This window comes from Mytilus edulis, chromosome 1 (genome assembly GCF_963676685.1).
Source record: "Mytilus edulis chromosome 1, xbMytEdul2.2, whole genome shotgun sequence".
NCBI lineage: Eukaryota > Metazoa > Mollusca > Bivalvia > Mytilida > Mytilidae > Mytilus > Mytilus edulis.
In genome coordinates, this window is record NC_092344.1 from 121,575,164 (window position 1) to 121,636,111 (window position 60,948).

The 60,948-nt window shown below is 32.5% G+C and overlaps 4 protein-coding genes across 25 annotated transcripts; 1 reads left to right on the forward strand and 3 right to left on the reverse strand.

Moving 5' to 3' along the window:
* Positions 1-3,459: 3,459 nt before the first annotated feature.
* LOC139504663 (syntaxin-7-like) lies at positions 3,460-23,985 on the reverse strand. Of its 20 annotated transcripts, none has more exons than XR_011659346.1 (13): positions 23,901-23,985; positions 20,310-20,401; positions 19,152-19,226; positions 13,846-13,915; positions 13,090-13,183; positions 12,309-12,449; positions 11,490-11,533; positions 10,881-10,971; positions 10,296-10,368; positions 9,187-9,269; positions 3,873-6,130; positions 3,653-3,808; positions 3,460-3,613 (listed from the first exon to the last, which is right to left on the reverse strand). XR_011659346.1 is itself a non-coding variant. In XM_071294713.1 (12 exons), exons 2-11 carry the CDS (start codon positions 20,371-20,373, stop codon positions 6,664-6,666), a joined length of 831 nt encoding a protein of 276 aa, XP_071150814.1. In that variant the 5' UTR covers positions 20,374-20,401; positions 23,901-23,985; the 3' UTR covers positions 3,460-6,130; positions 6,660-6,663. The 20 variants fall into 20 exon arrangements, 4 of the variants coding, with proteins under 4 accessions (XP_071150814.1, XP_071150820.1, XP_071150805.1 ...); XR_011659347.1 differs by adding an exon at positions 6,660-6,759 and having other exon boundaries at positions 3,460-5,517; positions 5,646-6,130; XR_011659356.1 differs by adding an exon at positions 6,660-6,759 and having other exon boundaries at positions 3,460-5,011; positions 5,136-6,130.
* Positions 23,986-28,069: 4,084 nt separating this feature from the next.
* LOC139504279 (uncharacterized) lies at positions 28,070-28,465 on the reverse strand. The gene has a single exon (XM_071294370.1). The coding sequence runs from the start codon at positions 28,463-28,465 to the stop codon at positions 28,070-28,072; it is 396 nt and encodes a 131-aa protein (XP_071150471.1).
* A 598-nt stretch (positions 28,466-29,063) lies between these two features.
* Positions 29,064-37,440, forward strand: LOC139504464 (putative leucine-rich repeat-containing protein DDB_G0290503). Its single transcript, XM_071294569.1, has 2 exons — positions 29,064-29,235; positions 34,604-37,440. Exon 2 carries the CDS (start codon positions 34,607-34,609, stop codon positions 36,314-36,316), a length of 1,710 nt encoding a protein of 569 aa, XP_071150670.1. The 5' UTR covers positions 29,064-29,235; positions 34,604-34,606; the 3' UTR covers positions 36,317-37,440.
* A 1,559-nt stretch (positions 37,441-38,999) lies between these two features.
* LOC139504764 (uncharacterized) lies at positions 39,000-60,286 on the reverse strand. Of its 3 annotated transcripts, XM_071294750.1 has the most exons (10): positions 60,144-60,286; positions 55,807-55,921; positions 55,526-55,563; positions 54,429-54,546; positions 53,970-54,013; positions 53,227-53,344; positions 52,575-52,615; positions 41,032-41,149; positions 40,530-40,570; positions 39,485-39,604 (listed from the first exon to the last, which is right to left on the reverse strand). In XM_071294750.1, the coding sequence occupies exons 1-10, from the start codon at positions 60,196-60,198 to the stop codon at positions 39,492-39,494; spliced, it is 801 nt and encodes a 266-aa protein (XP_071150851.1). In that variant the 5' UTR covers positions 60,199-60,286; the 3' UTR covers positions 39,485-39,491. The 3 variants fall into 3 exon arrangements, with proteins under 3 accessions (XP_071150843.1, XP_071150851.1, XP_071150839.1); XM_071294742.1 differs by lacking the exons at positions 52,575-52,615; positions 53,227-53,344; positions 53,970-54,013; ... (2 more) ...; positions 55,807-55,921; positions 60,144-60,286 and adding exons at positions 39,000-39,077; positions 41,580-41,623; positions 42,859-42,976; ... (1 more) ...; positions 44,153-44,267; positions 44,446-44,581; XM_071294738.1 differs by lacking the exons at positions 39,485-39,604; positions 40,530-40,570; positions 41,032-41,149 and adding exons at positions 51,539-51,692; positions 52,044-52,163.
* Between the last annotated feature and the right edge of the window lie 662 nt (positions 60,287-60,948).

Sequence of the window (60,948 nt, forward strand, 5' to 3'; positions counted from 1 at the left end):
GCCTAGTGTCTACAATATGTCAAATGTCTCTATAATATGCCTTATCTCTACAATATGAGAAATGTCTCTACAATAGGTCTAGTGTCTTCAATATGTCAAGTTTTTTACAATATGACAAGTATCTCTACAATAGGCCTAGTGTGTTCAATACGTCAAGTTTTTTTTACATATTCCTAGTGACTTTACAATATGGCAAGTGTCTCTACAATAGGCCTAGTGTCTTTAATTTGTCAAGTTTTTTACAATATGTCTAGTCTCTACAATATAATAAGTGTCTCTTCAATACGTCAAGTTTTTTTTACAATATGTCTAGTCTCTACAATATGACAAGTGTCTCTATAATAGAGCTTGTGTGTCTACAATATATTAAGTGTCTCTACAATATACCTAATCCGTCTACAAAATGTCAAGTGTCTCTACAATATGTCTAGTGTCTATAAAATGTCAAACGTCTCTACACTATGCCTAGTGTCTTTACAATGTCGAGCGTGTCTTCACTATGCCTAGTGTCTTTACAATATGTTGAGTAACTATACAATATCTCAAGTTGCTCTACAAAATGCTTCGTGTCTTTACAATATGGAAAGTGCCTCCAAAATATGAAAAGTGTCTCTAAAATATGTCAAGTGTATCTACAGTATATCAAGTTTCTCTTACAATATGTCTATTGTCTTTATGATATGTCAGGTCTGTCAAATGTCTCTACAATATGTCTAGTATCTCCACTATATGCCTGGTGCCTACAATATGTGAATTGTCTACACACAATACTGGTATGTGTAGTCTCTACAATATGCCAAGTGACTACACAATATGCCTAGTCTCTACAATATAAGTGTCTTTACAATATGCCTAGTGTGTTTACAATATGCTTAGAGTGTCTACAGTATGCCTAATGCGTCTACAATATGTCAAGTGTCTCTACAATATGTCTAAAATGTCAATTGTCTTAAGAATATTCCTAGTGTCGTTACAATATGTCAAGTGATATGTCAGGGCTGTCAAATGTCTCTACAATATGGCTAGTATCTCCACTATATGCCTGGTGCCTTCAATATCTGAAGTGACTACACACAATACTGGTTATGTGTAGTCTATAAAATATTCCAAGCGACTACAATAAGACAAGTGTCTTTACAATATGCCTAGTGTGTTTACAATATGCTTAGTGTCTACAGTATTCATAATGCGTCTACAAGATGTCAAAGAGGGACAAAAGACACAAGAGGGACAGTCAAACTCATAGATTAAAAACAGAAAACGCCATGACCAAAAATAAAAAGACAAACAATAGTACAGAAGACACAACATAGAAAACTAAAGACTAAGCAACATGAACCCCACCAAAATATTTTGGGTGATCTCAGTTGCTCCGGAAGGGTAAGCAGATCCTGCTCCACATGTGGAACCCGTCGTGTATCTAATACATGTCTAGTGTGTCTACAATATGCCTTATGCGTCTACAATATGTCAAGTATCTCTACAATATGTCTAAAATATGCCTAATGCGTCTACAAAATGTCAAACGTCTTTACAATATGCCTAGTGTATGTACAAGATGTCAAGTGTCTCTACAAAATGCCTTGTCTTTGCAATATTTCAAATGTCTCTACAATATTTCAAGTGTCTCTGCAACATACATAGCGTCAATACAATGATATATCTCTACTATAACGGTAGGGATTGGGCATGATATTCATATGATGGAGACATAATCGTTCAATCAGTTTAATTGAGGTCTGGAGCTGGCATTTCAATGAACTACTAGTAGTCTGTTGTTATTTATGTATTATTGTCATTTTGTTTATTTTCTATTGTTACATCTTTTGACATCGGACTCAGACTTCTCTTGAACTGTATTTTAATGTGCGTATTGTTACGCATTTACTTTTCTACATTGGCTAGAGGTATATGGGAAAGTTGAGATCTCATAAACATGTTTAACCCCGCCTGTCCCAAGTCAGGAGCCTCTGGCCTTTGTTAGTCTTGTGATTTTTAATTTTAGTTTCTTTTGTATAATTCGGACTTTAGTATGACGTCCATTATCACTGAACTATAGTATACATATTATTCAAGGGGCCAGCTGAAGGACGCCTCCGGGTGCGGGAGTTTCTCGCTACATTGAAGACTCATTGGTGGCCTTCGGCTGTTGTTTGCTTTATGGTCGGGTTGTTGTCGCTTTGACACATTCCCCATTTCCTTTCTCAATTTTATATGCCTATGTCATTTCTCTACAATATGCCTAGTGTCTTTACAATATGTCAAGTGTCTCTCAAATATGACTAGTGTTTTTTTACAATATGTCAAATGAGTTTACAATACGTCAAGCTTTAGGCCTAGAAAATTTGAGAAACATAAATAAAGTCAGCTAAAATGTTATCCTTTGAAAGCTCTAGATTTATTTTTAGCTAGAATCATGCTCACACACATTTAGATAAACTAGGAAAAGCAATTGACATTGACTTAGTTTTCTATGACGGTAAAAGAGACACACCCTAGACTTCTTTCTCATGGTAATCATGACAGATGATACAAACATCGACAAGAAATGTTTAGTTAATGTTACTGGTATAACAATCTACATTACCACTTGAACATCTCAGTTATGTAGAGTAAAGTATTAATCAATAGTCATGCTGACTTGCCATCACCAACAAAGTGTACCAACAATGAATCTTCTAAATAAATATGACTAGTTATTTTAGCACTTCTTTGAGACAAAGGATCAACCACAATTCAAAATTGACCCTACTGACTGTGTTTTCCTTTTGATTGCAACAAATTAAAGTTATAACAAGAATGTGTCCAAAGTAAACGGATGCCCCAGTTGCACTATCATTTTCCATGTTCAGTGGACCGTGAATTTGGGATAAAATATCTTATTTGGTATTAAAATTAGAAATTTCATGTAGGAAACATGTGTATCAAATTTCAAGTTGATTGGACTTCAACTTCATCAAAAACTACCTTGTCCAAAAACTTTAACCTGAAACTTGCACTATCATTTTCTATGTTCAGTGGACCATGATATTGGGGTCAAAAATTAAATTTAGCACTAACATTAGAAAGATCATGTCATAAGGAACATGTGTACTAAGTTTCAAGTTGATTGGACTTCAAATTCATCAAAAACTTTTAACATGAAGCTGGATGCACTGACGAACGAACAAACGAACGCACAGACAAGAAAACATAATGCCCCGTTACTATTGTAGGTGGGGCATACAAAAGGTAATAACACCTAGGACAGATCAGTGGCGGATCCAGAGGGGGGGTTCCGGGGGTCTGCACCCCCCCTTTATTTTGGCCGATCAATGCATTTGAATCGGGACAATTTTGCACCCCCCTGCACCCCCCCTTTGCCCTGGGCTAGCACCCCCCCTTTCGAAAATTCCTGCATCCGCCACTGCAGATGATGACAATGTGACAAGTAGATGGCCTGATAAGAAAGTAACTAGACAGTATATCACATTTATTTTATACAGTCTATAACAAAACATAATAACAACCAAATGTGTATTGATATAATTACCTAACATTTAACATACAGACATATTGCACCAATCATACTCATTCATAACTAGGAATGTCAATCATATATCTCAAAAAGTACCTGTTAGGGAAATCATATATCTCAAGTTACAAAAAGTACCTGTTAGGGAAATCATATATCTCAAGTTACAAAAAGTACCTGTTGGGGAAATCATATATCTCAAGTTACAAAAAGTACCTGTTAGGGAAATCATATATCTCAAGTTACAAAAAGTACCTGTTAGGGAAATCATATATCTCAAGTTACAAAAAGTACCTGTTGGGGAAATCATATATCTCTAGTTACAAAAAGTACCTATATCTCAAGTTACAAATAGTACCTGTTAGGGAAATCATATATCTCAAGTTACAAATAGTACCTGTTAGGGAAATCATATATCTCAAGTTACAAAAAGTACCTGTTAAGGATATAAATTATAGGGTTATTTTAAAACTTGTATCTGGTATAAGTCTTGGCTTAATTTCTTATTGTACTCAGGCTAATAGTTAAATTATAGCATGAATATTAATTATTAAAATAACTACACTGGAAACAATAATGACCATCATCATCAATCTGACATACTGATTCAGTTTGGTTAAAATGGTTACTAAAGCTAGTACATATTCCAAACATCTCCTTTTATTCACCATTTAAAGACTGGCACTTAAATAGAATACTTTCAGTATAATTTTGTGTTTTTGTCTTTTAAAGCTACAGACTTTGGTAATAAAAACTGAAATTACTTAAGTCTCAAAGCCCATAAAAGCTGTCATAGACTAGTTTGCAATGATACAATAAGGGATGTGATTTAAATGAGGTTATTTAGCTATGAATTTTGATTACAACTTTAATTTGTTTTCAAATCTAGTTTGTCAAAGACTTACACTTAACTAATCTAAACTTTAAATGAATCAAAACCCAACAGAGATTGTATTTTCACAATAATTCCATTTTATGAATTTCCCTTTCAAGCTGAATATTCATACTGTTCTGTTTACTACTAATCGTTACTATAATTTGTAGGTCAACACAAAAAATCATAAAATTGTCGTACAGTTCTAAGAAAAAGATGAAATATGATACTATCACATCACACACAAAATTAAATAGGTAGAGAACAGTTTATATGCTAGATACAAAACTTCATATGACATTCACACACAAAAATAAGTTTATTGACATTCTATATGATATCCGTCTTAAAACAATATATAATAATGGTAACAATGTGTTCTATAAATAAACAAAATAATCTATCATGATCTGTGGCATTGTTCACGCAGGCTACCATCATTATAGAGAATGGTCAAGGTGTTCTTTTACAACAATTTAAAAACTGAATTTAACAATTGACTGATGGATGGTGTTTAGCACCTATCTCAGTATGGATCGGTTCCTCATGGCGGGCACTACTTGGTGGATGAAGCAGAATAACCTAGAGAGAATCACTGACCTTTGGTCAGAAAACTGTCAATCCTAGTCAATCAAGATATGAGTCTACACAATTACTATGAGCTGGGTTAGAACTCACAACTTCTTATTGACAGACTAGTTATTGCTGTAGGTCTACACAATAACTATGAGCTGGGTTAGAACTCACAATCCTAGTCAATCAAGATAGGAGTCTACACAATTACTATGAGCTGGGTTAGAACTCACAACTTCTTGAGCTGGGTTAGAACTCACAACTTCGTATTGACAGACTAGTTATTGCTGTAGGTCTACACAATTACTATGAGCTGGGTTAGAACTCACAATCCTAGTCAATCAAGATATGAGTCTACACAATTACTATAAGCTGGGTTAGAGCTGACAACTTCTTATTGACAGACTAGTTATTGCTGTAGATAAATTATTTAGACCACTTGACCACAGATGCACTGATTAAACAAAATATAGTATTGCAAAGACAAAATTTCAATTCATGTCTTATTTCAATAACTGAGTTATAATTTGAATAAATGCAATGTAAAAACCACAAACTAAGGTGGGTAACTAACATTGTAAAGATAATAATCTTCTGATAGCCCAAAAATATCATTAGTTTTGAACTCCTATTCTATAGACAAAGGTACAAGGTAATTTTTTGCGACAAATGAACTTAAAACACTTCATTTAAACAAAGTGAACAAGATCAACATTTGTTAAATAAATGTCAATGGCCGATATACCACAACATTTTTCTTACATTTTATATAAAAGTTTGCCAACTTTTTGCTTTAACAGAACATCCAGTGTTATATGTAAATCCTATTTAATAAATTATAAATGACATATGAAACCTTTTCTATTACACTAAATCAGTACATTTGAAAATTAAAAGCTTAACAAACATTGTTTTTATTTAAACCTGCAGATATTTTGATACTTCTTGGTAATATATTGGAATTTCTTTTTGACAAAATATTAACGTAATTCTTGACAAAGCTGTATCCTCACTGTTTGACATGGGTATCGTTGTGTGCAGACTGTTTGTAGTTACTTCCCTTGGTAAAGTTAGTCTGTTTTTGTAGCAGCCCAGATGATAAGAATGAGGAATATTAGAACAACCAAGAGAATTACAATAATTATACACTTCTTCCTTCTGCTTTTCTTCTACAAACAGAAAAGAATTAAGTTTCATTATTCTTAAATACCAGTACTAGTTTTGTCTTTTTCTAATCCAAAATAATTGTGTGATTTAAGAAACGAATCACAAAAATGTTGTTTAACTTTTTTATATATATATAAAGCTTATTATGTGTCAAATATAAAATGGTAGGCCACTATTTTCTTGAAACATGTTTTGTCTTCCAATACCAACAAAATCATTATACTTTGGATTCATAATTCTTCATTAGATATCAATTAATGGAGGTTTCATGGGAACTTGTGAACCACATAATCAAATGTTCAACAAATTACTATTTTCTATTGGCTTTGTATGCAGAGATTCCACAAAATGCAAGTTTTCCTCAATCCATGACAATTGATATGAATCCCCAGTTCCCAGAGATGTGTGCTATCAAGCAACTGTATAAGTAAACAAAACAAAATGTGTTCAAATAAAGCAAAACATTTTTTTTCTTTTAAATCAGCCAATAATCCTGTTTTTTTACACTGTACCAGATTTATATATCCCTACCTGATTACTTCTTTAATGTTACAATTAATATAATTGCTACAACTGCTATTATAACAAACACTATAACCAGGCAAACACATTTTTTTCTTCGTGCCTTACTCTGAAATAAACAAGTGCTTCAACTGACATGCAAAAATAAACAGACAGAAATAAGTAAACAGTTTTATCAAACAAGGAAATAAATAAATAGGTTCAAATAAAAACCAAAGAAATAAATAAATAGATCAAACTAAAAATACAGAAATAAAAACAAACAAAATAAGTATAATTCAAATGAATGTAAGACAGCCATATGAACAATGATAATATTCTTACATACAAAAATATAAGCCAAATGTTCGTCATGTTGAAAACCATATTGTCTTACTGTGCACTGGTATATTACCATAAATCAAGCAGAAGTGTTTGTTCTTAAAATGGCAGAAAATGGTTTGATGGATTGCAATTTTATATAGTTTCTGTATAATTCATTCACAAATCATTTAACACTCTGGAAGATTACAAGCTTGACAGATTGTATCTAGAAATTCTATATATCTTTTGTTTTATCTGTGTAGCTGGGTTTCTGTGTCATTGACCCATAACCCAATCTCCATCATAGGAAAATATTATCCAGAAATACTGGATGTACATCATGCAAATGACAGGTCAGCACAACTATCACACCTTCAAACGCCACGTATGAACCTATCTGTAATAGTCAGCTAAACCCTAACAAATAGACATGTACAAAGATTCTACACAATATTTAATATAATTGGACCATTACTCCTAGTTACAGAGGGTTTATTTAACAAAAAAATCTTTCCACATTTTGTGTGCTTGATGATTGAATAATAGAATTCAAGGACAACAGTAAGGTCCAACAGAAACATTGAATAATAGAATTCAAGGACAACAGTAAGGTCCAACAGAAACATTGAATAATAGAATTCAAGGACAACAGTAAGGTCCAACAGAAACATTGAATAATAGAATTCAAGGACAACAGTAAGGTCCAACAGAAACATTGAATAATAGAATTCAAGGACAACAGTAAGGTCCAACAGAAACATTGAATAATAGAATTCAAGGACAACAGTAAGGTCCAACAGAAACATTGAATAATAGAATTCAAGGACAACAGTAAGGTCCAACAGAAACATTGAATAATAGAATTCAAGGACAACAGTAAGGTCCAACAGAAACATTGAATAATAGAATTCAAGGACAACAGTAAGGTCCAACAGAAACATTGAATAATAGAATTCAAGGACAACAGTAAGGTCCAACAGAAACATTGAATAATAGAATTCAAGGACAACAGTAAGGTCCAACAGAAACATTGAATAATAGAATTCAAGGACAACAGTAAGGTCCAACAGAAACATTGAATAATAGAATTCAAGGACAACAGTAAGGTCCAACAGAAACATTGAATAATAGAATTCAAGGACAACAGTAAGGTCCAACAGAAACATTGAATAATAGAATTCAAGGACAACAGTAAGGTCCAACAGAAACATTGAATAATAGAATTCAAGGACAACAGTAAGGTCCAACAGAAACATTGAATAATAGAATTCAAGGACAACAGTAAGGTCCAATAGAAACATTGAATAATAGAATTCAAGGACAACAGTAAGGTCCAACAGAAACATTAGTCGACGAGGAGTCTATATAAAACATGGATTGTCCATCTTGTCTATCATCCCAAATATACACCAATATAATAAAGGGTTAATAGAGGACCAACTGTCCAGGACATTGTAGTTGTAGACAGTTCTAAAATTTTCAGTATGCTAGACTAGGTGTCATGCAAAAAGTGTCAGTTCATTTCCAAGAGCAAAGTTTTACAAGAGATCCTTCTCTAAACAGTTTATAAATATGACAAGAAAATAGTTGCATATATGTATGAATGAAGGAGTGAAAACCCCTTACCCTTTGGGAACCTTTCTCCCCCTGATCTTGAGTACTATTCTGAATGACTTCAGATATATACCCCTGATCTGGATTGCTGCTCTTACCAACTACAGAAATATCTTGTCCTGATGTTTTTTCTGTAGTACAGACACTTGTTCTTTGGTGTCTTTGGTCTGTACCTTAGGGTACTGCATAAATGACTTAAATTTGATCTCAACTTCATTTTGATTTAAAATAATTAGTGTTAACATAATTTTGTTTCATCTTTTTTATTTTTTTTTATCTATAACTCCAGAGAGAAGCAATTCATTCTGTGTTGTAGGACAACAGACTTTCATCATCTTACTCATATATGTTGCTTTTGGTTTGGTTTTCCCTGATAAAAACCCATAATGTAATATTTTCAAAATTATATGATTGAAAAATAACCCTTTTTGAAGCTCTTACATGATAATAAATAAAAAATCCATTAAACAAATAAAAATTGAACAGGAAACTAGAGCAACCAAAATCTTATGAGCATTTGGATAAAACATAAATGTATTGTCGGAGAAAGTAAAGAAAGAATAATAAATTGTAATAAGTGGAAACCTGACAAGAAAAGTAAAGCATGTCTATATCATACCTGATATGTTGAAGCACTAGCTAGTTGTTTATTGCCTTCATGGACTTGTATTTGTGCTGTCTCTACATTAGCTTCTATACTATCTGTAATATAAACGAGGAAGGATTCCATGTTTCTCCCTTTTATTTGTTGAATACAGTAATGGAATATAATTGAGAAACACGTTATCTGTTATATAAACATCTCTTGAAGTCAGCAATAATATAATTTTCATATTTAGGGAGAGACAACCCTATCCATTTTCAATACTTGCCTTATGCTTGCCTATCACCTTGTTTATAGACCAGTGATCTAAGTTATGATTTAGATCATTCTGTCATATAAAGCATATATATGTAATATATTGAAGTCTGTACTTTGACCTATTATGGTTTAATTTTACAAATTGTGACTTGGATAGAGAGATGTCTCATTGGGTCTCATACCACATCTTCTCATACTGTGAAAGTACTTTTATTCGTGTGGTACCAATCTTCGTGGTTTTCGTGGATGACTTTATCCAAGTGTATTAGTGTCCAATGAAATAAAACAACCATTATCCAAATCAAGACACGGAAAGATCGCCATCTGTAGATTTGACTACTGATATGATGTAGAGAATATATTGGATCACGCCAAATCTGAGAATACTTCAGTAGCAGTTTAATCTAGGTGACATGTTTATTGCCTAATTAACACCTTTGATTGGTCTTTAATCTGTTGATCACTTTATCATTGGTTAATTAGTGTTATCACTACGATTTACACGGGTCAATGTTTACTTTGCAATTTCCTTCAATCCAGACTATTTGTAACCTTCGTGTTTATAAAGGCTTTAATTTAGAAAACTAAAACTAAAATCCACAAATTTAAAAACCCATGAACATGTAAATATTGCTCAATCCACGAAAATTGATACCCAAAAATTAAAGTACTTTCACAGTATGTACTATTTTGTACCAAGACTATGGTAAATGGACATAACTCTTTTTCTTTATTTATTCTTACTGAATATATAGCTTGGACCATGATATGAAAATTTTTAAAGATTAGATTGAAATAGCATGTAACAAATGTTCATTGATAAAACATAAATAAGAATCAGGGGAAGTAACTCTATCAATACTCACCTAACATATCACCTTGTTCATGGACCAGCATACCAAGATCTTTAAAGATGTGGTTGACATCTGTTATATCACGCTGAAAGAGATACAATAAATTGATATATCAGAATTATATCTATGATTGTTGGAAAATCTTTGTTTCAATTCCAAACACAATCAAATGCACAGACTTATAGACATAACCTGATTGCACTAGTCTCATTAATCAATAGTATTTAAAAAAAAAGTGTCTTTCCAGACTGACCCTAATCTATAGGCTTTAGCTGTAATTCCAAAAAACTTTAAATTTCACTATGATCAGAAACAAAAAGCTTTTTCTAATTAGTGTGCTTGGTTTGGCTGATGAAATCCGACCATAAACAGGATAAACAAATGTCCATGTCAGTTTACCAATTTTAAACATTTTTTAAAAACATCTGATCAAGGAATTTCATGATGAGATCTCAGAAAAAAAATAAAGATCTGACCAACCGACACTACTTTTTTGGAGGTATGCAACAGGGAATACATATGTTTTTTAAATAGATTTGACTTCCTTGCAGTAATCAGTATGATATATTTATTTATGAGAAAGATTTATTTACTAACCTCTAACTGTTTAATTGCATTTTCTCTTTCCTGAATCATTTCTAAATCAACATCTTCCTCCATTACTAACACTTGTTTTGTTTGCGAAAATCTGAAAATAGTATATACAAAAAAAATACATAACTGAAACAGTAAAACAACCATGGTAATCAGTAAATCAGGTTAGAGTTAAAGTAGAGGTTATAATAATAAATCAGCTGACATCACATTTTATTTTTGAGAATTAATTTGCTATTGGAATTTTGAATACAAGATTTAATTAGCTTTTTAAATGTACTTGTGACTCTGTATGCTCCTGTAAGAGTTCATCTTTGTATCTATACTTGAAACTTTATGAAAATGTGACAATCTTATTTCAAATTTACAATTGATAATTTATCTTTAAACCCATGTGTTCTGTATTTCATCCAAATATTTATGAACCCAGAGTCAAATACAATTAATAATGTCTTGACTGATTGCAAATTATCTTTCTTTATGTGATGAGAAAATTAGTAACATAACAACATTACATGTTTTGGCCTATAGAAAAATAAATTATAATCCTAAAAATTCTACAAACATAAAGAGCGACCAACAAAACGATATAAATACATTCTTTAAACTTACCCAGGTGAAGTAAAATCTTCCTGTGGTTCATCTTCAAATGGATACTGAAATCAAATCAATATTTATTTAGTTAGACATATATTTATATATAGAACAATACAAATTATAAAGAATTGTAAGTAAAAAAACAAAAGTTACAAATGCTCACAAATTATCAAAATACATTTATCAGTATTTGTCTTTTCTTAAATTCCATTATCTAAAATATAAACAACATTTTCACAAGTTCATAACTAAAGTTTATATATAGCTCTATTGTTCCAGGTAAGAGTAAGAATGGTACCTATTAAAACCTTTAAACCCACTGCATTTGTTTGCATCTGTCATAAGTCAGGAGCCTGATATTCAGTGGATGTCGTTAATTGATGGGTTAATAAATGTTTCTCATTTCTTGTTTTTTTTATATAGATAAGACCGTTGGTTTTCTGTTTGAAGAGTTTTACACTTGTCATTTTGGGGGCCATTCATAGCTTGCTGTTTGGTGTAAGCCAAGGCTTCATATTGAAGAATGTTCTTTGACCTATAAAGGTTTACTTTTACAAATTATGACTTGGATAGAGAGTTTTCTCATTGGCACTTATACCACATCTTCTCATATCTATATACATAATATTTTGTTATCTAGTTTACTACTTGTACACAATATTTTGTTATCTAGTTTACTACTTGTACACAGTGTATGTCAATTTTTCATTTTCAGATTTAACAAAAAGTCTAATAAAATCAGTATACAAATTGTGTTAAATTCATATCCCTACCAATTGTGGTAAAATATGCGGTAAAATCAATATAAATTATGATTTAAACAATAAATAGTACCTTTGTTGTTGATGAATGAGCCCTTGCTCTGGCTACACTTGCTTTCTCCTTTTCTGCAGCAGTCCTTTGTGTCGTCTGGAAGTTGGTTAATGCATTACTAAATTCTTCTGTATATCGGTCTTTCTGCATCTTCCATTTTGACTTAATTAAAATAAGTTATTTCAATTTAGTGAACAGATTATAAAGCTGAAAGAACTAAATAATCACCAAACTTTATTTACCTTAGAGTAAAGTAACCTTTATTTACCTGTACCATGCACTTATGTTGATGCATGAAAATAGTCAAATATAAAATGTAAAACTATTGTTTGTACAAATCACCTGTCCATAAATGTTTCTTTATTACTTAGATCCCTTGAAAATAATTAAACATAGTTGATTATCATACATGTTTTATACACATTGCTGATGTACACTGAGAAATGTAAGCCTTTTCATACTATATACATATCCAAGGGGAAATATTGTATTGATAAAATGTGGTAGGTATTAAATCAATTTTAAAAGCCAAAATATTGTTGATGATTTTGATTTTTCACCTTATTTACAATTCAAACTTGCCATCTCCTTAAAAACAATTGATTTGCACTGATTTCCAATCTATTGATCTGAAATATTAAAGAAAACCTTTGAAATAAATTTCATTAAATCAGGAGAGAAGAGAATGAATAAAACAAATTGACTGTCTGAAGTATTTCCACATCCTCCACATGGTTTGGTTGAAGGGATCAGTAATTTAAATTTGTAATAACAATACGTAAGAAGTATAACAACTATTTACCTGATCTGAGGGTGATACATGCAATCTTGCAAATGACTTCAGATCTACATTTGTTTCTTTGGCTAGTTGGTTGGTGTAATGAGTCAGCTGATGCCTAAAAAATAATATATCAGTTTTAATATTGATAAAACTCCCATCACTGTATGTGGTATTTTTATAGACATTGTACTGAGTATGTCAATTTTTTGTGTTTTGTCAAAACTATGATGTTCTGAATTCAGCAATTAAGATAGCCATCTAAAATTTATAATTCATTGATGGTTAGCACTAAAAATTGTGGATTATCAAATCCAAAATTTGGCACACTCCATATTATACTTTGGAATTAGCTGCTGATGAGTATTTTCAATTTTGTTCTTTTATTTGAAGTATCCTACGACTATAACTACTAAAGTATCCTACGACTATAACTACTAAAGTATCCTACGACTATAACTACTAAAGTATCCTACGACTATAACTACTAAAGTATCCTACGACTATAACTACTAAAGTATCCTACGACTATAACTACTAAAGTATCCTACGACTATAACTACTAAAGTATCCTACGACTATAACTACTAAAGTATCCTACGACTATAACTACTAAAGTATCCTACGACTATAACTACTAAAGTATCCTACGACTATAACTACTAAAGTATCCTACGACTATAACTACTAAAGTATCCTACGACTATAACTACTAAAGTATCCTACGACTATAACTACTAAAGTATCCTACGACTATATATAACTACTGAAGTATCTTACACTCTATCTCTGGAGTCTTGGGAGTCTTGTGAAGTTCCAATAACACCAACAAGTCTCTGGATCTGTGATACTGTCAAAATAACATTTATATTAATTATAGGGAGTCTAGAGAGTCTTGTGAAGTTCCAATAACACCAACAAGTCTCTGGATCTGTGATACTGTCAAAATAACATTTATATTAAATATAGGAAGTCTAGAGAGTCTTGTGAAGTTCCAATAACACCAACAAGCCTCTGGATCTGTGATACTGTCAAAATAACATTTATATTAATTATAGGGAGTCTAGAGAGTCTTGTGAAGTTCCAATAACACCAACAAGTCTCTGGATCTGTGATACTGTCAAAATAACATTTATATAAAATATAGGAAGTCTAGAGAGTCTTGTGAAGTTCCAATAACACCAACAAGTCTCTGGATCTGTGATACTGTCAAAATAACATTTATATTAATTATAGGGAGTCTAGAGAGTCTTGTGAAGTTCCAATAACACCAACAAGTCTCTGGATCTGTGATACTGTCAAAATAACATTTATATTAAATATAGGAAGTCTAGAGAGTCTTGTGAAGTTCCAATAACACCAACAAGTCTCTGGATCTGTGATACTGTCAAAATAACATTTATATTAATTATAGGGAGTCTAGAGAGTCTTGTGAAGTTCCAATAACACCAACAAGTCTCTGGATCTGTGATACTGTCAAAATAACATTTATATAAAATATAGGAAGTCTAGAGAGTCTTGTGAAGTTCCAATAACACCAACAAGTCTCTGGATCTGTGATACTGTCAAAATAACATTTATATTAATTATAGGGAGTCTAGAGAGTCTTGTGAAGTTCCAATAACACCAACAAGTCTCTGGATCTGTGATACTGTCAAAATAACATTTATATTAAATATAGGAAGTCTAGAGAGTCTTGTGAAGTTCCAATAACACCAACAAGTCTCTGGATCTGTGATACTGTCAAAATAACATTTATATTAAATATAGGAAGTCTAGAGAGTCTTGTGAAGTTCCAATAACACCAACAAGTCTCTGGATCTGTGATACTGTCAAAATAACATTTATATTAATTATAGGGAGTCTAGAGAGTCTTGTGAAGTTCCAATAACACCAACAAGTCTCTGGATCTGTGATACTGTCAAAATAACATTTATATTAAATATAGGAAGTCTAGAGAGTCTTGTGAAGTTCCAATAACACCAACAAGTCTCTGGATCTGTGATACTGTCAAAATAACATTTATATTAATTATAGGGAGTCTAGAGAGTCTTGTGAAGTTCCAATAACACCAACAAGTCTCTGGATCTGTGATACTGTCAAAATAACATTTATATAAAATATAGGAAGTCTAGAGAGTCTTGTGAAGTTCCAATAACACCAACAAGTCTCTGGATCTGTGATACTGTCAAAATAACATTTATATTAAATATAGGAAGTCTAGAGAGTCTTGTGAAGTTCCAATAACACCAACAAGTCTCTGGATCTGTGATACTGTCAAAATAACATTTATATAAAATATAGGAAGTCTAGAGAGTCTTGTGAAGTTCCAATAACACCAACAAGTCTCTGGATCTGTGATACTGTCAAAATAACATTTATATTAAATATAGGAAGTCTAGAGAGTCTTGTGAAGTTCCAATAACACCAACAAGTCTCTGGATCTGTGATACTGTCAAAATAACATTTATATAAAATATAGGAAGTCTAGAGAGTCTTGTGAAGTTCCAATAACACCAACAAGTCTCTGGATCTGTGATACTGTCAAAATAACATTTATATAAAATATAGGAAGTCTAGAGAGTCTTGTGAAGTTCCAATAACACCAACAAGTCTCTGGATCTGTGATACTGTCAAAATAACATTTATATTAATTATAGGGAGTCTAGAGAGTCTTGTGAAGTTCCAATAACACCAACAAGTCTCTGGATCTGTGATACTGTCAAAATAACATTTATATAAAATATAGGAAGTCTAGAGAGTCTTGTGAAGTTCCAATAACACCAACAAGTCTCTGGATCTGTGATACTGTCAAAATAACATTTATATTAAATATAGGAAGTCTAGAGAGTCTTGTGAAGTTCCAATAACACCAACAAGTCTCTGGATCTGTGATACTGTCAAAATAACATTTATATAAAATATAGGAAGTCTAGAGAGTCTTGTGAAGTTCCAATAACACCAACAAGTCTCTGGATCTGTGATACTGTCAAAATAACATTTATATAAAATATAGGAAGTCTAGAGAGTCTTGTGAAGTTCCAATAACACCAACAAGTCTCTGGATCTGTGATACTGTCAAAATAACATTTATATTAAATATAGGAAGTCTAGAGAGTCTTGTGAAGTTCCAATAACACCAACAAGTCTCTGGATCTGTGATACTGTCAAAATAACATTTATATTAAATATAGGAAGTCTAGAGAGTCTTGTGAAGTTCCAATAACACCAACAAGTCTCTGGATCTGTGATACTGTCAAAATAACATTTATATTAATTATAGGGAGTCTAGAGAGTCTTGTGAAGTTCCAATAACACCAACAAGCCTCTGGATCTGTGATACTGTCAAAATAACATTTATATTAAATATAGGAAGTCTTGAGAGTCTTGTGAAGTTCCAATAACACCAACAAGTCTCTGGATCTGTGATACTGTCAAAATAACATTTATATTAATTATAGGGAGTCTAGAGAGTCTTGTGAAGTTCCAATAACACCAACAAGCCTCTGGATCTGTGATACTGTCAAAATAACATTTATATTAAATATAGGAAGTCTAGAGAGTCTTGTGAAGTTCCAATAACACCAACAAGTCTCTGGATCTGTGATACTGTCAAAATAACATTTATATTAAATATAGGAAGTCTAGAGAGTCTTGTGAAGTTCCAATAACACCAACAAGTCTCTGGATCTGTGATACTGTCAAAATAACATTTATATTAAATATAGGAAGTCTAGAGAGTCTTGTGAAGTTCCAATAACACCAACAAGTCTCTGGATCTGTGATACTGTCAAAATAACATTTATATTAAATATAGGAAGTCTAGAGAGTCTTGTGAAGTTCCAATAACACCAACAAGTCTCTGGATCTGTGATACTGTCAAAATAACATTTATATTAATTATAGGGAGTCTAGAGAGTCTTGTGAAGTTCCAATAACACCAACAAGCCTCTGGATCTGTGATACTGTCAAAATAACATTTATATTAAATATAGGAAGTCTTGAGAGTCTTGTGAAGTTCCAATAACACCAACAAGTCTCTGGATCTGTGATACTGTCAAAATAACATTTATATTAAATATAGGAAGTCTAGAGAGTCTTGTGAAGTTCCAATAACACCAACAAGTCTCTGGATCTGTGATACTGTCAAAATAACATTTATATTAATTATAGGGAGTCTAGAGAGTCTTGTGAAGTTCCAATAACACCAACAAGCCTCTGGATCTGTGATACTGTCAAAATAACATTTATATTAAATATAGGAAGTCTAGAGAGTCTTGTGAAGTTCCAATAACACCAACAAGTCTCTGGATCTGTGATACTGTCAAAATAACATTTATATTAAATATAGGAAGTCTAGAGAGTCTTGTGAAGTTCCAATAACACCAACAAGTCTCTGGATCTGTGATACTGTCAAAATAACATTTATATTAAATATAGGAAGTCTAGAGAGTCTTGTGAAGTTCCAATAACACCAACAAGTCTCTGGATCTGTGATACTGTCAAAATAACATTTATATTAATTATAGGGAGTCTAGAGAGTCTTGTGAAGTTCCAATAACACCAACAAGCCTCTGGATCTGTGATACTGTCAAAATAACATTTATATTAAATATAGGAAGTCTTGAGAGTCTTGTGAAGTTCCAATAACACCAACAAGTCTCTGGATCTGTGATACTGTCAAAATAACATTTATATTAATTATAGGGAGTCTAGAGAGTCTTGTGAAGTTCCAATAACACCAACAAGCCTCTGGATCTGTGATACTGTCAAAATAACATTTATATTAAATATAGGAAGTCTAGAGAGTCTTGTGAAGTTCCAATAACACCAACAAGTCTCTGGATCTGTGATACTGTCAAAATAACATTTATATTAAATATAGGAAGTCTAGAGAGTCTTGTGAAGTTCCAATAACACCAACAAGTCTCTGGATCTGTGATACTGTCAAAATAACATTTATATTAATTATAGGGAGTCTAGAGAGTCTTGTGAAGTTCCAATAACACCAACAAGCCTCTGGATCTGTGATACTGTCAAAATAACATTTATATTAAATATAGGAAGTCTTGAGAGTCTTGTGAAGTTCCAATAACACCAACAAGTCTCTGGATCTGTGATACTGTCAAAATAACATTTATATTAATTATAGGGAGTCTAGAGAGTCTTGTGAAGTTCCAATAACACCAACAAGCCTCTGGATCTGTGATACTGTCAAAATAACATTTATATTAAATATAGGAAGTCTAGAGAGTCTTGTGAAGTTCCAATAACACCAACAAGTCTCTGGATCTGTGATACTGTCAAAATAACATTTATATTAATTATAGGGAGTCTCAACTCAACATGTTGAAACCAAGAACTTTGCCTTAGATTCAGCAGGGTTTTTAATGAGCTTTCCTATTTTCTTTTGACCCAGTTATTGACATCAATATATAGCTTATCTCAATCTTTAAGGTCAGTTTTCTTAGAATAGAATATCTGTGACCAAAATTTAGAGACCAACTTGACATCCTTAAGTCATGCCTTACAAAAGGTTTAGGTTTGGCATGCCATAAAACCAGGTTCAACCCACCATTTTTTTCTTAAAATGCCCTGTTCCAAGTCAGGAAATGGCCATTGTTATATTATAGTTCGTTTCTGTGTGTGTTTCATTTTAATGTTGTGTTTCTGTTGTGTCGTAGTTCTCCTCTTATATTTGATATGTTTCCCTCAGTTTTGGTTTTTCTTTATTGATTTATGAATTTCGAACAGCGGTATACTACTGTTGCCTTTATTTATACACTTATGTGAGATCAATTTCTAGGACCATTTGTTAATTTATCCCTGAAGAATCAGGTTGATATATGGATGAAAATAATATAATCTGTATAGACTTAAGAAAATTTATACAAACAAATTACCAGTATAAATTAACTTATTGTAGCCTTTTTACATGTTTTATCTGTTTATCCTTTTAATTGGTGATTTGATGGGTGAATGATTCATGGCTCATCCTACAGATTCTACTGGATATCTATTTGTTTGCTGTATAATATATATGTATACTTGTAATAGTACTAGACAATCTGCTGATGTTTACTCACCATTCTGTGTTATTTTCTGTATATTACTTCCAACAGTATTTGACAATCGGTTAAATTCACTTCCTCCTTCAGGACCTGTAAAATCATAATGTTTTTAGGAATGAATTTTTACTAAACACCTTGAAAATTTACATGTGGAATGAAAAAGGTGTTTGTATTCATAACAAAGAATCACAACACACTTACAAAAACAGTACTTTTATATTTACTTGCTGTTATTTATGTAAATGTCAACTGTAACATCATAATATACATGATATAACACAAGAGACGAACACAGTAAATGACATGTACACAAGAGACGAACACAGTAAATGACATATACACATTTTCATTTTCACATTTACAAATTGAATATATTAAAGGTCAATACTAACATGACTAAGTACCATCCCTAATTCAATTCCCTACTCTGTTTCATTACTGTGAATTACCCATTTGTAATCAGAACATGTTGATTATAAAAGTGTAAGAACAATTATTTTTTCTTTAATGACCACACAATGCTGGCATATCCAATCAATATATACATGCACAACATGTATGAGAAAATGATATTGAATTCTGTCATGTATGCCCCTATATTTTTATAGTTATTTCTATGAATATAGTCCTTAATGCGAACAGTGTTTTACATTTGGTTCATATACCTTTCAATTTTATTTCCTCATATTTTCTTCTTTTTTATATTTTATACTGCAGAGTTTGTTACTCATGCTGTGTGGAGTCAGTAGAATGTGTTCCCATGCCTGTAATATATGCTCTTATATTTTTACAGTTATGCGGTATGGGCTTTGCTCATTGTTGAAGGCCCTACGGTGACCTATAGTTGTTAATTTCTGTGTCATTTTGGTCTCATGTGGATGAGTTGTCTCATTGGCAATCATATCACATCTTCTTTTTTATATTGTATGAAAATTTATCAAGAATTAGTATTCACAATGTACCATAAAATGCTTTATTTTCCTTAATATTTTACAAGCATGAGAGACTTTACATTACATATGTTCAATCAATTCAACTAACCAGACTTCTGGCTTCATTCCCAGATTTGTTTACCTTAAAATATAAACACATTTTTATTCTTTAAAACAAGGACGTACATGTATATACGTCCTTGTTTAAAATAAGTACTGTAATCATAGTATACATTTGTACCTCTACTTGAACCGGCTTGATATGAAGAAAATCCATCAAATTCTCCTCTACCATATGCAGCCATCTTAAAGTTGAATTATTTTGATCTTGAACTAAATTAAAATAAAAAAAGGCAAATAAATCACTAAGGCTTCTAGATTCAGATAAAATTAAATGCAGAAGTATTTAAAAAATTGTATTAATCAGGTTCATTCAGGGGTGAACTCATGCTGCAGGTGCTCTTGACAAGTTAACAGATTCTGCTCCATTTGTGATACATGTATTTGTCATGTCTGTCAGGGCTCTCTCTTATGTCAAAATTCAACCTCAGGGTTTAGCAAAGAAGCAGCAATTTTGAATACCAATTTTCTAATCTTTAATGTGACGTCATCCTGGTCGAACCCATGACCTCCCAGACTGGAGGTAAGGCCAATACCTTTTCGCTTGTTATTGGGACTTCTTAGTTTGATGATAGAAAATGTTTGATGCAGATATAAATATATTTTTGGTATTTAGCTCATTTTTGTCTCCAAATGACCTGGATCTGCTCCTAATTACCTTCTGACGTCACACAACAAATAATAATTTTTAAATTATGTGTCAATGTTAAAATGTGGTGTCAAAGTTTATGAATACCTGTGTGATTTTACGTAATGGCCCACAAATTTTCATACAAATGTTAATACGTCTATTGTTTTCAAACATTGTAGTTTATTATGTAAAATCAGCTTACAATATTATACACCTTATCGCTAATCCCGGCTGACCCGGTCGCTTGAAATTTTGAGGCATACAACAATCACTTTTTCATTGTGGCGTTAGATATTTTGTTTTACGTCAAAATTTTTCGGGAACCTGTGTGATATCCAGTAATGGCGGACAAATAGCGATAAGGTATATTGTACATATACCTTTGACCAGGTTGGGAACAAACCCTCTATATGGTGATTATACCTGTATAGAGGGATAATCCTTCTATAGAGGGATAAAATTATCCTTCTATAGAGGGGTATTTTTGTTTAGACTGGATTTAAATCAAAATAGGGCAGAATGGCATTCTCTACTTATTATGGTAGTAACCTGCAACAGTTGATGCACCAATTGATGTACTTAGTTTAATATGCACATGCCCAGTTTGCTGCTTATTTGACTAAATATAAAATCTATTGTTCACCATGATTGAAAGCTGTGATGATCAGGTAAATTCTACTCACTTATGGCTCACTGAACAGAATTTCTATTGTTAGATTTAACATGAAATTTAAAGGTCAACTATTCCTTTTGATGTTGATCAGGCGTTCAGATAGGTATACAATAGATTGCAAGTTTTGTCACTTTAGCAGAAAACTGGTTATTCCAATTTTTAGTAAAGTGCATATATTGATACATATAATGCTAGAGATTATAGCCAATATAACTAGAAAATGCCATTCTGCCCTAATTTGCTTTAAATCCAGTGCAAACAAAAATACCCCTCTACAGAGGGATAATTTTATCCCTCTATACAGGTATAATCACGGCAGTGTCTGCGCGTACCTGCATGTGGGTACGAATAGTCAAATTGCCTTTCTAGGCTGCACGTACCCACATCCGGTTTTATAATAAAATGCCGTCGGATTGGGAATGAAACGTGAAATAAATACGGAATTTGTTGCAATTAGTGAATAAATTGATTAAAACTACTCAAAATTTTTATAAATATACACACATATATATACACTGCTACTTTTGCATAGGTACTTTTTCTGTACAAAAAGTCTGTGGTACTGGAATTTAATTACTTTTAAAATATAGTACTTTTTTAGTACTTAAAATTTATTGTAATATTTAGGTACCTGTTTTTTACAGTACTTGATTTGTACTAAAAATTTAAGTACATATCAAGCACTTCAAAATAAAGGTACAAAATGAGTACCTAATATTTGAGGTACACATTTAGTACTACACAATTAAAGTACAAATTGAGTACTTAAAATTTGAAGTACAAATCAAGTACTGTACAAAACAAGTACTTAAATATTACAATAAATTTAAAGTACTAAAAAAGTACTATAATATTTTAAAAGTAATTTTCCAGTACTACAGATTTTTTGTACAGAAAAAGTACCTATGCAAAATTAGCAGTGTAGGCAAGTGAACAGTTTTTTCTCAGTTAGTAAATATTCTTAAAATGGAAGAGAGTGATATTATAACTGTAGGGAAGACATTTCAGACTTATAATGAATTAGAAAGATTTGTACAGAACTATCAGGCGTTAAATTTCATACAATTGATGAAAACGTAAACCTCCAGCGCATTAAAAAATATTTTACCACTGAAGCTTGGAAACAACTAAAAGTTAAGATCACGGAAAGAAGGAAAACATGCCACTGGATATGTATAAAGTGTAAAAAAAAACCTACAAGATCAGGACTCGTTGGCATGTGATTGCTGTTTAGACTGGCAACATTTGAAATGTGCAGGGTTAAAATCTGTGCCAAAACAATCATATTGGATATGTAAAATTTGTTCGAAACCTTAACTAGTCAGTTACATGAATCTTTTATAATTGGTTTAAATTGATTTATTACTTGCTTCTTTAATTTTTATAAACTCAAGCTTTAATTTTAGTAGTTTTATATATTTTAAAATTTCAGTTTCCGTTTTACATTTTACTAAAAGATTATTTTAAAATATCATATGGGTATATTTTTAAATTATTAAAATGTTATTCTTTAAATTTTCATTTAAATTTTATAATAGTATTAATTTCGATCATGTTTTTCTTTTACAGGGACTGTACAGTTTCATTTTACATCATTGTGCATTTAATTTTGCAATGTTTATTATGTATCATTATTTAATAAATACAATTTGAAAATATTATTTTTCATACTCTTCACTCTTTCTACACAAAATCCCCATATTCATGATATTATCGATAATTTCCGTATATATTTCACGTTTTATTCTCGATCCGATGGCATTTTAATAGAAAACCGGATGTGGGTACGTGCAGCCTAGAACGGCAATTTGACTATTCGTACCAACATGCAGACACTGCCTATAATCACCATACAGGGGGTTTGTTCCCAACCTGTTGACTGTTTGTTGACTGTTTGACCACAGTCGCTTGAATTTTAGTGATATATATGTATGAAAAAAAATTAAAAAAAATACTGTTGCATACATCACTAAAATTCAAACAGTCAAAAGTATATAGTAGGTGATATTGTATACATTTATCACTAAAATTCAAGCGACTGTGTCTGTGGTTTGACATTTCATCCTTTGTGAAATTTAGAATCTGACAGGATAATATTATATAATAGAAATGTGTCGAGGTCCCTTGGTTTTATAACGAATGTTTCTTTTTTCACAATAGCTTTACAAAAACAGCACGAAATTCGGTTAAGGCAAAGTTACAAGCTGATCAAAACAAAAACAGAAACGGACCTAAAGCTAAATCACCTACTATCTGTATGTGCCGTAATCTTTCTAATTTTACAGCTAAACGTTAAGGTAAATAAGAGATAGAATGATTATGATATGGTTTAAAATTTTAGACATTACTCATAATGATATGACCAACATATTTTTAGAAGAAGCATAATTTTATGCTTCCGTACACACCTCTCAGTAGTGAACCTCCATAATGGTGACGTCATATAAGAGGGATAACTCTAGCGCGAAATTTAAATAGGCCAAGCATATAAAACCTATATCAAACCTGTACTTTTATATGCATCCGAGATAGTGGGGATGTTTAAACCCTCTTTAGATGATAACTTATTTGAAAAAGTTTATAAATATCTCCCATTGGAGAAACTTAATTTGTCTTTATGTAGATATATTTTATCAGTTAATAAAAAGACAAGCAAACTGGCCTTGTATGGTGAATTAGGTCGATATCCAATTTATATTGATATTGTTTCGTCTATGTTAAAATATTGGACTAGACTTGAAAATGATAAAACAGGTGATAAACTTTTATCTCATGCACTTGCAGAGAATCTACTCATGATTGAAAATAATCAAAATTGCTGGTTAAGCTCAATAAAAAATATTCTCAAGAAATTTAATATGTTCAACTCTAATGAGTCAGAATTAACTCAATTACATGTTTCTATGAAAAATGGTGATATCCAAAGGATAATAAAATCTACTAAAAGTAAGTTTGAATCTAGATGGTTTCAACAACTTCAAACCAGTGAGAAACTGAGAACATATAGAACTTTCAAAAACATTTTCAAATTTGAAAATTATCTTGTTAATATTTGTAACGAAAATGATAAATATAACATGAGTAGATATAGAACCAGCAATCATAGACTGCAAATTGAATTGGGTAGATATACAATACCAAAAACACCTGTTAATGACAGAACATGTAAGAACTGTTCCTCTTGTGAAGTAGAAGATGAAAAACACATTTTATTAGATTGCCAAAAATATTTTACTATTAGGCAAACCTATATAGACATTTGCTATAATAAGAATAGTTCAAAACTGAACACAGATAACAAATTTATTTGGCTTATGAGTAATGAACATGCCAATGTATGTAGAAATATATCTAGATTTCTAAGTTTGAGTATATTTTACAAAACTGATAGCAAAGCAACAGAAAAATTATCATCTTAGTGTTCTGTCATATATATATATATATTTATTTGTTGTATGGATATGGTAACTTAATAGAGTATTTACATAAGAACAGGGTTGTCTCCCTTGATATTTATCATACCATATAATATAATATTTCCTTTTCTATGTGTGTATTAGATCTCTTTGTCAGCTATAACTCTTTCTCAATATTTATGTACATATGCATTTATATTGTTCATTTTATGCTCTTTGTGAGTTTTCTTGAATAAATAATTTGAATTTAATTTGAATTTTAAAAAACAAGTATTAGCTATCTAAAAAAACCGTCAGATTTTAGTATAGATAGATCTTTTTAAAGATCCTTAAAGGGCACTAGCTACGAGATATATAAAATCAAAAGTATGATTTTTTTGTGCAATCATTGAAAGTGAAAAAGTGAAATAATTATTCGCTTTTAGCCCCCCCCCCCCCCCCCCCCCCCCCAGTATTAGGGTTCAATTATATTGTCAAAATAAGCTAAGAAACCGCATTGATGATGAATTATTCACTTGCAAGTGAATAATTCGACCTCATTGAACTCCAGTTTCACCCCTTAGCTAGAAATGGATAACGCATGCATTGTCCGTGTAAAGTTATTCACATGTCAAAATTGAAAGTGAAACAAAGGTACATAATTTGTTGACTGATTTGATCCACAAAATGAAAATCTTTTTTTAATCTATAATATAAAAACGGTTAAACAGCTCATGAACAATCCAATTGAACGGACGGGCGGACAGACGGACAACGGTATACCATAATACGTCCAGTAAACGGGCGTATAAAAACCTGAAAAACTTCAATTTTTACCGAAATGTGAAAAATGCAATAACGCAGTTCTATATTAAGAAAGTGTTGATTCGTTACCTCAAAATTGAAGATATTAAAACTCTTCAATTGTATTGTTCTTTCCTCCGGTTAGATTTTGTAATCTCATTACATTTTATAAGCAAAGGATAACTCTGGATGAAAACTAATCAGCTATTAGACAACAATAATTATTATGCCCCACCTACGATAAGAGAGGGGCATTATGTTTTCTGGTCTGTGCGTCCGTTCGTTCGTCTGTTCCGCGTTTATTTGTCCATTTGTCTCGCTTTAGGTTCAAGGTTTTTGGTCAAGGTACTTTTTTATGAAGTTGAAGTCCGAACAACTTCAAACTTAGTTACCTGTTACCTGTTACCTAATCTGTAAGTTCCGCCTCTGTCAGGCGCACCACCATACGGTGTAACTTGGGAGTTGCTATATACAGGGGCTCAATCACACCTTAACTACATGATTTATTATGGGTTTCATCATGAATTTTATGTTAACCAGGTATATACAAACAGTGACCATAAATGGGAAGTTAATATATACTTTAATGGGAAGTTAATATATATTTTAATGGGAATTTAAATTTACTTTAAAATAATGGGAAATTTAATATATAAACTTTAAGGTAAATATGTACATGACTCCACTCCTGGCTTATTCATACTTCTACTTGCACAGTTCAAAACAGTTCTTCACATGGAATTAATCACAGTTTCAAAATTATTGTCAATTGAATAATGATGATAACTAGGTTATTTGAAGTAGCGAAGCTCTTCTTTGATGTAGTCTATAACAATAACCTCTAGATACACATTCAATATTAGAGATGTTGGATTCGTCTAGGAATTCAAAGGATGAACAGTCAATAATAACTTTGAGTTGTAAGTCTTCTGATGATAATATTTCATTATACACTTCCATATCAACACAGTCATATAACTTTACTAGTATAATATTTAGGAAATGTTCCTGTATGTCTCTCAATTTTTCACAATATAGAAGGAAATGTTTAATGTCCTCACTTCCTTTGCCACATAATTTACATGCTGAATTAGTTCCACCAGATCTGTCGAACTTAGCTCTGTCATGCTGTAAGGTATAAGTTCCACACATGATTTTTGCTTTTATACTGGCCATAGTTGAAGTAAACGGCTCTGTTCCACAGCTATCCCAGACATTGTGGGTTTTTCCTTGAGTGATATTATTGACATTTAAAAACTTTAGAGATGATTTTGATTTTACATCAGATTTTAGAAGATCAATCCAATACGAAGAGATAGATTTTCTTACAATATTTTTCCACTCGATTTTCCCCGGAGGCACATTAATAAGATCATGTGGTGATGGTAAGCCATACTGTTCTGTTAAGTCAATAATTTTGACAAACAAACTATTTGAATCCCTTGGCATTACAGCCAGTTGTCTTATAGCAACATCACGCTCGACAGAACCATGGTTTCTGATGATATTACCGAAAAAATTCAGCATACGCTTATGCAATTCAGCCTCAACTGGAATTTGACCGAGAAGTAAGTAGACAGCACTAGTGGAAGTGCGCTCTGGCAAATGCTGGATCTGCTTTAGAAGCTTGATGTAATATACGGAGAGTAATTTCATATCTGAGACAGAAAGTATTATGGAGTCTAATCCATACAAAAGTCTGGGTAGCACATAAATTTTCACCAGGTGCATAGAGACTTTAGGGTTAAGTCCATTCAAACCATGGAGCCCAGCTCCCATGAGGGCATACACTGTTTTCCTAACTGTCTGAATTCTATTAGGTACACAATCTTTCACACCATATTTAGAATTGACATCATGATCTATACCAAGATGAGTCGCTTTAACAGAATTTTGAAGAGGTTGACCATTCAGTGTAAATAAATGTTCAGTTTTACTTCCATATTGTAGAGTACATGACTTCTGGCTACTAATTATGTAGCGATGTTTATTTGCATAATCAGACAAGACATTTAACATTGTTTGCATCTCATACGGGTTGTTGGAAATCAGAGTAACATCGTCGGCAACAGTGGGTATTCCACAGTAAATAGAACCCAAGTGAGCACCAAGACCATTCATTTCAAACGTTTTCAGTAGTGTGTTTATGAAGACCTTATAGGCAGTCGGGGACCAAACTCCACCCTGGCGAACACCCTGGAATTCGTGAACTGGTTTTGATTTGATACTTTGCCACATTACAGAGGACTCCAAGTTCTTATACCACTCATTGAATAGTAACCAATTGTCACCGGACATTCCACCTTTATACATCTCTCTCATTAGCCCAGAGTGCCACACAATATCAAAAGCTTTTTGAGCATCACTAAACGTTATAATTAATTGTTTTTTAATTTCTTAGCTTCAGCCTTGAGTTCAGTTAAGATTAATGCTGCTACAGAAGGACATTCCCCAAATGTGAAGCCTTTTTGCAACCGACTTTGTTTATCTTTAATAATGTTCACATTTTTTGATAGATGAAGTTTTTCCACAACTTTTCCAATAGTACTTGTTACGGTAATTTTACGATAAGAGTTAGGCATTTCTCTAGGTTTGCCCCCGTTTTTGAATACTGGATAACATATACCACTTTTTAAATTAGATGGGAGGTTAATATGTTGAAATATAAAGTTTACTAATTTCACAATAATTTTAATAACAGGTTGACCACCATATTTTAAATGTTCAATGGTAATACCTTGTTCATCAGCTGCTTTTCCATTTTTGAAAGACATTATACACTTTCCCACAACATCCTCAGATAAAAATTCTAGGGGTTCTTTATTAGTGTTAAAAAGATCCTGTAGTATTTTTACATCATCTTCGACCAATTGTTTATAGCTGTTATCAAAAAATTCATTAGTATTTGTGTGCCCTATGATATAATCTTTCTAATTTTAATGCCAAATAAGGATTTTTATCATAATTTCACGGTCCACTGAACATAGAAAATGATAGTGCGAGTTGGGCATCCGTGTACTATGGTCACGACATCTATCATAATATATGCTATATACAATCACATTTGAGTTATTTGTCTATATAGAGGATGTTTTTACTGCCTCCTGCTTTCGAATACATCAACACCATTCATTTCTTTAAAAAAATGAAGCAGAGAGACTTACACTTTTCTAAGGCTAAACATTAAAAGCTAAGTAGATGTACATAAATTATTTTTAACACAAACAAACCAACTGATAATGAAACATATCAAAACAATTCTTATAAAGAAAATATAACAGACATAATACATATTTCAAATGTTATCAACCGAAATATGCATGTATACATAAAACAAATAATAAATTATGTCATTCCGATCAAAAGATTGTAATTTTATACTTTGTCGTTGCATGGGTAATGCATAATCAATGTCATTTAAAAGTTTACTGATAACAAGAATCAGGTTAGAACAATTTTTCAGAAAACTGGAAGAGAAAATGAAAACTGCAAGAGAAAATAATTTCCACTCATACCTAGAGATGTGGTGACATTCTACTTAGAGGTAAGCTAGTAGATATATAGTTTGTACTTGTGATTAAAGGCGACAGTGTTTTTTCTTTTGTAAAAGAGGGACGAAAGATACCAAAGGGACAGTCAAACTCATAAATCTAAAACAAACTGACAACGCCATGGCTAAAAATGAAAAAGACAAACAGAAAAACAATAGTACACATGACACAACATAGAAAACTAAAGAATAAACAACACGAACCCCACCAAAAACTAGGGGTGATCTCAGGTGCTCCGGAAGGGTGAGCAGATCCTGCTCCACATGTGGCACCCGTCGTGTTGCTTATGTGATAACAAATCCGGTAAATAGTCTAATTCGGTAGGTCACATTCAGGAAAGGGAACTGTTATAAAGTCAAATATTAATTAATGACAGTAGTTTGCAGTGCTTACTTGAATCAATGTCGAATGAAAACAATGGCTAATCTTCAACTTTGTATTCGCTCATAAGTAGGACAATAATCATTTCAACTGGACTGGAATAATGTATCAGTCATGTCAACTAAATCTATAAAATTCCACTTATCTATCAAATATATAATTTAAGGTAGCACAATACAATATTTGTTTTTACATCCAATCTGCAACCTTTAAAATACTGTTACTTTCTTAAGATTGCATATAAATTAATAAAAGAGGTACATATAGATAGATAAAAAATAGTGTTTCAAATGAATGCAACATTTTTGTTATGCAATCATTATGTAATCGATTATTATGAAACTAATGGCAAAATCTTGGTCAATTCACTTGAATGAATTTAGCTCTATCATCTCTATAACTATACAGGAAATTTTAACGAATACTTAATCAACACAGCAGGAGCTACAAAAGGGTAAGAGGTTTAGCTAGCTTTAAAACCAGGTTCAATCCACCATTTTCTACATAAGAAAATGCCTGTACCAAGTCAGGAATATGACAGTTGTTATCCATTCGTTTGATGAGTTTGAGCTTTTGATTTTGCAATTTGATCATGACTTATATCTAGAAATTGACTATGAGGGTCGGTTGAAAACAAAACTTTACGACAAAAGAGATGATTTCAGGTTCCAAATTGTGTGAATTTTCATTTTTAAACCAAGAGTTCCAAATTGTGAAGTTAAAATCATCACTTTGTAAATTTTACGGACCCCATCAGTTGGTTGACCGTTATGGAATATTCGTTTCACAGATGATATCGGATATGTTCCTTATGTCGTAACTACAATCCCGTTCCCTTTTCACAAATATGACCAACCGAATTAGACTATTTACCCCTATTTGTGACATTTTTACCTAGTTGGCAGTGGGGTCTAAATGTCTCAACATCATGAATACATTAAAATATTTATTGTTTTTGTTTGTTTTGTTCACACACCGTTGTCAATATAATGAAATTTGATGCGACTGTCATAGAAGTGAGAGGTTTAGCTAGCTTTAAAACCAGGTTCAATCCACCATTTTCTACATAAGAAAATGCCTGTACCAAGTAAGGATTATGACAGTTGTTATCCATTCGTTTGAATTTTTGAATTTGCCATTTGATTTGAGACTTTCCTCTTTGAATTTTCCTCGGAGTTCAGTATTTCTGTGTTTTTACTTTTTTCAAATTATTGCTATCGTATTCCATTCTCTCATAAATCTGTAATTAGTGTAAACATCCTTACCACATAAAAGTAGATAACGTATGATTATGTCAAAATTTGATCTATACATTCTATCTGAAATCTGAGACACCCTTTTGTAGATAATGTCTCTAGGAACAACATATAATAAAATCAACCCTCTCCGGGTATCCATGAAGCAGCTAATTTTAATTGAAATTAGAAAATTCTTGTAAAATTTTGTAGACACAGTTAACATTATAGTTAATTACATAATTGTTGAATAATACTATCATTGCATTAATTTGAAAGAGAAATCTGTTAGCTATCCATAAATACCACTTTTATTAATTTTTTAACCGTTTCAAAGAAAGTTACAGCATTTTTAAAACTAGGGAATCAGACGTATAAAATCTTTGTATTGTGCTGCCTTAACTAGAATTAAAAGTGTAACTGCTTGCAAACGGAATGTTTTCGTTACTTGTAGGTTCTATCATCCCTTTTAAATTTCAATTTTCAAAATTCTCTATTTCCTTCGGGCATAACAGAATGTAACAAGATTATTCACACTTGCATATATATATTGATGGCGATCCGATGGATACATCTGTTGTAGGGTTGTCACTGACTCAGACGTACTTATGAATATAACTATTTTCTGTGACTGTATCTTACATTAATTTGTAGGATCCTTTACTATAGATAATTTAGCTGATCTGTAACAATAACATCTTCATGCCTTATATATCATGTACTGTAGTACGCCGCTAGATTAAAACTGACGTGGAAAGGTAACACATGGCCAGCGAAAGCTCTTTTTTTGAGAGCCCAGGTGGTCGTGTGGTCTAGCGGGACGGCTGCAGTGCAGGCGATTTGGTGTCACGATATCACAGTAGCATGGGTTCGAATCCCGGCGAGGGAAGAACCAAAAATTTGCGAAAGCAAATTTACAGATCTAACATTGTTGGGTTGATGTTTAGACGAGTTTTTAATTTGGTAATTTATCAACCTGAGATAGTAACGTTTTCCCCCATTGGTTATATTTAGGACATTAAAGTAAAAAATGTGCCTCGTCCTCCACTTGGTTTTAACCACAGAACTGACAAAGCTGTTCATATCTGGGTACATTAAGATTTCCACAAATTGAACGGTTAATGTTTACTAGTAATTTATATAGGTTTATATGTGTACTGGTCAGATCCGTTGACAGAACCTTCGTCGGATCTGTTGAAGCACAAAAGCCTTTAGGTAAATTTCCAATTGATGATGTATGTAAAAGCATACATTCTCGTATTACACTGTTATCCAGAATTAAGAAACATCTAGATATTTCTAGTAAAAATATTTTTATGATGCTTATATTCTGACCAAATTTGATTTTTGTTGTTCAATATGGGGAAATTGTAATGCATGAAAATCAAAGAATAAATATGATGCAACACTGAAAACAGAGCTGCAAGAATTCTTCTTATGCACTAATATTTAAAAGGTAAATCACCAAAAATACTTAACTCTGAGAAAAATTCAAAAAGGAAAGTCCCTACTCAAATGTCAAAATCTAAAGCGCAAACACATTTAAAGGAATGGATAACAACTGTCATATAAATGACTGTACATATCATACTGACAACGATATGTGAACAAAACAAACAAACATAATAGATGTATATGTCAAAATAGAGGTACATCAGTCAACATTGTGTGATCATCTTAATCCCTATAAAACCAGATAAATATGTAAAAAAAGAAGCACAAAAAACCAAACATATAGACAAACCAGGCAATAAACATAACAAAACATTCTTAAGAGTAGACGACCATATGGAGACAAATGTTTGCTGACATCTTTATAGGTTTCAGAAATAGTGATGACTAGAAAAAAGGGGACACAGGGAAATAACTTCTATAAGAATTAGTGTTTGGTTACACAGGGTGAGTCGGGAAAAATACCCATTCATGTAGGACACAAGTGACCAAAAATCCTTTCAATATATTGTGAAACAAAAACAAAAAAACCCATAGATTTAAGACTCAGAATAAAAAAAAAAGTCATCATAATAAAAGCAAAAGGCCTTTCCACGAAATTAGTGGAAAGGTCTAATATTCAGAACAAATACAATAGCTCTTTCCACTGAAAATTGGCACAGAAAAGTGGAAAGACGTAAAATTAAGGAAAAGGAAAAAAGGTCTATGAGCGTCACCGATGAGTCTTATGTAGACGAAACGCGCGTCTGGCGTACTAAATTATAATCTTGGTACCTTTGATAAATATTTACACCACTGGGTCGATGCCACTGCTGGTGAACGTTTCGTCCCCGAGGGTATCACCAGCCCAGTAGTCAACACTTCGGTTTTGATATGGATATCAATAATTTGGTCATTTTTATAAATTTCCTGTTTACAAAACTTGGAATTTTTCGAAAAACTAAGGATTTTTTATCCAAGGTATAGATGACCTTAGCCGTATTTGACACAACTTTTTGGAATTTTGGATCCTAAATGCTCTTCAACTTTGTACTTGTTTAGCTTTATAGATATTTTGATATGAGCGTCACTGATGAGTCTTATGTAGACGAAACGCGCGTCTGGCGTACTAAATTATAATTCTTGTTCCTTTGATAACTATCTTTCCACGAAAAGCAGAAAGACCAAATAATCAGAACAAATACATTATGGCTTTCCGTAAAAGTAGAAAAAACGTATATTAATCAGAACAAAGCCAAAAGGTCTTTCTACAGAAAAGTTGAAAGACTTCTTAATAATAACAGTTACACAATATACCTTTCCACAGAAGAATGGTAAAAGATAACAATCGCAACAAAGGCAAAAGAACACAAAATCTGAACAAAGCAAAAGGTCTTTCCACGAAAATTGGAAAGTCCTAATAATGATTTTATGCAAAGAGGGTGACATAATCAATCATTCTTTAAGGCCCTTAATCAATTGGAAATTTACCTAGAAGCTTTTGTATTTCAACAGATGTTATTGGACTATCTTGTATTGATATATTTGTGTATGACCTATATCTCTTTGTAAGTTTTATTATCTTGTGTCTGATTCGTTTTACACGTTCAAGCCAACGAAGTATGATGTAACTAATTTAGCTATTATTTAGGAGGTTTTAACCAGCATAGAAGTTGTTTGAAAAGGAATTATTCCATTTAGTTGTTTAAACACTATTTATTTATAGTGTTGACATCACAGTTTTTCTCGTTCTCGTCCGTATTTATACCATGGGTATGAAGTATTTCATCACCAGCATACATTTTAATGACTGACTTTGATGCGTTTCCCTCGGTTTTAGTTTGTTACCCCGATTTTGTTTTTTGTCCCTGGATTTATGAGTTTTGAACAGCGGTATACTACTGTTGCCTTTATTTTTGATGCCTCCAAAGTCATATTATTTATAAATAAAACGAACTGTAGGGGACCTAAAAAGATCTTTGTGGAACCTCCTAATTAATAAAAATCAGAATCTAAAGATTACCAGATCACACTTTTTGTGGTTAACTAGAGAGGTATGACTTGAACCATGACTGAATGATCCGAGACTTTTTGTAACTGTAACTGCAGATGATTATATGATCAACATGATTGAATCATCAAATTGAGACAACTCTAAGAAACTATTTAATATAGCAATAAGATTGATCAATCCGAAACTGAGATATATATCAATTAACTCACTTCGAGATTAATATTAAGTTTTGGCTATGATAAGACGAAATGATTTACGGTAGACCTACAAGCTAAAGACTTTGTATTTTTATTTACATAGGTAATGGCATCAAGTAAACCTATACCATGTGGACCTTGTGAAGAAGGAAAAGTTTATACTAAAGCTGACATCTGGTGTTACAACTGTGATGAAGGCTTATGTTCAACATGTTTAAGTCACCACAAAAAATCCAAAGGAACACGTGATCATAAAACTATTGATATCAATTATAAACCATTCTTCCAAGCCATCAAAACAGAATGTGACAAACACGACAAGCAACTTCACCTGTACTGTCCCAGCCATTTAATACCGTGCTGCGATGAATGTATTTCAAGGAATCATTCAAAATGTACAGGAATAAAAAGTTTAACTAGTGAAGTGGAGAAAACTAATGTAGAAAAATCTAAAGAATCTGTAGAGAGAGATATCAAATCCATCTCACGTCTCTTTGAAAAAATTATAAATAAAACGTTAAGCAACATCAAAACAGGGGAACAACAATGTGAAAGCATAAAAGAGTCAATCTTTAAAGTAAGGGAGAACATGAACAAACATTTAGACCGTCTTGAGAAAAAATTATGCCAAGAAGCAGACACACTTTATAATCATGAAAAATCAACAGCCACATCTTTCGTTAATGAAATTGAAGAGAAAAATACAAACTTACAGGCAATGCAAGACCATTTACAAAGTGTCACAACAAAAACACCGAAACTCCAATCATTTCTAAGAGTACATCAGATTCAACAACAATTACAGACATATCAACGATATGCGGAAGATATTGGAAATGATGACAGGGCTGACAAGTTTGACATCAAAATGAAACAAAATGATGTTGTAGAAAACATACAAAGCCAGTTAGAATCACTAGAATCCCTTGGAGAAGTAGCAGTTGTTAAAACAGAAACACCGTTGAATAGAGAAACAAATGTGAGAAGGAATCCACAAGTAGAATCACGGGAACAACCCAAGATAAACAACATATCAATGGATATTAAGACGTCCACGGAGATGGACTTAAAGAAGAATATCAGTGATATGATTTGTCTGATGGATGGAAGAGTAATAGTAGCTGAACTAAATGGTAACGTAAATCTTTTTACTTCTGGCGGTAAACTTCAAAAACAGTTACCAATATCTTGTGGAGCCTACAGTGTTAAACAGATCAATCATAAAGCCATAGCCATAACGTATCCTCTTGAGAAATCCATAAAGATCTTCAATATGGAGAATGAAACAGTTATCAAAGTTATCACATTAGACAAACAATGCTATGGTTTATCATTCTACAACAATTCTCTAGCTGTAGGTTTATCATCCAATAATTCCTTGGTTGAAGGTGTGAATGATAATGAAATCCGTATAATAGACCCGGAAGACAATACACAGAAGTCAATAAAAGTGCAGAGCACCTCTCCGCTGTGGCACCTTGTTTACTGTAATAACAGAGTAATCTATAGCGATTATAAAGGTAATGCAGTACACTGTGTGGATGGATCAGGAAAACATATCTGGCAATATAAACAGGATTTATCAGGGCCAAGAGGACTTTCTACAGATACGTGTGGTAACATTATTGTAGCAGACTATAACTCTAATAGAATAATACTTATATCAAAAGATGGAACGAATAGCAAAGTACTGAACAGTCCAGAAGATGGAGTAGAGAAACCTCGTTGTATTTGTTTTAAACACAATGAATCGTTAGTGTTTTTATGTGATGGTCATGGGAAATACTTGGCAAAATTTGGTTTATCTTCTGAATAGTATATACACTTAGAAGTCAAATGATATAGTCTGAGGTTGATACATGTACTGCTACCTAGTGTTTATACATGTATTCATTAAGAATCATAGAGAATCATTAAATTTAGTTCAGTCTTTACCAGTAAGTTTGGACTATATAATTTTATTAAATCTCTTTATAATTGGAACCATTCAAATTTAAATTTGATTATATTTAGTAAAAGTCCTATTAGAAAACTATTATCCCTGTTTCTGTTTCTACAATGACTTTGTATTAAGAACACACAATTCAAGGTATTTCAACTACAAGTAAATATATATGCACTTATAAACGGGCAAACTAGATAATGGACAAAATAATCATAATCTAGTACCATTTATTTTTATTTCTATCATTCATTAATAAGTTGTATTTTAAATATTAGTGCATATTTTAAAAAAAGTAAGCAAAATGAAAAAGAAAACACAAAACACTTTGCAGGAAACAAAGGGTGCACAATTTGCCCTATTAATCCTCCTTCAGTTCAATTCCCAATTTCCTTATCAAAGGATATTTTTTTTTATAACAAACAATTCTCATACAGTGCAAAAAGGTCTCAAAGAAACCGTGATAAGGAGGGAGCTAATTTAACAGGTAGTTGGTACACTATACGGTATGGAATTGTACCAATGTTGAAGACCGTACGGTCGCCTAGAACACATACGTATGTAGTGAATTGTATTTTAGTGTTGGTATGTATTGAATTATGTTCTGTGTGATTGTGTGGAGTAAACTCTGCTCAGTGTGGTTCTGTGTAGTAAACTGTTCTTTGTGCGAGTGAATTTTGCTCTATTTAATGCTATGTTGTGAAAAGTATTGTATTGGATGGTGCTTATGTTATATTATATGTTATGTAGTGAAATGTATATTGATGTGGTGGTGTTTATTGAATTATGCGTTGTGTGTTGTTATGTAGTGAATTGGATTTCGGTGGTTTTATATATCTGATTTGTGCTTTGTGTGATGCTATGTAGCGAATTGAGTTTTGTGTAATGTATTATATTGCAAAAGAAAGGTAACATTGTGATCGGTTTATTAAGAATAAGTTGTGCTTATTACTTCTTGGCTTGTCAAAATCTGAATAAATTCAACCTTTTACATTCAAGATTTTGTACATTATTTTCTTTTTCATCGAATCCTGTCGCGCTAAAAATGTCTTAAAAGCAATTGAAACAAATCGTTGATGCATACTTCGCAATATAAAATATGTACTTCGATTGATAGTTATCTAGTTCCATAATTTTTTTTCTCGAGAAGCCATTTATTTCAAGAATGAATTTAGGCTTACCAGGCAATAGTTGAATATTGCTGAGTATAAATGGCCAAAACATAGATTTTCAACTTTCCACACTAACGTTGCAATGATTACAAATTATTAGCAGGCTTTCCATCTTTCATTTAGAGCCAAGTCAACTGCTTCTTGTCTATTATTTTTTCCTATGGTTACAACTTACTAACGTTTAGTTCCGGAAACTACATCACACATGTATTTGCTTCATATTTGTATTAACAACTTTCACATTTTTACATTTTTATATATTTTATAGAGATAAAACACGATGTGGTATGAGAGCTAATGACACACATGTCCATCCAAGTCACCATTTGCTATTTGTAAAAGTAAACTATTATAGATCAAAGCGTGGTCCTCAACACAGAGCCTTTGTCCTTATCGAACAGTAAGCTTTAAATGCCCCAAAAATGATAACTTATAATGTCTGTTTGTTTTGTACACACATAGTTGTCAACATAATGAAATTTGATGCAACTGTCATACAAGTGAGATGTTAAGCTATTTATAAACTTAGGTTTTTTCCACCATTTTCTACAGAAACAAATGACTTTACAAAGCCAGGAATATAACACTCGTTATATATTCCTTTGATGTGTTTGAGCTTTTGATTTGGACAATTTTACCTATAATGTCTGTTTTGTTCACGCATCGTTATAAATATAATGAAATTTGATGCGACTGTCATAGGTTTAGCGCTATAAAACCAGGTCCAACCCACCATTTTTACATTTGAGAATGCCTGTACCAAGTCAGGAATATGGCAGTTGTTGTCCATTCGTTTGATGTGTTTTATTATTTGATTTTGCCATTAGATTTTGGACTTTCCGTTTGGAATTATCCTCGGAGTTCAGTATTGTTTGTGATTTTACTTTTTACCTTGGAATTAGGTATTTTTACTATATTTTTGGCAATATTAAGGTTATTTGTCAAATAAACAATTACATAAGAAGAACAACAGTGCAATTAAGAATAACAAGCAACAAAAGAGGCAGAATATACTAAAGATACACTCAATCAGCACAAGTCGAAGAAATACACACAACACCATGGATTAAAAGAAATAAATGATCAAACAACAACAAGGCTGAAAAATGCTTTGCAAAAATCGAACCCTTACCAAACAGCTGCGGGAATTCGGTCTCAAACGATGATGTCACACGGAATAGAATAGTGGGTACGACTATTGGGATTTATCCTTATATTTTGTAAGGATATTCCATGACTTCAACTTTACCGTTTAGAACCTTCAAATCATTGATAATTGGGCGGATACAGAAATAAACAATATTATCACATAAAAGTTATTTTTGTTGTAGCATTAGTGTTATGTAACCTATGGCCTTTTTTGGCATTTATCAAAGATAACAAAGTAAATGTAGATTACTTTACTACATAATGAATCTGACCACTGACCATCGGTTGTGATAGAGACTTTAGATGGAAATATTCTGAAATACAAAACAAAAACAAAAAAAAAACATTCAAATGACACACTCAAAGTTCAGCAATATCTATTGATTGTTTTGTTAATTTTCGGAATAATAATGTATCATTTTTGAACCAAAACAAAGATGGTGCATGTAATATTTAGATACATTGTTAGAATTACCTTTTTGACTATATATTTGAAAGTTTATGCGACTGCCATACAAGTGAGAGGTTTAGCGCTATAAAAACAGGTTCAATCTACCATTTTCTATATTTGCCTGTACCAAGACGAAATATGACAGTTGTTGTCTATTTCTTATTTTTTTATTTTGCCATTTGATTAGGGACTTCCCGTTTTCCGTTTTCCTCAGTATTTTTTTGTGATTTTAGTTTTTATAGATATATGATAATTTAGTTGAATTCTTACTTGTAGTTTATAATTGTTCCGTATAAATATTGTGCCCTTGGCAGACCATACGAGCATTAGTTCCTTTTAAAGTTATCACATCTCCTTTGGAATAAACCGTACCATCAAACAGACATCCACCTACAACCGATAATTTCATGTTTATATTCTCATTTTTAGAAGTTTTTAAGGTAAGACTTCAATTTTTTTAAGTAATTGGTATACATTGAGAAATTTTGGCAAATTAAAAGTATCAAATGATTAGTTGCCTAATATGGGAATGTATCACTTTGTCTTACTTCATACTTGTTTTGAATTTGAAATTACGATGGATCATAGACAAAAAGATAACATCATCAAGGTCTTAAATCGAATTGATGAGCTCATAGTATTTTCTCGTTGAACTATTACGTTCTACATTATAAGGCTATTAAAAAAACCGCTCTGTATTTCTCCTATATAAGATCCATGAAACCAAGGGTCAATTTGCATAGTCCTCAATTTCGACACAACATATGCAATTCAAAAGGCAGAGTCATTTGATAAAACAACTATGACGAAAACTCATCGCAATGTCAACACAGACCTTATCTTTATTTTCCCCTTAAATATCCTGTACCAAGTCAGGAGTATGGCAGTTGGTATCTTATAGTTCGTTTCTATGTATGTTGCATTGTCGTTTTTTTTTTTGCACTTCAGAGTTCTGTTGTTTCGTTGTTTCCCTCTTATGGTAGATGCTTTTCCTCGGTTTTAGTTGGTTAATCGGATTTGTTTTCTCTCAATCGATTTATGGCTTTTAAACAGCGGTATACTACTGTTGCCTTTATTTATGGAGACTGATTGACAGTGATGTAAAAGAGATCGATACCTATAATTATCTTATATCTTTAAAGGCAAAACGGGAAACAAACTACGTACACAGGTGATCTTGACACTTCTTAAAACAATTATATCAGAAGACGAAAGGATTAACCGACAAGTTAAATGACGCTAGAACATGTCAATTCTTTTTTTCAATGTGATTAAGCGTAGATAATTGTAACATAGAATGATTACACATACTCACTTTGACCATCTACTGACCGTTTTTGCTGCGGACATATGCCACTTAAATGAAATAAATTGATACAAAATGAGATTAACACACTAAAATATAGAAATAAGATAAGAAAAAAAAGATAAAAAACATTAAGATGTCTTCTATCTTTATTATGACAGGTTATCAGAAAAATAATGCACGAAAACAATATACATAGAATCGTAGTCTTAGTCAAACCATTCAATAATTAGATATTCCACATACAGTAACTTAAACTCGTTGTACACATGAAAACTCAACCATTTCAAAGAAAATACATGTTCAACGTAAACCGAATAGAATATAAAACATATTAAAACAATGACTGTTTACGAGGGAACAATAACGTACTAAACGAAAACAATTGCAAAGAAAAGGAGTCAGCATTTTTTGCAATATAATAAGTAATTTCTAGAACAGCTGTATGTTTGCCAACTAGTTTTCACTTATGAATAATATAACAGGTAATTTTATTGACCTTTTTACTTACTACAGAGATGTAATAGGTCCAAGATTATTGTTTCCTAAACATGTCATTTTACCCAAGCAGGATGGTATGATAATTTCCTCATTAGCTGCATAAACTCTGCCATCAAACAAACACCCAGCTGAAATTATCATAAAAACATAATGTGTGTGAGTGTGAGTGTGTGCGTTTTAGAGAGAAAAGGGGAACCTGTAAACATTTCAATATTATGTGCATTTTAAAATGTCAAATAGAAAAACAAATGATATCGAATATTCCTCTATGACACAAAATCAGTACATGCACAGAAAAAAAACCCCACAAAAAGCAAATGTACAGCGCTTTTATTGATGTTTTGTCACTCAAAGATACAGTGAGGTATTCAACGCGTATCAATATTACGATCAACGGAAACACAAACATCCATTCTTGGTGGCATAAGTTAGACTTTAGTTTTATTACTATGTTTGTATCAACAAGTAGCACATTTTTCGACACATACATGTAGTTCTTGTGTTGTATTAATAGTATTAAGTAGAAGTACTGAAGCAACTGAGACAAAGAAAACCTACTTTGTCCATTCACTTCTCTTTTGTCTTTTCCTGGACATTTCCCACTGTAAAATAACATTTAAATCATTAAGACGGTGTTGATATCTCTTGGTCAGTATTCTTTGTTGCTTTGTCTCGTGAAATCTTGTTTTTTTCCCCAATTTTGCTGGGTTTTGTATTAATGGTTCTTTTGATCTATTTATTTTTAATATACTCATTAAAGAAAAAAAAATATGCAAACATTAAATCCTTTTTCTCAATATTAAGATTGAGAGTTGTTCTGAATGCATCTTTACAAACTTGAACTGCAATAAAATATTAAATCATTTTCAATATGTGAGATGAAGTGATTTTTTTCTCGTTTTCGTCGTTGTAAGATTTAAGATAAAAAAATGAAGAAACTGTTATTTTGTAAACGTGCTCTTAACTGACGGTTAATGACTTGATTAATGTTTTAGTAACTTTTCTCGAATACGTATCTTCGAAAACATCAATCATTTATTGAGGGATTATACTCAGAGATTTTTGTTAATGCTTAGGGTTGTGTTTTACCTGTTTTGGTATGTATTCTTTAAAACTATATGAAATATTTTCCATTGAACAGTACGCAACCAACAACAATCAACCATTTATACTATCAGTCATCGTGTTTTGTTTACAAAAATACAAAGCTATAGCAGCTCTCAATCATATCATTTTATTTTATTTGTTTTGATTTTATACCATATCATTTCACGTTTTTATATATCTATATTTATTATTTGAACTCTCTAATGTAATTAGTCATATAACCTTTGTCGTGTTTAACAAATTTTTAGAATTGTGCAAGTGTCTTACCTGATGTTCGGTTTGACTTTTTTATTGTATAAATTTCAAGATTGTACCAGCTTAATCTAAGTAGACTGATAATTGATTCATTCAACATCACAATCATATATACCGATGAAGGATATCTGTTATCCGAAATATTTATAAATAATTACATTTATAGTTCATTTTTATGTTATTGGTGTTGTTATGTACACTTTTTAGGCGTTTATATAATTTATTTTATTGTGTACATGTATCGTTACTTGTAACGATCCAGCGCCCACGTAGGAAAAATCGTTGACTATTATTCAGACGTTATATATATATATAACTCGTCTAAACATCAACCCAATAATGTTAGATCAAAAAGCAAATTTTTTTTTTTTATATTATACAATAGATTGAGACTCTCTTATTATTTTTTTTCAACAAATGTTTAAATTATTACATACAGATGATTATATGAAAATTATAAAAAAAAAATACTGACCCAAGCATTTTATACGGTCCAAAGGCATTGTATCCTAAACATTCCATTTGAGCTAAACAATTGCCAATCGTGACAAATTCATTCTTGTTGTAAATTTTATAATTGTACACACATACAGCTGAAAATTGAGAAAGAAAATGCAAAAATTGCAAATCAGATAATTTTTCTGTTAACATTTTGTGATATTTACATTAGTATGTTTCTCTTTTTATCTATTTTAGTAAAATTAAAACATTCTGTTAAATATACGACGTTAAAAAATGCCTGAGTACTATTATGCATAGTATATTGTAAGTTACATCCATGCATTCAAATCTGACTTTCTTTTTTCGTTTTGTAAACGAATTGATATGTTTATACTTAGTGTATACTCAGTAATGTACATATTAATGGACTGATATAATGTACCTTCCCGTAATTCCACATGTATTATGTGCAAACACTAAGTCGATTTGGTTCAAATTGAAATGGAATAATAGAACCTCTTTTGCTTTTCTAATGCATACCAAATAGAATTGATGCACAAGATTCTGAAAAAAATGTAATTGATTTGATTTTTGGTGACTTTTAAGCACCGCATTTAGGCTATTTCGTGGCGGCCAGTTTTTATTGGTGGAGGAAGCCGGAGTGCCCGGAAAAAACCACCGACTTATGATAGGAAAACTGACAATCCTAGTCAATTAAGATTGGAGTCGAGTGCACCTGTACGACAGGGGTTCGAACTTATAACATCAGTCCTTACAGTAGTAACTATTTAGACCACTCGCCCACCGAGGCCCCTGAAACAATGTATAAATTATAATTTAGACAGGTTCCAAAGTCACTAGATAAATGGTAAGTTGTAGTTTCATTTCAGACCGTTAGTTGTACTACGAATCATATTCAAAGATGAATTGGAATTGGAAACCCAAATTACGAATTACAATATCAACATTTGTTTTAAATGAAGAAATGCAATTTTGATCTAATTTTTTAAAATTTGCAAAAAAACTTACTTTTTTCAGTCGATCGTTTCGTTGAAGGACATACGCCTCTAAAAAAAAAAAGAGGAATATTTTATTTTACAAATAAAGTTTAATAAGTGGTGTCAATCGATTCATATTCGTTGTCGTGAATTGAAATCAAGGCTTCATAAATTGTCATAAAATAAATACTAATAGATAAAAGATAAAAACATATTTTAATTGTTTTGATTATTTATATTTGAAAATCGACCATATGTTCATAAAATACCTAAATCATGATTATATCGTTAGCTTTAAAAAAAATATATTTGAAGAACAGGTTATAGTACCCATATTGTTCCAGGTTTGAGTATACGTTGTTGCCCATACATGTCATTGCACCCAGACAGTTACTGATAATTATTTTATCTCCAGTGGCGTACATTGTACCATCGAATAAACATCCTGAAATCAATATTTGGTTAAAGTTTTGCTTCACACATATCAAATCAATTAAAATAAATACTGATCGAAATGAGGGAATTGTTTTTATCAGTTTTTTGTGATGTTGATAATTATTCTTTTAACCGTTATATAATATAATTTTCGTACATGCTACACATGTAATCTTTATTATACTTGCCTTCATCTATAGGAGCAGCAGCAACTATGGTAAAAGTAAGGAGTAAAGCAAACATGGTTGTGTGCTGGGTTAGATCATAAAACTAATGAAACATAGTTAATTCCTTTATATATGGTCCGAGTTCACATTGTTATCAATTCCATTAGGAACCACAAGTGAAAGGTCATGTTGTATGTTAGAGATAAGTTATAAAAGGTTGTACATGACCTTTATCTAGGATCAAACCAAATCTGAATTCCTATATCATCAATATCAATGTGAGGTTCTGAATGTTGAATGACATTTATGACAGCACAACCTCACTGTAAAATCACTAAAAATTATGATAAATTACTCAATAATTGCGTCTGAATATAAAATATAAAAATATTCCGAACACATACTTGCAACTAGACGCCTCAAAATTAGAATAAGGAATTTGAGGAAAACAATACGACAAAAAAGTACTAAAAAAATAAGAAGCAAAGCCTGTCAGTCATTGATATGATTATCACCTTTTATATCTGTTTTGTTTTGTTCACGCATCGTTGTCAATATAATGGTATTTAAAGCGACTGTCATACAAAAATAGGAAAATCACAAAAATACTTAATTTCGAAGAAAATTCAAAACGGAAAGTCCCTTATCAAATGTCAAAATCAAATGATAAAACACACCAAACGAAAGTGACAACAACTGTCATATTCTTACAAGTGAGTGGTTTAGCTAGCTATAAAACCAGATTCAATCCACCATTTTCTACATAAGAAAATAACTGTACTGTCAGGAATATGATAGTTATCAATTTGTTTGATGTGTTTGAGCTTTTGCTTTGCCATTTGGTAAGGGTCTTTTCGTTTTCACTTTCCTCGGAATTCAGTATTTTTGTAATTTTACTTTTTATTATAAGATGCATGATATTTAAAAAAGATTTTACATATGTCTATAGTTTCCACTTGAGGGTTGTATTCTTTTTTCAATTTTTTTGAATTTGTTTTCCGTGGAGCTTAGCCTGAAGTGCAGTAAAGAATAAACCTAAATGTAAAAAATATAGAAATTGGTAAAGTCTTTTCTATTTCCTATTGACTACAATCAATATGTTGACTGAATTATTTTGTCATGCGAATCATTTATGTTTTGAATGTTAGAAAGTTTATTATGAATAAATATATATACGGGATAAACGTAAATGAAACGACAAACCAAGTATACAAACAATGAATCTAGAGGTCAACAAACAATAGATTATAGATGAATATAAAATATGAATATTAAAATGAAAGCTTCCGAAAAACTTTATACAGAGACTAGCAAAGCTGTGTATTCAACACCAAACTCTTCCTATTACAAAAAAAACCCAAATAAAACACACCGATAAGATAGAATACCATTATCAAAAAGTACTTAAAAAATACAAACTAAACCAGAAACAATACATTGTCAAATATTTAACAGAAGATGTGGTATGATTACCAATGAGATAACTCTCCTTTTACAGTCAACTAAACATAGAAAATGATAGTGTGCATGGGACATCTGTGGACGGTTGACACAATCTTGTTCTTGCTTAAGTTAATAGTGAGATTTGGATTTCCCATGATATTTCCAACCAAAGACAGAGAATGACTTGTATTTTGTTTGCATAGTGTTTTAACTCCAGTAAAAGGCTGTAGTATATCATTTCAAAGTTGAAGTGAAGTGAGGTGCACAATGTATGCATTTTCACAGGTTCTGACTAAATTTACACTTAAGACTTGCATAATTTTACCACAAAACTGTTATTTACAACCTCTTGAGAGTTGACAATGTCATAATCTTTACTGACATGGTAACCTTCACAACACCCTTTTGTTTAAAATATGCTTTTTGAAAGGATACTGGAGTAAATCTTTGTGTAAAGTAAAATACAAAAATACTGAACTCTGAGGAAAATCAATTCGGAAAGTCCATAATCACATGGCAAAATCAAATAACAAAACGCATCAAAAACGAATGGACAAGAACTGTCATATTCCTGACTTGGTACAGACATTTTCAAATGTAGAAAATGGTGGATTGAACCTGGTTTTATAGCTAGCTAAACCTCTCACTTGTATGACAGTCGTATCACATTCCATTATATAGTCACCGATGCAGAAGCTATAAAATACATATTTTTGGGGATTTTTTTTTTGCTAAGGGTCATATAAATGGTTACTATGAGAGCCACAATCTGAAATTGACATTTATCTCTTCAAATAGAGATCAATTAATATTTAGATCCAATTGAACTAAATTTTCTTCATTTTTAACTTAAAACTTGCAAATTTCAAACTTTTTGTTTTCTTTTAGATATTTTCATTCACTGCCATGGCAACACATTTTTTTTTTTAGAAAAATAACACTATTCCACTTTTTTTTTATATTTTGGACTTTATGCTTTATTCATTATACATGTATATGCATTATTTTAAGAACATCTGTTGGTGCATTTTTTTACAGTCTATTATTAAAATTGGTAAAAAATACAATTTTCCAGAAATCAAAAAAAGGACAAAATCAAGGTTTTTGGCAGCTTAAAAAAACTGTGATAGGATTTTTTTTTTATTATGTTATATGTTGTTATTATATGCTTAGATCATTGTCTTCGTGATGACAAATAAAGAATATGACTTCAGAACAGTTTGCGTTATGTTTTATATGCAAAGAAAACGGTAATTTCACTGATTGGAAGACTCTTGTAGAAGCCTTATTTGGTGATGTATGGTAACCATGGCAACCACAACTCTGTGTATCAATATTATACCAAATTTGAAACAAGGGTGACATATTAGGATTAACTACCAAGTTTCATTGAAATTTGAGATCCTCACTTTCCCACCCTATATCAGAAATTTTGATGCTTACAGAGAATGGCTCTTTAGAGACCAAATAACACAGAAATTAACAGGTTAAGGTGACCATACGGCCTTCATCAATGAGAAAAGCCCATACCGCATAGTCAGACTTCGAAATCACCATGTCAAAACAATGCAGACGAGAAAATTAACGGCCTAATTAATGTACAAAAAATTAACGAAAAACAAATATGTAACAGAGCAACAAACGACATCCACCGAATTACAGGCTCCTGACTTGAGACAGGCACATACTGTATACAGAATGTGGCGTGGTAAAACATGTTAGCAGGAACCCAATACTCCTAATCTGGGAGGACAGCGGTGTAATAGAACAACGTAAGTACGAACTATAAAAAATCAGTTGAAAAAGGCCTAACTCATCAGATGGACAAATAGAAATACATATAACAAAAACATAAAGTGGACCTGGCCGAATACTTGTACATCCCAACAACAAAAATACACTAAGTACAGATCTGAGAGAACTCGGATTTACTGACAGCTAGTTCAAAGACAATTACAACTACTTAACAAAATCTAAGACTAATAGAATGTTACAATGAATGCAAGCAAGCTGAATAATATAGGGTTTATGCCAATTAAGCCAAGTAAGACAACAAAGCCCCCCAACACACAACCAAAACGAATCTAAAATTTGTTTAATTGTCTTTAAAATGAACTCAATTTTTCCAAAATCCAAAGTGCTAAAACAATATCCCTGATATCAAGCTGGACTAAGGTTCATCCATCTAAAGTGTTTTCGAATCGTCCACAAGTCGTGTTAATTTTTCTGTGCGGAATAGGAATATTAAAATTTGCTTCAACGCATAGAAGAAAACTGCCACGCTCATCGCTATTTAAGACTTTCACCTGCTGATTTTGTTTTACTGCTGGGAATAATTGTTAAAAATTTGGTATAAAATATCAAGATTATATATACTTGTGCTTGTCACCGAGATATCAGAACAGCACACAAGTAATACCGAAATCATATATCAACCTGGCCAACTCAATCTCTACATCACACTTGTTAGATTAAGTGAGGACATTTGTTCCCGCCTTTAATATGCATGAAATATATTTTACTGTGCATTAATCAAACAACAATATCATATCAGATCAGATCAAGGTCAATGTCACATCCAATCAATCAACCAACCAAGACAATGTCAATAATATGGTCATAATTATAAATTAACTGTTGACAAAACTTTCTTTTTTTGAAATACAAAGGCTTTTCTTTCTCAGGAATAGATAACCTAAGCTGTATTTGGCAAATGATAAACATCTTTCAGCAATTTTGGTCCTCAATTCTCTCCAACTTCTTACTTTATTTGCCATTTTTAATGCTTTTTTTCGAGCGTCACTGGTGAAACTTTTGTGGACGAAACGCGCAACTGGCGCAAATACAACATTTTAATCCTGGTATCTATGATGGGTATATTCACAAACGTTTGAACAAGTGTATACCTGTATAAAATATTTGAATCTACTTCATTCACAAGAGTCGATAATGTTACAACAGTATCATATGCTATTGTTTCGGATTTCTTAGTATTGACACCACTGATCTGTTGTCTACTTCTACTTCTGCAATACATCAATGTAAACAGAATCAAATAACACGATTTGTTAAAATTTTATATTATATAGATGTTATTGATTGCATATATTTGTTAATACAATCAAAATATAAAATACAACATAAACAACTAGCTTTCTGGAGCTGGCATGTCAGTAACTGCTAGTAGTCTGTTGTTATTTATGTATTATTGTCATTTTGTTTATTTTCTTTTGTTTCATATTCTGGTAGGACTCGGTTTTCTCTTAAACTGAGTTTTACTGTGCATATTGTTGTGTGTTTGTTTTCTTTACATTGGCTAGAGGTATAGGGGGAGGGTTGAAATCTAAAAAAAAACATGTCTAACCCCGCTGCAATTTTCGCCTGTCCCAAGTCAGGAGCCTCTGGACGTGCGGGAGTTTCTCGCTACATTGAAGACCCATTAGAGGCCTTCGGCTGTTGTCTGCTCTATGGTCGGTTGTTGTCGCTTTGCCACATTCCCAATTCCATTCTCAATTTTATTAGTTCTCATTTGTTTACTTTACGACAAGAAAATACTTCGATTTTGCTGTATCATTATGCATTTGAATGACACAATGGTCCACCAACACATGTATAGCAAGTATTATATATATACTCGAAGGAATGTATAAGCACAGGCTCTTAATTGGTACAAATAAGTTGAAATCATCTCATCAAAAGATTTAATGAGGTTTCATTAATTGAATGACTTTTATTAAAGTATAGCCTCTGATTTTAGCTATATAATTGTATATCATCAACAGTTAACCAAATTGTTATGAAATGACGTTCGTTCAAATTTTATTTTTTTAACCAAAATCGATATGATATAGTACTCAGCAAATAGACCAAACTGCCAAAAAGATATCAGCTGACGAACAACGGTGGTTGATTCGATGTTTAGAATACGAGGTATAAAATTTATTTGAAGAGGTTAGATTACATAACTGTTTGGCCTCTTATATATTTAACCTCAATGAAGTTGTTTGCAAAAGTAACATGAATTTATTTACTACATAATACAGTTCAGATATGTTAAGCAAAAAAGAGGCAACAGTACCAAAGGACAACAAATCAGAAAAAAACATCATTGTTTTCATGGTTGCTAAGATGCTTGGTCGTAATGCCATTGTGTGCTTCTTTGTTACATATTTGTTTTGTTTTCGTCTTTTTTAAGTGATTACTAGTAAGATTATAAAACAATGTTAACTGCTGTATGTTTTACATTTTTACCTATTATGTGTGTTTGTTTCATTCATCGTTGTAAATATATTGAAATATGATGCGAATTTGGCATACGTTCGAGGGTTAGCTAGCTATTTAAGGTTTATATACCCTTCTGTAGCCATTTTTGTACGAATTTTTCAAACCTCAATTGTATCAAAACTAAAGATATAATAAATAATAGAGATAGGCCATTTTAGTACATGTTCCAAGGGGAAACTTGATGCAAAGCATTAATTTTTATTGTTTCATTGCATTTGATAGAAAAAGAGAACTTTGTGGCAAATAAATCAAGATTTTTATAGAAAATCCACAGCCTTTAATACAAAGATTTTTATTATAAAATTTGAATCATAAATTACTCACTTGATTTTCTATGATATGCTAGTGTTTATTTTTTACAAAAAGTTCTAAGTAACCTGTAAATTCCAAAACACCTCGTGCTGAGTCACTAAAGTCGAGCGCACCCTAAAAGGTGTACTTGATTTTGGCCATATTTATACTTGTCTTAACCAATAACTACATTTATAAACTTGTTTTAAGGAAATCAATGCTAGCACTGCATGCAATAATCCTATATCTATCAGTCATCGAATTGCCAAATATGAGAGTACAAGGATAAAGGCTGTGGATTTTCTATAAAAATCTTGATTTATTTGCCACAAAGTCCTCTTTTTCTATTAAATGCAATGGAACAGTAAAAAATGATGCTTTGCATCAAGTTTCCCCTTGGAATATGTACAAAATGGCCTATCTCTATTATTCATAATATCTGTAGTTTTGATACAATTGAAGTTTGAAAAGTTCGTACAAAAATGGCTACAGAAGGGTACATAAACCTTAACCAGGTTCAAGCCACCATTTTCTACATAAGAAAATGCTTTGACCAATTCAGGAATATGACAGTTGTTATCCATTCGTTTGATGTGTTTGAGCTTTTGATTTTGCTATTTGATTATTTACTTTCCGTTTTGAATTTTCCTTAGAGTTCAGTAATGACAGTATTTTTGTGATTTTACTTTTTACAGACAAAGCCATAGATAAAAACATAACGAAAATACCAAAATCAGTCTAAAAGCAATACACAAAAATCTGCGAATTGATCAGCACAAAACCTATCAAAATACCGAGGAGAGAAAACAGATGATTTGAACACAAGTTCTCCTGAAGGGTTAGCAGAACCTTCTTTACAATTGGCACCTGTTGTGATTCACATGAGTTGGAACACAGTGATACGTCTCATTCGATCATATCACGATCAAAGACGGAATTGTCTGAATGCATCTCTTGTCATATGTAGCACAGATATTCAAAAAGTTTTAACCCAATTATAATAACGTCTGTAACACTTCTGTCTCGGGGAGAACTTTAACTTTACCGTTTGGAACCCTTAAAAACATTATCATTGAGCTGGGACATAAATAAAATAGTGATATAAAAACAATTTACTGTTATGTTGTTTTTGCAGCTGTTGTCTATTGTTGCATTTATAAATAAAAACAAAGTTTTATGCAAATGACTTTTCTATACAATAAATCAGGCAACTGACCACCGGTTGTGATGTGACTTTAGAGGGAAAGATTCTGAAAAAAAAACAAACACATAAATTACATATTCAAAGTTCAATATTGCCTATCAATTTTTTAAACTGATCCCATCTTTGAATACAAATATTCTTTCAAAAGATAGATGGATACATTATTGAAAATAGAAAATGCCTTTTTGAAATGTATAAATACAAAGTAAAATTACAAAAATATAGGTAAATTCAACACGGAACGTCCCTTATCAAATAGCAAAATTAAAAGCTCAAACACATTAAACGACTGGAATATAATTGTCCTATTTCTTACTTGGTACAGGCATTTCCTTGTGTATAAAATTGTGAATTGAATCTGGATTTATAGCTGTATATTATGACGAGTTAACCTTACCTCTACTTTATAATTGTTCGGTATAGATATTGTTTCCTTGGCATACCACGCGAGCATTAGTTCCTTTTATAGGTATCACATCTCCTTTGGCATATACTGTACCATCAAATAGACATCCACCTACAATTAATAATTACTTGTAAAAAGTCTCATTTTTATATTGTTTTGATCAAGTTAATACTTAAAATCTTCCAATGTATTGGTTTATTAATTATAAAATATGTAAGGGATATAAAAAGATCAAATTATTCATAAGTTAGCTGAAGAAAGTAAGACTTTTTCTTATTTCGTACAGAATAATTGTTTTAATATGAAGTTAAATTTGTAGAAAATTGAAAACTGCATTCAGTTTCTCCAATATTAGAACCATGCAACAATGGGTCAATTTAAGTAAATCTATTTTGCTTCAAGTCTGTCCTAACATATGCGTTTTTAAAATTATAAAGTGAGGTGGTTTGATTAACAACTATTATAAGAACTCATCGTGTTATAGACAGACACATGCAGCAACAAATAGTTACATATACTCACTTTGTCCATCTACTGAGCGTTTAGTCTGCGGACATATACCACTTAAAAAATAATAAAGAAGATTTACTTTAAATCCACAATTCGCTTCCTGTGGATTATATAGCACTGATAGTTTTTTTCAACGGAAATCGCGATTTGTTCTAAGGGTGATTCCCAACTTTATTATACAAGGTTATTTGAAAAGTATATTCACCTAAACCATATACTAGCATCAATCAAACAGAAAGCAAGTAATAGAAATTCCAAATTACTATATGTTAAACTAAACTTTTATCTTTTTACAAACGCAATCTTTATATTACTGGTAAATTATTAAGTCAGTGATTCCGTTACCGGTACCACAAATTACCTTAAACTTTTACTAATTTTTTTCATAGATATAAAGATTTGGTTTTGAAGTTTAGTTGCACCTGTAGAAAACTTATTTCAAACGGTAAAGCACATCCTTATGCTATGCATTCCCAAAGTTAAACGAATCGATAACGTATTTAAACAATGACCGAAGAAAAAACAAATGCCAACAACATGAGTATTGTCTAAGACAATATATTTTTTTTGCACCACAATGAAAGGTGTCTATACATCGGTTTGTTTGCCAACAGGTTTTCACTATGTTAATAAAAAGGCATCTGTAAATAAAACGTTTACTTACTATAGCGATGTAATAGGTCCTAGATTATTGTTTCCCAAACATGTCATTTTACCCAAACAGGATGGTATAATAATTTCCTCATTAGCAGCATAAACTCTGCCATCAAACAAACACCCAGCTGAAATTATCATAAAAACATTATGAATTTGTGTGTTTGTGTAAGAGAGAATGTCGAAAAAACAAGAATGTGTCCCCAGTACACGGATGCCCCATCCGCACTATCATTTTCTAGGTTCGGTGGACCGTGAAAATGGGAGAAAAATTAATCTCTACTTTGGCAATAAAATTAGAAAGATCATATCATAGGAAACATGTGTACTAAGTTTCAAATTGATTGGACTTCAACTTCATCAAAACTATATCGACCAAAAACTTTAACCTGACGGACGGACGAACGGACGGACGGACACACAGACCAGAAAACATTATGCCCATAAATGGGGCATAAAAACAAGGGATATGGGGTATTTGTCTTTGAAACACATCAATATATGCACAACAATAAAAAACACACAAATCAAATGTACAGCGCTGTTATTGTTGTTCTTCGTCTTACAGCCAGATTGAGACTTTCAGAACGAAGCAATAGTATGATTTACAGAATGTCAAACTATATTTGTATTACTAATTATTGTAGCTACATGTAACTTATACGATTAATTTTTTGCATAAAGTTATATTTTGGTGTTTTATCAATAGTATTTGAAGAAGTATTGAAGCAACTATTCACAAAGAAAACTTACTCTGTCCATTTACATCCCTTCTGTCTTTTACTGGACATATTCCACTGTAAAATAACAATTAAATCATTAAAAAATAGAATAAAAAAAAAATACAGAACTCCGAGGTCAATCCAAATGGGAAAGTTCGTTATCAAATAGCAAAATCAAAATCCCAAACACATCAAACGAATGCATAACAACTGTCATATTCCTGACTTGATATACGCATTTTCTTATGTAAAAAATGATTGATATAACCCCGGTTTTAGATGGAAAATATCACTGTCACAATTTACTCTATTTTGGTGACAAACAGAAATAAAGTCGATATCAGTATTTTTCTACGTTATATTTCTATACTTAAACAATTGATTGCAACTCTTTCTTGCGGTTTATTTTGTCTTATTCAACATTTTACAGCATCAAATACACAGAGCAAAATGCAACTGTATAATTTATATGAAAGCTAAAAATACTGACCCAAGACTTTTAATCTCTCCATAGGAATTGAATCCCAAACATTCCATTTGAGCCAAACAATGACTGATTGTGATAATGTCGTTTTTATTGTAAATTTTACCGTCAAACAAACATCCAGCTGAAAGTTTAAAACAGAAAATGCAAATGTATAGGGTTGTAAATCATATCATTTTTGTTTACAATTTGTTATGCATATTTAGTTTTTCTCCCTTCATTTGTCGGAATACTGTTCAGTTTATTGTTAGATGAATGTTATAAATATACTAGTAATACATTAGTTGATCTCAACCAAACATTAAAATGACCTATAGTTGTTAATTTCTGTGTCATTTTGGTCTCCTGTGGAGAGTTGTCTCATTGGCAATCATACCACATCTTCTTTTTTTATTTTATAGTTTTAATCTTTAAAAAGAGTAAAGCTTAACATCAGAAATAAATCAACGTAGTCTTCGATAAAACACAAAGTGGGGAATTATATTAAGGAAGCAGTCAGAACTCTGAGAAAAAGTGATAAAATGTGTCCTTATTTTAAAAAAAATCTGCTATAATGATTTTAAGATCGTCTGTTGGTGTTTTTTTTATAATATGTATGCCTCAAAACATAAAACATCGAAAAGCACCAAAACTGAAAATCCCCAACTTTCCTCATCGATGTTTTTCTTAATCTTACGTCAATCTTATAATCTATAAAAGGAAACATTACAATCAAGTTGAACGTGTATTTGCTATCAACAAAGAAGTAATATAGCTATTTTACAGTCATAATTCAATATCCCATTCATCAACAAAGAAGTAATATAGCTATTTTACAGTCATAATTCGATATCCCAAACATCAACAAGCAAGTAATAAAGCTATTGAACAGTCATAATTTAATATCCCATTTATCAACAAGCAAGTAATAAAGCTATTGATCAGTCATAATTCAATATCCCATTTGTCAACAAGTAAGTAATAAAGCTATTGATCAGTCATAATTCAATATCCCATTTGTCAACAAGCAAGTAATAAAGCTATTGAACAGTCATAATTTAATATCCCATGATGGGTTTGTGGTGTTTTTCATCGCATTTTTTAAAATTAGCAAATGAACTTACTTTGTCCAGTTGATCGTTTTGTTGAAGGACACACGCCTCTGAAAATACAAATATGGCATGCTAACAATACTGATACATTCACGTCTTATGGTTACAATTGATTTATATTTATTGCCTCTAAATATGAATATCAAGATGTGGTATGAGTGCATTACATATATTAGTAAATAAAAGACAAAAGATAAAAGATTATCCATATATTTAGAAAGCTTTAAAACTATCCAATTATGACTATTGAAAAAGCATTTAAAAATTTAAGGAACAGATGCCAGACTAAGTACCCATATTGTTCTAGGCTTGAATATACATTGTTTCCCATACATGTCATGGCACCCAGGCAGTGACTGATGATGATTTTATCTCCGGTGCCGTACATTGTACCATCGAATAAACATCCTAAAATAAATATTAAAATTTTATCTGCTAAATAAAAAAAACCGAATGAAATAAAACGAATTCTACGCAAAATGATCTGTCCTGTTTTTATGATTTTGTTTTATATTGATTGATTACTTGTTGATATTTTACTTCCCTTTCAGCACTTTTGGATGAAGTGTGTGCCCACCAATGGCCTTCGTCAAGATAACTGAAAATGTGAATAACAGAGATCGGTTTCGAGCTACTTGCAGGTTTCAAACTCTGTGTTGACAGGCTAGTGGTACTGTAGATGAACAGCTTAGACTACCCACCGTGGATATTGATCTGTGTTGACAGGCTAGTGGTACTGTAGATGAACAGCTCAGACTACTCACCGTGGATATTGATCTGTGTTGACAGGCTAGTGGTACTGTAGATGAACAGCTTAGACTACTCACCGTGGATATTGATCTGTGTTGACAGGCTAGTGGTACTGTAGATGAACAGCTTAGACTACTCACCATGGATATTGATCTGTGTTGACAGGCTAGTGGTACTGTAGATGAACAGCTTAGACTACTCACCATGGATATTGATCTGTGTTGACAGGCTAGTGGTACTGTAGATGAACAGCTTAGACTACTCACCATGGATATTGATCTGTGTTGACAGGCTAGTGGTACTGTAGATGAACAGCTTAGACTACTCACCATGGATATTGATCTGTGTTGACAGGCTAGTGGTACTGTAGATGAACAGCTTAGACTACTCACCATGGATATTGATCTGTGTTGACAGGCTAGTGGTACTGTAGATGAACAGCTTAGACTACCCACCGTGGATATTGATCTGTGTTGACAGGCTAGTGGTACTGTAGATGAACAGCTTAGACTACTCACCGTGGATATTGATCTGTGTTGACAGGCTAGTGGTACTGTAGATGAACAGCTTAGACTACTCACCATGGATATTGATCTGTGTTGACAGGCTAGTGGTACTGTAGATGAACAGCTTAGACTACTCACCATGGATATTGATCTGTGTTGACAGGCTAGTGGTACTGTAGATGAACAGCTTAGACTACTCACCATGGATATTGATCTGTGTTGACAGGCTAGTGGTACTGTAGATGAACAGCTTAGACTACTCACCATGGATATTGATCTGTGTTGACAGGCTAGTGGTACTGTAGATGAACAGCTTAGACTACCCACCGTGGATATTGATCTGTGTTGACAGGCTAGTGGTACTGTAGATGAACAGCTTAGACTACTCACCGTGGATATTGATCTGTGTTGACAGGCTAGTGGTACTGTAGATGAACAGCTTAGACTACTCACCATGGATATTGATCTGTGTTGACAGGCTAGTGGTACTGTAGATGAACAGCTTAGACTACTCACCATGGATATTGATCTGTGTTGACAGGCTAGTGGTACTGTAGATGAACAGCTTAGACTACCCACCGTGGATATTGATCTGTGTTGACAGGCTAGTGGTACTGTAGATGAACAGCTTAGACTACCCACCGTGGATATTGATCTGTGTTGACAGGCTAGTGGTACTGTAGATGAACAGCTTAGACTACCCACCGTGGATATTGATCTGTGTTGACAGGCTAGTGGTACTGTAGATGAACAGCTTAGACTACCCACCGTGGATATTGATCTGTGTTGACAGGCTAGTGGTACTGTAGATGAACAGCTTAGACTACCCACCGTGGATATTGATCTGTGTTGACAGGCTATAGGTACTGTAGATGAACAGCTTAGACTACCCACCGTGGATATTGATCTGTGTTGACAGGCTAGTGGTACTGTAGATGAACAGCTTAGACTACCCACCGTGGATATTGATCTGTGTTGACAGGCTAGTGGTACTGTAGATGAACAGCTTAGACTACCCACCGTGGATATTGATCTGTGTTGACAGGCTAGTGGTACTGTAGATGAACAGCTTAGACTACCCACCGTGGATATTGATCTGTGTTGACAGGCTAGTGGTACTGTAGATGAACAGCTTAGACTACCCACCGTGGATATTGATCTGTGTTGACAGGCTAGTGGTACTGTAGATGAACAGCTTAGACTACTCACCGTGGATATTGATCTGTGTTGACAGGCTAGTGGTACTGTAGATGAACAGCTTAGACTATCCACCGTGGATATTGATCTGTGTTGACAGGCTAGAGGTACTGTAGATGAACAGCTTAGACTACCCACCGTGGATATTGATCTGTGTTGACAGGCTAGTGGTACTGTAGATGAACAGCTTAGACTACCCACCGTGGATATTGATCTGTGTTGACAGGCTAGTGGTACTGTAGATGAACAGCTTAGACTACCCACCGTGGATATTGATCTGTGTTGACAGGCTAGTGGTACTGTAGATGAACAGCTTAGACTACCCACCGTGAATATTGATCTGTGTTGACAGGCTAGTGGTACTGTAGATGAACAGCTTACCCACCGTGGATATTGATCTGTGTTGACAGGCTAGTGGTACTGTAGATGAACAGCTTAGACTACCCACCGTGGATATTGATCTGTGTTGACAGGCTAGTGGTACTGTAGATGAACAGCTTAGACTACCCACCGTGGATATTGATCTGTGTTGACAGGCTAGTGGTACTGTAGATGAACAGCTTAGACTACCCACCGTGAATATTGATCTGTGTTGACAGGCTAGTGGTACTGTAGATGAACAGCTTAGACTACCCACCGTGGATATTGATCTGTGTTGACAGGCTAGTGGTACTGTAGATGAACAGCTTACCCACCGTGGATATTGATCTGTGTTGACAGGCTAGTGGTACTGTAGATGAACAGCTTAGACTACCCACCGTGGATATTGATCTGTGTTGACAGGCTAGTGGTACTGTAGATGAACAGCTTAGACTACCCACCGTGGATATTGATCTGTGTTGACAGGCTAGTGGTACTGTAGATGAACAGCTTAGACTACCCACCGTGGATATTGATCTGTGTTGACAGGCTAGTGGTACTGTAGATGAACAGCTTACCCACCGTGGATATTGATCTGTGTTGACAGGCTAGTGGTACTGTAGATGAACAGCTTAGACTACCCACCGTGGGTATTGATCTGTGTTGACAGGCTAGTGGTACTGTAGATGAACAGCTTAGACTACCCACCGTGAATATTGATCTGTGTTGACAGGCTAGTGGTACTGTAGATGAACAGCTTAGACTACCCACCGTGGATATTGATCTGTGTTGACAGGCTAGTGGTACTGTAGATGAACAGCTTAGACTACCCACCGTGGATATTGATCTGTGTTGACAGGCTAGTGGTACTGTAGATGAACAGCTTAGACTACCCACCGTGGATATTGACCTGTGTTTTATTTATTGTTAATATAATTTTACGTGCATGTAAGTAATAGATGCATGATTTTTTTTATTCGTTGTTATTAGCTATGAAGTATTTGTCAGTTATTGAGACTACTCTCAAATCTGTACTTTGTGTCTTTTTTGTAAGGGGTGTATTATACGTCCAGACTAATTTCATTAGATGTTTTTTCCTGTTTTGTACCGATCTAATGAGTAAAGTCCCTTTTAACTGATTTTAATAGTATGTTCTTATGGTGTGCTGTATCGCCACTGTCCCAGGTTAGGTGGAGTGTTGTGTGCTCACAAACGTGTTTAACCCGCAACATTCTTTACTTGCATGTTTCAAGTCAGTAGACTTTAGTTCAGTGGTTTTCGTTGGTTCGTGTCTGGCGTATTCATTTTTTTGTAAATTGATTTGTTATAAATACGGACGTTAGCGCTAGAGGTGTACAACTGCACAATTCTTAAACACTTCAGGGAAAGATTTAGATTCGAACATCAAATAACCGACTGTCAGACATGGGATCGAATTGTCATCTGTGATGGCCCATTAGCTAAGGCAATTCCCAAATCTATACCTATTGGGAAATACAGAGCCACAGTACTTTATAGAGGTCAACAGAACGACAATATCAAGTGTAACAAATGTATGGAAACTGGTCACAAAACCAGGGACTGCCAAAATAAATTCGGACGTTAAGGTTTTTTTTTAATTGAATTGTTTCATATTTTTCTTGTTTTGGCCTTTTATATCATATACTGCTATACGGAACTTGTTTGTTTGTTCATTGTTGAAGGCTGTACGATTGCCAATAATTGCTTCCAGCCAATTAATTCAAACTGAAGTGAATAGTTGTATCATTCACAGTGATACCACATCTCCTTATTTTTATACACATAAGTATACTTGCCTTCCTCTATAGGAGCAGCAGCCACCATGGTCAATGTAAGGAGTAAAGCAAACATGGTTATGTGGTGGGGTCAGATCACGAAAGAACTTATAAAACAGAATTCATTCCATTTTATATAGTCCTCGTTACGTAAGGACCACATTGTTATAAACGCCTTTCTGGAACACACGTGGATAGTCATGCTTTCGGTTAGAGATAAGGTAACATTAGGTTGTACATATCAATGACCTTATCTAGAATCAAACCTAATCCGAAATACAAAGTCTGTTTGGGTTGTTGTCGATATGATTTTAGTTAGTGGCGTGATATCTTTATGGAATTTGATAGAATAGCATACGCCTATAGGAAACAATTTCTCCTCAAACATTTTCTTACTTCTTTCAATGTTTGAGTTTTTATATGCCTTTAATCATAGCTTTGCATTTCAAATGAAGCTAGATACCTGCAAAGAAATAGAAAATGCTAATTGCATGTCTTTTTATTTCCGACTACAGTAAATTTGTTGACTCAGTTGTCATGCGAATACTTTAGATCTTGACAAATATGAGTTCTAAGAAAAATTGTTAGGACAAAAAGAGATGTAACGTACATGTCAATAAAACATAAACCGTTAACCGAGCGATATATTAAAAAAATAAAGAATGTAGAATATTAAAAAGAATAAGTTAAAAATATATGAATGAATTTAACAGAGGCTATCAAAGATGTGACATCAACAACAAATTATCCGAATGACTAGAACCATGTACAGAAAGCGATAGAAAAACAGTCTTGTTTCGTGTTTATTATTTTTTTTTTTATTTTT

Bases quoted from the DNA above. Each gene is read 5' to 3' on its own strand.
- LOC139504663 (XM_071294704.1), bottom strand. From the start codon at position 20,373: ATGGCTGCATATGGTAGAGGAGAATTTGATGGATTTTCTTCATATCAA. The intron at 9,270-10,295 runs GTGAGTATTGAT...TTTATATTACAG, and splicing joins TGAACAAGGTGATATGTTAG to ATAGTATAGAAGCTAATGTA. The intron at 6,131-9,186 runs GTATGATATAGA...TTCTGTTTGTAG, and splicing joins CTAGTGCTTCAACATATCAG to AAGAAAAGCAGAAGGAAGAA.
- LOC139504279 (XM_071294370.1), bottom strand. From the start codon at position 28,465: ATGTCTTTCAAAAATGGAAAAGCAGCTGATGAACAAGGTATTACCATT.
- LOC139504464 (XM_071294569.1), top strand. From the start codon at position 34,607: ATGGCATCAAGTAAACCTATACCATGTGGACCTTGTGAAGAAGGAAAA.
- LOC139504764 (XM_071294750.1), bottom strand. From the start codon at position 60,198: ATGTTTGCTTTACTCCTTACATTGACCATGGTGGCTGCTGCTCCTATA. The intron at 55,922-60,143 runs GCAAGTATACTT...TATTTATTTTAG, and splicing joins TGCTGCTCCTATAGAGGAAG to GATGTTTATTCGATGGTACA. The intron at 39,605-40,529 runs GTGAGTATGTGT...TATCGGTTGTAG, and splicing joins ACGGTCAGTAGATGGTCAAA to GTGGATGTCTGTTTGATGGT.